General features: G+C 35.9%; 1 protein-coding gene and 1 long non-coding RNA gene across 2 annotated transcripts; one reads left to right on the top strand and one right to left on the bottom strand.

Annotated features, from left to right (window-relative positions):
* The first annotated feature begins 31,821 nt into the window (after nucleotides 1-31,821).
* On the top strand, nucleotides 31,822-35,651 carry LOC115989286. Its single transcript, XM_031112955.1, has 3 exons — nucleotides 31,822-32,024; nucleotides 34,824-34,963; nucleotides 35,063-35,651. The coding sequence occupies exons 2-3, from the start codon at nucleotides 34,832-34,834 to the stop codon at nucleotides 35,408-35,410; spliced, it is 480 nt and encodes a 159-aa protein (XP_030968815.1). The 5' UTR covers nucleotides 31,822-32,024; nucleotides 34,824-34,831; the 3' UTR covers nucleotides 35,411-35,651.
* A 596-nt stretch (nucleotides 35,652-36,247) lies between these two features.
* On the bottom strand, nucleotides 36,248-39,794 carry LOC115989442. The gene is made up of 2 exons (XR_004091932.1): nucleotides 39,674-39,794; nucleotides 36,248-36,834 (listed from the first exon to the last, which is right to left on the bottom strand). It is a non-coding gene; the product is annotated as an uncharacterized LOC115989442 (long non-coding RNA).
* Nucleotides 39,795-72,089: the final 32,295 nt, after the last annotated feature.

Below are 72,089 nucleotides of genomic sequence, written 5' to 3'. Positions count from 1 at the left end.
AAGATGACGTTATCGGATGACGTCAGCTAGGGCTGACGTAGATGATGACGTGGCAGAGATGACGTCAGCGATGACGTCAGCAGATGACCCAGCGGCGCGTGAGCGCGTGGTCCAATCTTCGCCGAAACTTCTGTCGGCGCGTGAGGGCGCGTGTCACGCCTGATGATGCTGATTCTTCGCCGATGACGTAGATCGGAGCAAGACGAATCCAATGACTGCGGCGGTGAGATGATCGGAGCAACGCAGATGGCGCGTGGAAAAGTGGCCGAATCTTTGACCGGCGCGTGGCGGCGCGTGAGAGGTCAGATGATGATTATTCCGGCGGCTATGTGTAGATCGGTTGAAAATCTACACGTTGATATTTCTTATGTCTTAATCGGAGGTCGGATGTGGAAGACCTGACGGAGGCAGTGATCTTGGTGGCGGTGATCGAGCTTCTGACGGTGAAGATTCAACCTTGGCACCTCTGAGGGCACAAAAAAAAAAAGGTTTACTGACCGAAGAAGTCGAGGTAGCGGAAAACACCAACAAAGACAGGACTGCAAGACACAAGAAGGTTAGAGCAATGGCTCTGATACCATGTTAGAAATACTGAATGAATGTATTGTATTTCATAAATCAAAGAATATACATCAGTGCCTTAATAATAAAGAAGAATATGTCCCAAATTTTTGGAGGCACTGGCTACCCTCCCACGATCACAGGAGGCTACTGGCAGCCCGAGTTGAGTGAAACGTGACTGAAGCGTTTGTGTATTCTAGGTATGTCTTTCTTTTCAATTTTGTTACTTTTAATTTAGCTTTCCTTCAAACAAATGCTGAAAATTTTAACACTTGGACTTGTAACAGATTTCATTATCATCTGCCCCTTTGTGTTGATGTGGCATTGGGCAAAAGCAAGAGAGTTGTTGGTGGATGATTATGTTAATCTTCTATTTGGATCACCATGAGGATACTTGTTTTTCTTTCACATGTCACTTCATTTCGGTTCTTGCGTTCAATAAGTGGTGTGCTTGTGCTGATTAATTGAATAAATTGGGAGACTTGGTTGATAAGAAGTTCTCCCAAATGTTTGGTTCCTTTGTTGTTATTTGTATTTTAACTCTTTCCGAAGAATGTATCTGTTTCTCTCTCAGTGGTGGACTCTGATGTAACTTCTTGAATAATAAGATGCAGCTTAACTTCTAGATTGATTTGGCAGCCTAAGAATTTTCCAGTTTCAACACAATTGATTTGGCAGTTTCAACATGATCTGTTAGTATTGGCCTCCCTTAACTTCTGGATTCCAAGCAGCAGTCCTACAACACTTGCCCTTTCATAAAAGTCAAAACAAGCCAAATCTTAAAACCCAAGCCTTTCTTTCGGCCCAACCCATTAAAAAAAATCCTTTAACCATATCCAGCCCAAGTAAAAAAAATAATTAGAAAAAGCTATAGCCCAGATATCCTAGTACTGAAACCTAAGCAATAATAGTAAACAAAACCTTTCTGGAAGGCCCAATCAACACATGTAGTCCATGCCCATGCCTAATGAAAGCCCAGCCCAAGTCAACAAGCTTTTATAATAATTATTTGGTAAACTTTATTATAAAAATTTCATGTCATTCACACATGCTCTGTCATTCATTTTCAGTCACATATGATCACTAAACACACAGAAAGTCATTTCCACAATGTACACAGCAGCAGATTTTTATTTCTCAATACACGGCAACACAAATTTTTCCCAAAATAATGCAATTGACAGCAAAGAAAACCAACCTTCACACTCACGTTCTATTCACATGAGAAGAAGCTGCAGGAGCTATAATCTGCAGAATGAATTTTTCTGTCTAAACGGCAATCGTTTTAGTTCACATATCACAAAGCTCTTGTAGTTTAAGTGATTATCTCCATCACACGTGGTAAGCACGTGATTTACTATACACGTGTGTTAAACGAGTCAATTTTGTTAGCAAATACGAGAGAGATTAGCTTAGTTACATCTCTTTTTTTTTTTTTTTAATGCTCTGTTTTACTTGTAAATATAAATAGGGTTTGTATTGCAGTGCAATTAATCGATGAATGTGAGGAAATTTCTTCCAGTTGTCTTTGTGAGAGTTTGATATGGTATTAGAGGATGTAGTATTTAAGAAAAGTTTTAGCAAAGGGGCATAGTCTAATAAACATTAATTACTAACGAGTTGAAGCATGTATCTCGTGGAAGAATTCTTATCCATGCAATGCACGGAAATATAAAATTATTTTAAGATATGATATAATATATAATTTATTCTCTAAATTTTATTGAACATAATTTGTTCTCACTAAAATGAACAATTTCTAAAAGTAATTTTTATCTCTCTATTTTTACAATTACATAATTTTATCATTTTTGGTGTTTTTGATTGATATTATTCATTTTTTATGTAATCCATATTCTTCTAACTCTTGTTATTATGCATTATATTTTCCTAATTTCATTTAGTACAACTAAAATTTTTAAGTTTTAAATTTATCATTCAAATTTCTAATTATTCTCTTAAGGAGATTTTTATAATAATCAAAACTTATCATATAATTATAATTGATATTACTCCAATAATGTATAGAACTCTCAACCCAAACTTGTATTTTCACATTTTTAAGTAAGTACACCAAAGTGGACTGAATTGAAGTAGATCAAGTTAGACTAAACTAGACCAAAGTGGATAGAATAGACCAAAGTGGACTGAAATTGACCAAAGTAGACTTAATTGGACTGATTGAAACTAATTAAACCAAAATGGACCGAATGTCGAATCAAAATTAGTAAACATAACTAAAAAAATTAACAATCATTAAAATAATAAAGTGATGTAAAACCATAATCTATGATAGGAAATGCATTCCAATATAATGGAAGTGATTTGTTGTTAAAGTAACATCAACCTAATTTGTTATCCAATTAATATGCATGCATTTGTGATTCTATGTGCCTGTTGAAGGTTTTATTTAATTAAAATTTAGTACCATGTAGAGAAAGTTGGTACACCAACAAAAAAAACATATTAGGAAAACACTTGCATGTAATATTTTATACAAAATAAGGGGGGAAAAGACGCCTTTGTTAAGAGCTTTATCATCTATATCTCTTGCAGTTGGTGAAAATTGCATATGGTTCTCTAAGTAGGAGCATAACTAAACCCTTCAAGCTGTCCTTGAATACTATATTTGAATACGAATATGAATATAGGGGTGGAATAAGATATTTTTTGGATGAATATAAACTAAAATTAAATTGTGTCTCTATCCAAGGTGTTTGTATTACATGTATTTTTTTATTATAAGTTGAATTTAAGTTCAAGAATGTGGAATTTCTCTTAAGAAAAAGAGGGGGGTGGGGGGGAGTTTGTGGAATTTAAACCAAGAAAAGTGAGTTGACTAGCAAATGCTACAGCCTACAGCCCCCAAACTGGATCAATCGAAAGAGAGAAATAGTTTTGTTGGCAAATTCCAAATATAATTACTAATTAGATTACCATTGAATCTTGTTAAATTTTCACATCCATGAACAATGTATTCATTGATTCTTTTCTATGCATGAATTAGTTTCTTTCTGTATATTTTAATCCTTCTTAAATTTAAAGAATTTGAAGAGGGACCCTGTAGAAATTATAAAAATAGGTAATGACAGAAAAATGAAAAAGGAAAAAAGAAAAACAAGGAAGAAGGAGAAAAATTAAGGTGGTGTTTGGTACATATATTTGAAAACATGTGTTTTATTGTTTGAAAACGTATATAGAAATATGTGTGGATGAAAAAATGTATAAAAATACGTGTAATATTATTTAAAAACTGAAAATGTATGTTTGAGTGGGTGTAATAACACCCCCTAAAGCATGCATATTTCTTTTCTTCCTACTACTCTATTCTCCATTGCTATAATTAAAAACCACTACCACATGCTTTATGTACCCCCAACTTTTGTACCGTCCAAGTAGTTTCTCAACAAGGGTTTCTCAAAAATAAGTGAAAGAAGAGAGGAGGGAAAGAAGAAGAAGAACAATAAAAGTGCTTCCAAAATAATATTACTGATACTCATGACCACAAGCTCCATGCAACTCCTCAGCTTTTTAAGTAAACAAGTTGCTCTCAAAGTGCCTTCCTTCCGGTATCGTCCAGATTTTTTGTTAATTTTGTTTTTCTTGAAATAAAAAAATCTAATTCTAATCTCAATCTTTCAATTAATAAATGACAGTAACCCATCTCAATCTTTCCATTCAAATATGGTATTTCACGATCCCAACATTGATTGAGAAGTTTGGAGAATTGGACAAATAAAGTAATTCAACTAGAGGAATCTTTACAGATGTAAAAGATGTGAAGGACTAAATAGAATGCTTCAATCCTAGACCCATCTGTGCAAGAGCCATTTGGCATGGCTCGAATCTTGTTTTGAGAACTTTTGAACTGGAGTATACCTCTGCTGAACAGTGGCTTAGTCAATGCATTATTTCAAGTAAAGACTTGGAGCAGAACAGAATGATCTACTTGCAAACCATCTTCGCCACTCTTTGGTCAATTTAGAACCATAGAAATATGGTTCTACATCATGAACTGATTCCTAATCCTATTGATGTTATTTTAATCTCCCAATCTCTTATTTGTAGCTATCAGAAAGCTTTCAACCATCACTAAATGCAGAAAAACAGACCAAGTGCAAAGCAAACCATGCAAAGAATCCCTCACCAGAACTGGCAGATTCTTATCAAAGTGGCAACTAGCAAAAATAGAAGAACTAGGAGATATGGCTTTGCTTTTGAAGCTACTACTATGGATAGGGTTACTATCTTCAGAAGTGCAGCCAATAGTGGTAGGCAGTCCATCTACATGGCAACCCAGGAAGCTATGGTGGAAGCAATTTTCAAAGATAAAGACCTAGGACTTGGCAGAATCCTGATTCTTAGCAATCACAAGAAGCTAGTGCAGATCTGCCTTTTTTCCAGCAAACCCTCATGGCAAGATCAAGCTCTCCTACCGACCTTTGTCAGTTAAAGCAGCAAAGTTTATGTATATTTGTCCTTTTTGTTCCTAGACTAGTCATGACAAATGTTTTTAAAATAGCCTCTATAGCTGCTAACTGTCCTGGCCGTTTTGTAATGCGAACTAGCCTAGTAAGGCTTAACTTTGTTTGCTCCTTTAGTTGTATAAATGTTTTTCAGTTGGTAAAAAAAAAAAAAAAATTGCTTACCTTATTTCCAAGGCAAGCATCCATAATTCCATATTAAGAAATCAAGCTAGTCTTTCTTTCCTTCTTTCTTTCTTTCCATATTTGTTTCCTTTATTTTTTTATTATTGCATTGTGTAAAGTTGTGATTTCCAACTATGTTGTGTTAACTTTAATTTCGTACCAAATTTGATTGTAATTTCTTCAATCATTTTTCCTATTTGTATGTAGGATTAATTGTAAGGAATGAGTGTGAGAGATCGGTGAAGACTCAAGCTTCAAAGAATGTTCAAGTGGATTCCACGACTGTCTTCGAGAAGCTTACCCGCGAAAAGAGCCATGCGTAGAGCACATGACTGGAAGATAAAGAGTCACATCAGGCTGTGCTTTTTGCAAATGTCTTACGAGTAAAGCCAACCCGCGAAGGACCTATGAAACATTCTGTTTGACAAAAAGTTATGTTTTGTTTTACCATGTCTTTACATGCATTATATATACTCTCATTACCCACAAATTATAAGGAGTGTTTTTTTAGAGAGAAAACCCTAGAAAACACACTTGAGAGTTAGAGATTGTCACACCTACAATCATTTACACATTTCTTTGTGGTTTTCCTCAAACACTTACCACATTCATACTGAGTGTAAAGTGAAATTTTGGTGCTACTAAGAAGCATTAGAAGGAGTCATTAATTGGCGGATGCAATTGGGCAGGATTGCGAGATCCAGAAAGTTAGAGAAGACAAGGCTTCGAGAAGTCAATTAGTAGCAGGAGCTTGGAGAGCTCAAGTACATGGGGTAGACTAGGCTTGGAGTTGTATACTCCAACTTTATTCTCTAGTGGACCGATTTTGACTTGGAGGGTCACGGAGAGGTTTTTCGCCAAGTTCTTCGACTTCCTCTTCGATAACATGTCTCGATGTTATCTTGGATTTGCATCTCTCTTCCCTACTCTTTAAGCTTTCATTTTATTGTTGATAATGGATGAATATGGTTTAGTGTAGTGTTATCGGTTCATTCTGCTTATATACTCTTGTTCCGCACTTAGTCTAAGTTAGAGTAAAAGCAATCTAGTCATAATTTTTAATTAGGAGTCTGAACAAGTTCTTATGTTTTCGCACAAATCCAAGCTTTCACATTGGTATAGCCGTATAAATGTCATTAACTTTTTGCACTTACCAAGGACCTATAAGTATTGTCTACGTTTAATTGGAAAAAGTTAAAAGATGCCTTAAATTTTATAAATTTTTTTTAGAAAAGAAAAAAAATAACTATTTTTTTTTATATATTTTCCACAAATATAATAGTTTTAAAACTTTCATAAAATAACCCATTAACAGGTGCCATAAAAATATCAGTTAACATGACCCACATTATGATTTTTTTTTTTTTTTTGAGAGAGTTTCAACCTATGACGTCCACTCCTGATAATAACGCTTTATTATCAGATCAAGACACCAATCAGTTTTTGGTATAAGTGAAAATTGAACCCCAGATCTCTTATTTAAACATCAAAGATTTTACCAGTTGAGCTAATTGGAACTTACATTATGATTTTAATCATCGATCTTATTGCAATCTGCCTTGCTAACCTATGTTAAAACCTCGATTTTATGATTAAATTATGTTTCTAAAAGGTTATAGCTAGGTCCCATGAATTATTTGGGTGAATATTCAAGTACAGCACGGTGCATCATTATTCAATCCCCATCGCAAAAAGAGAAACACATGAGTCCTTTGGGCACATCATTCAACAGCAACTCTATAACATTTGTGTACATTATTGATTATTCATTCATAGTTCACTCTGCAAGGTCAGGCTCAGGCTTTCACAGTTAATAAAGTAATTGACATTATTTCATAAAAGATTTATATATCAACACAGATATAATTCACAAATTCCAAAATATATATACATGCTATACAGATAAAATTATTATAGATGCAGGTGCTTGCAAATTTTAAAAATAAAAATAGAGGGACCAAAATGATAGTTGGAGTAGAATGTATTTTAATTTAGCCTAATATATTCTAGAGTCGATCTAAATAATTTCTCAAATGGAGAATTATTTGATTTTAATTACGCCATGAATGAGGATATAATAATGCTACCACAAAATGTAAAAAAGTTAAAAACAGAAGAAAAAATTGGAGCGCAACACATCCTCTAAGTCTGAGTCCAATTTTCTTCATTCACACAAGATAAATATGAGCTCTCCATGCCAGTGAAACCACAATAACAGAGAGACTTTTACCTTTGAGACAATTCACTGTTCAAGCAATTTCCTATTTCCAGGATATAACCAAAACTGCTTTTAAATGGTGTGATTGGATTGAGGTAGTTTTCAATCCAACTTAATGCCAGAATTTAGATCTAAATTGGCTAATAGCTGTGTACAGCCGGTACAGGGATGAAGTTAGGACTTGGAATTAGGAGGGTGAGTCTATTGCTTACTACACACTCCGATCTCTAACTCTACTGCTTAATTGCTGAGGATTTTTTTCTTTTTCTTTTTTTGTCTTTGTTGCGTGTGCGTTGGATAAAGAAAAATTTATTTTGTTTAAAACTTTTTAAAGGACCAAATAGTGCTGAATTCAATGATAAAAGTTATAAAAGCAAGGATGAAGACCAAAAACTCAGGCAAATGATAGATGAAGCCAAAAAAATCCACCGAAATTTGGACAAGTTAAAGGACAAGATCAGAAACTTGCAGGTCAGACCTATTGAGGATGAACGGCAGGCTCTTGTGCAAAAAGATGACAAAAAATTCGTTGAGGATCTCATTGCTGGTGTGCAGAAAGTAGACAATCTCATCCCTGAAGTGAAAAAGGAAGACAAAGACGAACCCATTGCTGGCACTTCAGATTTACCTGGTGATATCAAACCGGAAATACAGTCGTTCACATTGTATTGGGCTCCATTCCGTGCTTTCCTGATCGATTTACAAAGTTCTGGTCTTGAAACTAAAACGGAGAAGGCCTGGTTGGAGGAAGCGAAAGAGATCATTAATAAAGCTCAGCATGCTATCGATAAGTTTATAAAGAATACCAGAAAATGGAAGTGGATGCTCTCATATTTTAGTAATCAGTAAGCAAGGACAGAGCTTAAAGAGGAGATGAAGCGCATTAACACAGGGTTCGAGAAATTCCTCGAGAGAAAGGAGAGGTTCGGTATTCAATTTAAAATATACTCCACCAGAAGAGAAATAGACCCATTACAATCCATATCTGGAACCTCACAAGAGCAGGCATCCAATAATGTGCAGATCTCAGAAAATGGCAGCGGTAATTTTAATAATGAATTAGAGAAACTCAAGAAGACGTATGAGAAATCACTCAAAAAGGAGTCTCTTGAAAGGCTCCAAGCTTTATGCACGACGTTTACCAAAGCCCATGGTGAAGCTGCAGAAAAAGAAGAAGGCATAAAAAGTTCAACAGAAGAAGAAAAGTTGAAGCAAATAAAAAAATTGACTGAAAAAACAAAGTATTATTTAGGAAAATATGAAAAGAATTCAGATGAGCTGGGTTACTTCTGTAAATGTCGGAGGAGACCCGTGAAGAAACTTCATGAGAAGTTTGACAAAATTAAGGAAGCTTTGGAAATTATTGAAGAAACTACAAAGGCATACAAGTTTGAAATTAGAAAAGAGATGGGAGTAGTCGGTTTGGATGAAGACATACAGGCAGTGGCCTCACAACTGATAACTGGAAATAAACATGTCGTCTGCGTTGTGGGGATGAAGGGTATTGGTAAGACCACCCTGGCAAAGAATATATATCGCCACAGTGATATTTTGGAACATTTTCCGGCACGTGCTTGGGTGACTCTAACTGATCTAAAGACCAACGATTACGATGCCATTTTTAAAGATGTGGCAAAGCAGGTCTCGGAACCTGATATTAATGGATCACAGGAGGAAGAGAACAGAAGGGGAGAGTGGAAGAATAAGGTTTGTGACTTAAGGTTTTTTTTTTTTTTCGTAGTTTAATTTTTTTTGTTTATTTTTTCAGAGAGATGTTTTCTGGTAGTGCTGTACATGTTTGTTACGAACAGTACATTTGTTGTACTTTCTATTTAGTTGAAGCAAAAACTAATTCATGCAAAATAATTTTTTTTTTTAATTAGGTATGTGCTATCTTGAAGAAGAAGAAGTATTTCGTGGTTCTAGATGATTTCACAGCGGAAAACGACTGGGAAACTCTAAAAGCAGCATTTCCAGAGACAATTTTGCTCACCACACGTGACCAGTGTGTAGTTAGGACAGTGTGTGGCAAACTCCATTGTCTTAGATTACGAACCAAAGAAGAGAGCTGCAGATTGTTTATCCAGATGATGGGAGATGACTTTGATTTAGCTCCTAAGGACGTAAAAAAATTAGCTGAAGAAACTGTTGGACGATGTGGGGGCTGGCCACATCAAATTTTACATTTAGGGTATCTCATGTCAACGGAAGATGATAAGTTGCAAGAATGGCCCAAGAGCATCACTCCGGCTCAGGAACCATGGCTCAAATACCTGAAAATTGAAGGTCATATCACACTCAAAAATTGGCTTGAGAGTCGTAAAATAGAAATTAATGATTGGTCTGACCATGAAGGTAAAAATGATTTGCTTGACAATTTGAGAAAATTTTTTGCTTTCTTCTTTAGTCTCTTTCCTAGAGACTATGAAATTCCTGCAAGGAGATTGGTCGCTTTGTCAATTGCAGAAGGGTTGGGGTTGGGGGAAGAAGGTCGTGACAAGAATAAAACCACGAGGGTTGGGGTTGGGGGAAGAAGGTCGTGACAAGAATAAAACCACGAAACTAGTTGGTGCGGACACCACATGATGACACATCTGTGGAGATTATCTTTATAATTTATATTATCTTTATTTGGGTTTATCTTTAGTATTGGATTAGTATTTGAGATTGTTAGGATTATCGTACTAGTATTTGAGATTGTTTAGGATTTGTTTAAGAGAGTTTATCTTTATCATTATGATTCCTGGAAGCTGTATATAAAGCTCCAGACGGTTCCTTTTGTATTTTACAGACTATTATTATTATTGAGATTATTTTCATTGATTTGTTTGGTGGTGATTCCAAACACCTTAGGTGGGAAGCCTAAGGTTTTACAGTGGGACTAATCTAGGTGGGAAGCCTAGGTTGTCCTACATCAACTTGGTATTAGAGCCCAACTCAATCTCCCCTTTCAGTAACCAAAATCACGACTGACATCCCACACACACACTCACCATCAACAAACAAATCAACCTCCAGACATGCCATTACTCAAATACTTACCCTATGAGATTTGCAAACCAAAGCAACCCAAATCCTTACCTCACGAGATCTGCAAGCCAACCCCGCAATCCGTATATACCCTGCAGCCCCACATGAGTTTTTCATTTCCAAGCCAACAGAGAAGCTAGCAACACCTCCCAAACCGTTGACCACCATCCGTGCCCACCTCTGATCACAGAACCCATAAACCAACCAAAAAAAACAAAATTTTTTTTTTTTTTTCCAGATTCACAACTTCACTCCCACCAGATCAGAGACAGAGACAGAAGAGAGTTGAAAGCCCACCATCAAAGCCGCGATCCCACCAACAAAATGACGCCATCGCACAACCTGCCGCCGAAACGCCATCAACTTCGCTCCCACCATGTCGCTTCACGAGTTCCGAGATCTGACTCACCAGCTCCGATCTCCACCTTCGAGTGCCGCTGACAATCATCGCCAACGAGCCCAGCCATCTCTTCACCGTCAACTCCAAAGCTATTTCGTGTTTGCTCCGTCGTCTCTTTTAGTTTTACGTTGTTTCTATTTTCTCAGTTTCGGTGTTTAGTTTTGAACTTGGCATATAAGACTTTAGTTTTATATTGTAGTCTCTCTTTACTGTATTATTATATTAAAAAAAAAAAAAAAAAAACATTCAAGTCAGGTCAAGCAAAAGCTTCAAGAAGGGCCAAGTGCACTCCATGTGAAGACCAACAACAACAAACCAAATTTCCACTTCCACTACACTACACATGAGGCCCAATTTCCCCATTGATTAGTAGCGTGACCCACTGTCCAGTGAGGCCCAGATTGTTAAGTCAGCCCAACCAAGGTGTGGACTTTCCAAACTTAATGGATTGAAATGCACTTTCAGATTTAATATCAATATGTCTACTATGTGCCTCAAACTTTACCTTCAGTAACATGCTATTGCCTTTGTCCTTTGTTCTGCTTAAATTTTCACATGAATTTATTATTTTAGCTGCTGGTTTATTTTCTTTCAGTATTTTATTTTAGCCCCCCCCCCCCCCAAAAAAAAAAAAAAAACACAAAAAAAACCCCAAAAAAAAATCCCAAAAAAAAAAATCCCAAAAAAAAAAAAAATCCTTTAAAGTAATTACTTCTTAGTATTAGTGGTTGAACTAGCCTAATCACATTGTCATAATTAGGTCCTTTTTAATTTAATTCTTGTTGAAGCTAGTACTGCTTGAATGCAACAACATTTGGAATTCATGACTTCTCTTCACATATAATTTAACTTGAGTATTATCCTTACTATTCACTTGCTAGAATTAGTTTGTTGATCTCTTTGCATGCATTTGCGTAGTGGTCATCTAGTAACTAGTTCTGAATCCCAGTCTAGTCCACAATCCCGCATAAACACGGATCCTCCTCCCCAAGATGAATTAAGACAAGCCATTGCAGAGCTTACTGCCCATCTAGGCCACTTAAAGGCTAGGTATGACGAGGAAAATGCACATAATGGAAGAAATAATAATAGGCATGGCCCTCACCCTAGGCAAGACCATAGAGACAATGAAGGCAACTCCGCTAAGCATATCAAAGTAGAGGCCCCTACCTTCGATGGTGTTAGGAACCCTCAGGTTTACAATGATTGGGTGCAAGAGATGGAGCATTTTTTTGAGTGGTATGACTTGTCTGAGGATAGAAAGGTTAGATTTGCCAAAATGAAACTTGTAGGAAGAGCAAAACTCTATTGGGATAGTGTTGTCAACCACCTCTGTAAGACCCGCCAACCACCCATAACTCTTTGGGAAGAAATGAAGGCCAAGCTTAATGAAAAGTACTTCCCAGTCTCTCATCAAGGCAACTTGTTGGATCAATGGCATGATTTGAGACAAGACAATAGGTCTGCTACTGAGTATGTAGAACAATTTGAAGAGTACAGGATACGTAGCAATGCAACTGAGGATGAGCCAATTACCTTGAGTAGATTTAGGAAAGGTCTCAATTATGATCTTCAAAGAGAATTGGTGGCTTGACAAATCTCAACTCTTGATGATGCTTATACCTTAGTGCAAGATTTAGAGTTGATCCCTAGGCCCCAAGGTGGAAGGAGATTTGACAATCGCATGTTGCCTCGCAACAATTTTGATGGTCCTCAAGGTAGATACCTCCAAGGTACCCAAAATAGGCCTTATCTCAACAACAGACCCTTACACATAGAAGAAAATCCTCAGGGTAGATACCAACAAGGTCCTCAAACTAGACCCAATCCCCAAAATAGGCCCTTACGCCCAGAGGACAAAGGGAAGAGTGTGGTTAGAGAGACATTTAGGCCAAATTCTAGAATCCAGTGCTTTAAGTGTCAAGGTTTTGGTCATATGGCTACCCAATGTCCTAATAAGACTTTGTTGATTGAAGAATTGGACGAAGAGGAAGAGGTAGAAGAAGTAGTCTATGAGCCTAACATTGAAGACATTGTAGAAATAGGAGAGGATGATCCCACCCAATTAGCTTGCATTAAAGCCCTACCATCTTTTGATAACCTCAACAAAGGTAGTCTTGATACTCCTGTAATGAGTGTTGTTAGGTGTGCTCTAGCACAGTTTGAAGAAAGTGATGATTGGAAAAGAAATACTATCTTCCAAACCTTTGTCAAGTGTGGAACCACAAATTGCAAGGTTATCATTGACAGTGGCAGTTGCATTAATGCAGTTTCTTCTAAACTTGTCTCCCTCCTAGGTTTGAAGTTAGTTGCCCATCCTAAGCCCTATAAGGTTTCTTGGGTAGATGATTCATCTATCACCATCAAGGATAGGTGTCTTGTTCCTATTCATATCCTCTCATACAGGGCTCAGATTTCATGTGATGTGATTCCAATGGATGTAGGACACATAATTTTGGGACGACCATGACTCTATGATTTAGATGTCACTCTTTATGGTCGCTCGAACTCTTGTTCCTTCATGCACAATGGACAAAGGATTAAGCTTAACCCAGTCAAAACTAAGTTTGTTAGTGCAAGTAAGGCTAGAGAAGAGCCCAAAAAGCAAAGTATGAATCTCATTAGTCCAAAAAAACTTGAAAGAGCTGTCAATCAAGACTCCATCATCTTTGCTTTGGTTGTTAAGGAAATTGCACTAGACAACTTTGAAGAACCAAGAAAAGAAGTACAGTCAGTACTTCAAGAGTTCCAAGATGTTTTCCCTAAGGAGCTTCCAAATCAATTGCCTCCTATGCGTGATATTCAACACGCCATAGATCTTGTCCCGGGAGTAGCAATCCCAAATTTGCCCCACTATAGAATGAGCCCTCCTCAATATGATGAGATGGTTAGACAAGTGGATGAGCTCTTGCACAAAGGATTTGTGCGTGAAAGCTTAAGCCTATGTGCAGTCCCTGCACTCTTGACCCCAAAGAAAGATGGATCCTGGAGAATGTGCGTGGATAGTCGCGCAATCAATAAGATTACTGTGAAGTATCGTTTTCCTATCCCTAGGTTAGATGATATGTTTGATATGATGTCAGGAGCCACAATCTTTTCAAAGATTGATTTGAAAAGTGGATACCACCAGATTAGGATTCGCCCAGGTGATGAATGGAAGACTGCTTTTAAGACAAATGATGGTATATATGAGTGGCTTGTAATGCCTTTTGGGTTATCAAATGCTCCTAGTACTTTTATGAGAATGATGACACAAGTACTAAGGCCTTTCATGGGCAAATTTGTGGTAGTATACTTTGATGACATCCTCATTTATAGTAACTCAAAAGAGCAACATTTGGACCATCTTAAACAAGTTTGTTCCACTTTGAGGAGAGAAAACTTGTATGCCAACCTAAAGAAATGCTCTTTCTTCACTGATAGTGTCATTTTCTTAGGTTTTGTGGTTTCATCTAAAGGAGTTTCTGCTGACCCACAAAAGGTCAAAGCCATAGTGGATTGGCCCAAACCCAAGAACATTCATGAGGTTCGCAGTTTTCATGGGCTTGCAACTTTCTATCACAGCTTCATACGCGGATTTAGTACAATCATGGCACCAATCACTGATTGTATGAAGCAAGGCGAATTCCAATGGTCCAATGCTACTGGTCAAGCATTTCAAGAAATCAAGAAGAAGATGACAGAAGCACCGGTGATGTGCCTACCAGACTTTGATAAGGTCTTTGAAGTGGAATGTGATGCATCTGGTGTAGGCATAGGAGGGGTTCTTAGCCAAGATTGTCACCCTATAGCTTACTTTAGTGAGAAATTAAATGAGGCTAAGAAGAAGTATTCAGCATATGACAAAGAACTCTATGTTGTGGTACAAACTTTAAGATATTGGAGCCATTATTTGACACCCCATGAGTTTGTCATTTATTCGGATCATGATGCTCTCCGCCACATCAATTCCCAAAAGAAATTAAATGCTCGGCATGTCCCTTGGGTTGAGTTTTTGCAAAGATTCTCTTTTGTTTTGAGACATAAATCTGGTGTTGAGAATAAGGTAGCTGATGCTTTGAGTCGCCGAGTCACCTTACTTTCTGTGATGAGCACAAAAGTCATAGGGTTTGAGAAGTTGCAAGAGAAGTATGAATCTTGCCCAGATTTTGGAGAAGTGTACACTACACTTAAGACTAAGCATCTTTAGGTTGTTGATGATTTTATCCTCCAAGATGGCTACTTGTTTAAAGCCAATAAGTTTTGTATCCCCCGCACATCAGTTCGAGACTTTTTGGTTTGGGAAGTACACGTGGGAGGACTTTCAGGACATTTTGGACGTGATAAGACAATTGAAGAGGTAGAGAGGCAATTCTATTGGCCAAGTCTTAAGAGGGATGTTGCCAAAATAATTGGTCAATGTCGTCAATGTCAACTGGCTAAGCATTGCAAGCAAAATACTGGCCTTTACACTCCTTTACCAGTTCCATACCGTCCTTGGGAGGATATTAGTATGGACTTTATACTAGGTCTTCCCCGTACCCTTAGGAAGTTTGATTCCATCCTTGTAGTGGTAGACCGGTTCTCTAAGATGGCTCACTTTCTTCCATGCTCTAAGACTTCTGATGCATCAAAGGTAGCCAAGATTTTCTTTGATGAGATTGTTAAGTTGTATGGGTTGCCTAAATCAATTGTGTCAGATAGGGATGTTAAATTCATGAGCTATTTTTGGAAGGCCCTTTGGCACATGATGGGAACAAAGTTGAAATTCTCCACAGCATACCATCCTCAAACTGATGGTCAAACTGAGATTGTCAATAGGAGTCTAGGAAATCTTTTAAGGTGTCTCATAGGTGAGAATGGTAAGACTTGGGAATCTATACTCCCTGTAGCCCAATTTGCTTACAATAACTCAGTCAATAGGTCCATAGGTATGAGCCCATTTGAAGTTGTTCATGGTTATACACCTAGGAGACCTTTAGACCTTCTCCCAATGTCCTCACATGATAGGGTTTCTGTGTCTGCAGTAGAGTTTGCTAGTCACATGCATGAGCTGCATAAAGAGATCAACAAACGAATTCATGCTAGTAATCTTAAGTATAAGACTCAGGCTAATTTATATCGACGTCATTTAGACTTTGATGTAGGAGATTATGTTATGATTCATATCAGGCCTGAACGGTATCCTTCAGGAACCGTTAAGAAACTGCAGGCCCGTAGTGCTGGCCCATTCAAGGTATTAAAGAAACTTGGACCTAATGCTTATGTGATTGATATACCTTTAGATTATGGTATTAGTTCTACTTTTAATATTGCTGATTTACTTGCTTTTAAAGGTCCAGCAGTTATTCCCTATGACCCTTTTGATGATCCTCTCTCTTCTTCTTTGGCTAACCCTGTCCCTAGCCCTACACCATCTTGTTTCCAAAAGGCACATAAAGATATTATTGATGTTATTTTGGATGAGCAGTCTCTTTTCACTAGGGATGGAACAGTTCAGCGCTTCTTGGTTCGCTGGTGAGGACGGCCTGATTCTGACTATACATGGATCACCAGAGAGGAGTTGCAGCAGCTTGATCCTGCTCTTTTGGAGGCTTACTTGGATACACTTGCTACCACCTCATCTCTACCTCCTATCACTTGCACATATGAGCGTCGACGGAGGCGCCATGCTGATCCAGTGAGCTTGTGGCTTGATGGAGTTTGTTCTGATGTCACTTGATCTTATGAGCTTTACTTGACGGGGTCGAGTTTCTCCCACCCCAGGGGAGTTGGTTCGGACACCACTTGATGACACATCTGTGGAGATTATCTTTATCATTTATGTTATCTTTATTTGGGTTTATCTTTAGTATTGGATTAGTATTTGAGATTGTTAGGATTATCGTACTAGTATTTGAGATTGTTTAGGATTTGTTTAGGAGAGTTTATCTTTATCATTATGATTCCTGGAAGCTGTATATAAAGCTCTAGACGGTTCCTTTTGTATTTTACAGACTATTATTATTATTGAGATTATTTTCATTGATTTGTTTGGTGGTGATTCCAAACACCTTAGGTGGGAAGCCTAAGGTTTTACAGTGGGACTAATCTAGGTGGGAAGCCTAGGTTGTCCTACATCACTAGTTGCAATGGATTATTTGTTAGTGTTGATTGATCTCAACTTAATTCAAGCGGTTGAAATTATTAAAGGGTAAGTAAAGACATGTCGTCTGCCCAGTGCTCTCCAAGAACAGTTCTTGTTTGAAAGTAAGATTTCACAGGATCATCTTGTTGATCTCCTTGACCAAAAGTCTGAAATTTATAATGATATTCATGTTAAGGGTAGTAATTCACCAAAATTTCAGCAAAGTTACAGAGGTCTCTCCTATCTCTCATTTGACACTAGAGAAGGAAATAACCCTGGAGAAGATATAGGGAAGTTTCTTCGTAAAGGCATTGCAAGTGGGTGCTTCCACAGTTTAAAGGTTCTTGATCTTGAACATGTATTCAGACCTCAATTGCCCAACACCATCGGAAAATTAGTTCAGCTGATGTATTTAGGGTTAAGGTGGACTTACCTGAGGAAATTCCATCATCCATAGGCAACTTACTGAACCTCCAAACCCTCGATGTGAAGTATACTTATGTCAGAACTCTGCCTAAGTCCATATGGAAGTTGCAGAAACTTCAACACCTATACTTGAACGAGAGTCATCGAAGTAAATTTGTGTCTCAATCAAGGAGCAGTTCCCTAAAGAATCTAAAAACGTTGTGGGGTTTATTCTTGGATGATTTCATTGCTATAAAGTGTTGAAGTGGGCCGTGTGTGGCTTGAATTGCCACAAGCCCACGTCCACCTATTGACCAAATCCTATTTGTAATAGGATTTTTTACTCCAGCCGACTTTTGACATATATATAAATATATATATTATGTTTAAGAAGGAGTGCAGCCGTGTGAATATAGAGAGATTTCCAATTAACCTAGTGAACAGCCGCATGAGAGAAAATAGAGAAAAGAGAGGCAGTCAGCTTCTATTCTTATTTTTTTCTGTGAGAGAGTGCTAGGGTGTAATTGGGATTTGGGTTTCTTGAGAGTGTTCTTGTGCACTATTGTATTTTCCTTGATAATAGTGAAATCCCTGCAACTCCGTGGACGTAGGCAAATTGCCGAACCACGTAAATATTGTCTTGTGCGTGTGATTGTTTTTATTTGGCGTGTGTTTTCTCTATTTGTTTTGTTTCTCACAGGTTAGGAATTTTAATTAAATTCCCTACAACTGGTATCAGAGCCTAGGGTTAGGTTTGAGTGGGAGCAATGGCAGAGGAAGCAGGAAAGGCGTCTGGAATAGAAAAGTTTGACGGCACAGACTTCGCATATTGGAGGATGCAGATTGAAGATTATCTTTATGGGAGGAAATTGCATCTGCCTCTTTTGGGGACAAAACCTGAGGCTATGAAGGCTGAGAAATGGGCTCTTCTTGACAGATAGGTACTAGGAGTTATCAGGTTAACTCTGCCTAGGTTTGTTGCACACAATGTTGTAAAAGAGAAGACCACAGCAGATCTAATGAAGGCTTTGTCTGGTATGTATGAAAAGCCGTCAGCAAACAATAAGGTGCACTTGATGAAGAAACTGTTCAATCTGAAGATGGCAGAGAATGCATCAGTAGCACAACATCTGAATGAATTTAATACTATCACAAATCAATTGTCGTCTGTAGAAATTGATTTTGATGATGAGATTCGTACTCTGATCGTCTTGACTTCTTTGCCAAACAGTTGGGAGGCAATGAGGATGGCAGTAAGTAATTCTACAGGAAAGGAAAAACTCAAGTACAATGATATACGAGATTTAATTCTGGCTGAGGAGATTCGCAGAAGAGATGCAGGTGAATTCTCAGGATCTGGTTCTGCCCTAAACCTTGAGACAAGAGGCAGAGGTAATAACAGAAATTCAAATCGGGGCAGATCAAAATCCAGAAATTCTAATTGTAACAGAAGTAAATCTAGATCAGGTCAACAAGTACAATGCTGGAATTGTGGGAAAACAGGTCACTTTAAGAATCAATGCAAAAGTCCTAAGAAGAAGAATGAAGATGATTTTGCTAATGCTGTAACAGAAGAGGTACAGGATGCATTACTTCTTGCAGTAGACAGTCCACTTGATGATTGGGTTTTGGATTCAGGAGCTTCGTTTCATACCACTCCACACCGAGAAATCATACAGAATTATGTTGCAGGTGATTTTGGTAAGGTGTATTTGGCTGATGGTTCAGCCTTGGATGTTGTGGGTATGGGAGATGTTCGAATATTGTTGCCCAATGGGTCTGTTTGGTTACTGGAGAAGATTCAACATATTCCTGACCTGAGGAGGAATCTAATTTCTGTTGGACAACTTGATGATGAAGGACATGCAATACTATTTGTTGGTGGTACTTGGAAGGTTACAAAGGGAGCTAGGGTATTGGCTCATGGAAAGAAAACTGGTACTCTGTACATGACCTCAAGTCCAAGAGACACAATTGCAGTTGCTGATGCAAGTACTGATACAAGCCTATGGCACCGAAGACTTGGTCACATGAGTGAGAAAGGGATGAAGATGCTGCTGTCAAAAGGAAAATTACCAGAATTGAAGTCCATTGATTTTGATATGTGTGAAAGTTGCATCTTAGGAAAGCAGAAAAATGTGAGCTTCTTGAAAATTGGCAGGACACCGAAGGCTGAAAAATTGGAGTTAGTACACACTAATTTGTGGGGGCCTTCTCCGGTTGCATCCCTTGGAGGTTCAAGGTACTACATCACTTTCATTGATGACTCAAGTACAAAGGTATGGGTTTATTTTCTGAAAAATAAATCAGATGTATTTGAAACCTTTAAGAAGTGGAAGGCCATGGTTGAGACAGAAACAGGTTTGAAAGTAAAATGTTTGAGGTCAGATAATGGAGGAGAGTACATAGATGGAGGGTTCAGTGAGTATTGTGCTGCACAGGGAATTAGGATGGAGAAGACCATTCCTGGGACACCACAGCAGAATGGTGTGGCTGAGCGCATGAATAGAACTCTCAATGAGCGTGCTAGGAGTATGAGGTTGCATGCTAGACTACCAAAAACTTTTTGGGCTAATGCTGTTAGTACTGCAGCTTACCTGATAAACCGAGGACCTTCAGTTCCCATGGAGTTCAAACTTCCTGAGGAGGTTTGGAGCGGTAAAGAGGTAAAGTTTTTACACTTAAAAGTTTTTGGTTGTGTTTCCTATGTTCATATTGATTCTGATGCTCGTAGTAAACTTAATGCAAAGTCTAAAATATGTTTTTTCATTGGCTATGGTGATGAGAAATTTGGCTATAGGTTTTGGGATGAACAAAATAGAAAAATCATCAGAAGTAGAAATGTGATATTTAATGAACAGGTTATGTACAAGGACAGGTCAACTGTAGTGTCAGATGTTACAGAGATAGATCAAAAGAAATCTGAGTTTGTTAACTTAGATGAATTGACTGAAAGTACTGTCCAGAAAAGGGGTGAAGAAGATAAGGATAATGTAAATTCACAGGTAGATCTGAGTACACCTGTAGCTGAAGTTCGCAGATCTTCTAGGAACATTAGACCTCCACAGCGTTATTCACCCACTCTAAATTATCTCCTATTGACTGATGGTGGTGAGCCAGAGTGTTATGATGAAGCCTTGCAAGATGAGAATTCAAGCAAGTGGGAGTTAGCCATGAAGGATGAGATGGATTCCTTGTTGGGGAATCAGACATGGGAACTGACTGAATTGCCAGTAGGAAAGAAGGCTTTGCACAACAAGCGGGTATACAGAATAAAGAATGAGCATGATGGTAGCAAACGTTACAAGGCCAGATTAGTTGTTAAAGGGTTCCAGCAGAAGGAAGGCATTGACTACACAGAGATATTTTCTCCAGTTGTGAAGATGTCAACAATCAGACTAGCACTGGGAATGGTGACTGCAGAAAACTTACATCTTGAGCAGTTAGATGTGAAGACAGCATTCCTTCATGGTGACTTAGAGGAAGACCTTTACATGTTTCAGCCAGAAGGGTTCATTGCTCAAGGACAAGAGAATCTAGTCTGCAAACTGAAAAAGAGCCTGTATGGCCTAAAACAAGCTCCAAGACAGTGGTACAAGAAATTTGACAGTTTTATGCATAGAATTGGGTTCAAGAGATGTGAAGCTGATCACTGTTGCTATGTTAAGTTTTTTGACAATTCTTATATCATATTACTGTTGTATGTGGATGATATGCTTATTGCAGGGTCTAGCATTGAGGAGATTAAAAATCTGAAGAAGCAATTGTCCAAACAATTTGCAATGAAGGATTTGGGAGCTGCAAAGCAAATCCTTGGTATGAGAATCATTAGAGACAAGGCTAATGGTACATTGAAGCTTTCACAATCAGAGTATGTGAAGAAAGTTCTTAGCAGGTTCAACATGAATGAAGCTAAACCAGTGAGCACACCCTTGGGTAGTCATTTCAAACTAAGCAAAGAACAGTCACCGAAGACAGAAGTAGAAAGGGACCATATGAGCAAGGTGCCTTATGCCTCAGCTATTGGCAGCTTGATGTATGCTATGGTGTGTACAAGGCCAGACATTGCACATGCAGTGGGAGTTGTGAGCAGATTCATGAGTAGGCCTGGAAAGCAGTATTGGGAGGCAGTCAAGTGGATTCTGAGATATCTGAAGGGTTCATCAGATACATGTCTTTGTTTCACAGGTACAAGTTTGAAACTGCAGGGTTATGTAGATGCTGATTTTGCTGGTGATATTGATAGTAGAAAGAGTACTACTGGGTTTGTTTTTACTCTGGGTGATACAGCAATATCATGGGCTTCAAATTTACAGAAGATTGTTACTTTGTCTAGTACAGAAGCTGAGTATGTTGCAGCAACTGAAGCTGGAAAGGAGATGATTTGGCTACATGGTTTCTTAGATGAATTGGGTAAGAAGCAGGAGATGGGCATTCTACACAGTGACAGTCAGAGTGCAATCTTTCTTGCCAAGAATTCGGCTTTTCATTCAAAGTCGAAGCACATACAGACAAAATACCACTTTATCCGTTACCTTGTTGAAGATAAGCTGGTAATGCTTGAGAAGATTTGTGGATCTAAGAACCCGGCAGACATGTTGACTAAGGGTGTCACTATTGAGAAGTTGAAGCTATGCGCAGCTTCAATTGGTCTTCTAACTTGAGGACAAGAGGATGAGTTGCAGGGATGAAGGACTATGTTATGGAGGATTGTGGTTAATGTTTGCAGCTTGTGAGCCCTTAAGGGCTAAGGTGGAGCTGATGGAGGAGTTTGCTCGTGTAGCTTGATCAATTCAAGCCAAGGTGGAGATTTGTTGAAGTGGGCCGTGTGTGGCTTGAATTGCCACAAGCCCACGTCCACCTATTGACCAAATCCTATTTGTAATAGGATTTTTACTCCAGCCGACTTTTGACATATATATAAATATATATATTATGTTTAAAAAGGAGTGCAGCCGTGTGAATATAGAGAGATTTCCAATTAACCTAGTGAACAGCCGCATGAGAGAAAATAGAGAAAAGAGAGGCAGTCAGCTTCTATTCTTATTTTTTTTCTGTGAGAGAGTGCTAGGGTGTAATTGGGATTTGGGTTTCTTGAGAGTGTTCTTGTGCACTATTGTATTTTCCTTGATAATAGTGAAATCCCTACAACTCCGTAGACGTAGGCAAATTGCCGAACCACGTAAATATTGTCTTGTGCGTGTGATTGTTTTTATTTGGCGTGTGTTTTCTCTATTTGTTTTGTTTCTCACAGGTTATGAATTTTAATTAAATTCCCTACATAAAGAATGGGCTGAACAAGCTAAACAACCTTACAAAGCTAGGACTAGCGTTCCAGTTGGAGTTGCCTCAGCAAGAAGAATTGGCCCGTTGGGTGAAAGGTCTGCAATACCTCAAATCTTTGAGATTGAGATCAGTTGACGAGAACGGTGATGCTCATGATCTTCACTTGGAAGGATTGTCAAGGCTTAAAAATCTCTCCACCCTATCTTTGTTTGGAAAGCTAGAGATGCAATCCATCGAAAACCTATTTGCAGACGCTTCTGAATTTCATCTGTCTGACCTTAGGTTGTCTGCCTCGGGGCTTAAGGATGACCCAATGCAAATTTTGGGGAGTCTCTCCAGTCTTAAATCACTCTGTTTCTACTCTGACTCTTACGAAGGAAAACAGATACTTTTCATTAAGAAGAGCTTTTCCCAACTTCAAGTTTTGAGACTTCGGAATCTAAAGAACCTAGAAAAGCTGAAGGTGGAGGAAGAAGCAATGCAAAAACTTAGGGAGCTAGAGATCAGGGGCTGCAAAATTTTAAAGGTCTTCAACGGTTTGAAGCACTTAATGAGTCTCCGAGAATTGAAGTTGCCAAATATGGAAGACAATTTCACCTCACAAATAAAGAATGATCCAAATTTTTGGAGGCGCTGGCTACCCTCCCACGATCACAGGAGGCCACTGGCAGCCTGAGCTGAGTGAAACGTGACTGAAGCATTTGTGTATTCTAGGTATGTCTTTCTTTTCAATTTTGTTACTTTTAATTTAGCTTTCCTTCAAACAAATGCTGAAGATTTTAACACTTGGACTTGTAATAGATTTCATTATCATCTGCCCCTTTGTGTTGATGTGGCATTGGGCAAAAGCAAGAGAGTTGTTGGTGGATGATTATGTTAATCTTCTATTTGGATCACCAGGAGGATACTTGTTTTTCTTTCACATGTCGTTCTTGCGTTCAATAAGTGGTGTGCTTGTGCTGATTAATTGAATAAATTGGGAGACTCGATTGATAAAAAGTTCTCCTAAATGTTTGGTTCCTTTGTTGTTATTTGTATTTTAACTCTTTCCAAAGAATATTGTATCTGTTTCTCTCTCAGTGGTGGACTCTGATGTAACTTCTTGAATAATAAGCAGCTTAATTTCTGGGTTGATTTGGCAGCCTAAGAATTTTCCAGTTTCAACACAATTGATTTGGCAGTTTCAACATGATTTGATAGTATTAGCCTCCCTTAACTTCTGGACTCCAAGCAGCAATCCTACAACACTTGCCCTTTCATAAAAGTTAAAACAAGCCACATCCATGACCTTGCTAAATCTTAAAACCCAAGCCTTTCTTTCGGCCCAACCCATTAAAAAAATCCTTTAACCATATCCAGCCCAAGTAAAAAAAATTAGAAAAAGCTACAGCCCAGATATCCTACTACTGAACCCTAAGCAATAATAGTAAACAAAACCGTTCTGGAAGTCCCAATCAACACATGTAGTCCATGCCCATGCCTAATGAAAGCCCAGCCCAAGTCAACAAGCTTTATTATAATTTTTTTTTGTTTTTTTTTTTTTTTTTGAGAGATAGTTTGAACTTATGGCGTTTGCTCCTGATGATAGCTCTTTATCATCAGACCAAGACACCAATCAGTTTTTGATATAGACAAGGATTGAACTCCAGATCTCTTATACAATCATCAGAAACTTTATCAGTTGAGCCAACTGAAACCTACGCTTTATTATAATTATTTGGTAAACTTTATGATAAAAATTTCATGTCATTCACACATGCTGTGTCATTCATTTTCAGTCACATGATCACTAAACACAAGAAAGTCATTTCCACAATGTACATAGCAGCGGATTTTTATTTCTCAATACACGGCAACACAAAATTTTCACAAATAATGCACACACCAACCTTCACACTCACGTTCTATTCACATGAGAAGAAGAGCAGAAGTGCTGCAGGAGCTCTAATCTGCAGAATGAAATCTTCTGTCTAAACGGCAATCGTTCTTAGTTCACATATCACAAAGCACTTGTAGTTTAAGTGATTATCTCCATTACACGTCGTAAGCACGTGATTTACTATACATGTGAAGTGTGTTAAACGAGTCAATTTTGTATAGGACAGAGATTAGCTTAGTTAGAGCATCTCCAATAGATGCTCTATCTCTATTTTTTCTCCAAAAAAGCTTAGAGCCTGTTTGGCCAACAAAATTTGGTCACTCAATTTCCGTCACTCAATTTTCATCACTCATCACTCATAACTTATCACTCATTACTCATCACTCAAATTTTCACATCCATTTGCCTTCACCATCCAATTTCTATTACTCAATATTTTTCACACTATTCATGGACCCCACAACTGTTACTGTGTCAGACCACTTCTGTTTTGTTACCCGCATACCATTTTCATCCCCATCAATATTTCTCTTTTTCTCATTTCCCCTTCCCCTTCAGCCCTGTCTCTCTCCCAAAGTAGAAACCCAAACCTAGAAAAATGTCTCAACCTCCCTCGCCTCGTCAATACCATCATCACCGGTGAACAACGCCCAAGTCTCCGAAGTGTACAGCGGCGTGATCTCTGCCGTCGTCACCCATTTCCTAGCGGCGCCAACGAGGAAACCCAAACCCATTAAAATTTCTCAAGCTTTCTGTAAGGTTGAATTTAATCAACCATGTGTTGGCTTTATTCCATGACAAATTTGCTTGTAATACAGCACTTAGAAACCTTGTATTTAGGTGGGAATCATGTAAGGGTAGTGTGTGAGAGAGTGTGAAGAAATGCTCAAGACAGTGCAGTGAAGCAGAGTCTCGCGGCTTGGCCTCGCGGGTGGCTCGCGGCTTGCAAGCCGCCAAAAGTTGCACACGTGCAGAGCATGCAGGGGAGCTGAACAGTCATGCCAGCTGGAGCACTACAGGACAAAAATCCAGACTGGCCATTTAGCTAACTCGCGACTTGAACTCGCGACTCAGTTAAGTCGCGAGGTCAAGTCGCCAGCCAGCCCTATTTTTGGAAAAACTGACTCTTCGCATTCCATTCTCATACCAGTATAAATACCCCTCATTCCCACAAAATATGTGTGGCTATTCAGAAAGAAAAACCGTAAGAGAGGTTTCTTCAAAACACCCACCCAATTAGAGAGAGCTACTCATTCTTAGAGAGAAATCTTTGTAGTCTCTTCTCATTCCCTCTCTCATTGTCATACCTATTGAGAGGAGATTTCTATCCAAACACTACCCACACCCATTCAGAGTGTTGAGTGTTTTTGGAGTTTTGGGAAGCATTGGAAGATGCCAAGGATGGCGGATGCTACGGTCTAGTAGCGGAATCCGGTAAGCTAGAAAAGAAAAAGGTTCGGCGCAACCTCGTTGGAGCAAGAAGCTTGGAGGGCTTAAGTACATCGGGTAGATTAGGCTTGGAGGGTCTATTGCTGTTCATGTATCCCAACTACATTTTCTAGTGGATTATTGACCGCTTGGAGGGCGGCGGAGAGGTTTTACGCCAAGGGCTTCGGTTTCCTCTTCGATAACACATCGTGTGTTGTCCTTGTGTTTGCATCTCTCTTCCCTTAATCTTTGCCTTTTATTTTTTGCTGTGGTTGTGATTTTAATATGGCTTAGATTGTTTTCCAATTCTATTATATAGCTTTTGTTCATTTTCCGCACACTAGTTGTTTGACATAAAGCTTGAATTGGTTGTTTTGTAATTTGGGGGTCTAAACGTTCAAGGGTGTTTATACATGTTTTTGAACTTTCAATTGGTATCAGAGCGGGTACACTTGTTGTGGTTTAAATACCTAAGTGTGATCCTTGACCCCTTGTGTTTATTTGCCATGGATTGTGCTTTGTATGCCTCTTTGCATGATTTGGTTGGTGATGAATGTAACATGCCACATGTTTGTGAAAATGCCTCTATGAGTGTTAATCCTCATAAGTGTGATGACATGTTATTTGAATCCATGGGTGTTGTTGACAAACTCTTGAAGAAAAATGCTAAGAAGTTTCAAAAGAATTTGAGCAAGTTATTTTGTGAAAAGGATGATTTGATTGCTAAGCTCAATGAATCCAACAAATTGGTTGAGAAATATAAAAAACTTGCTGAAATTTCTCTTGAAAAGCTGAAAGAGTTTGAATGTTTGAATATGGACTTGGATGCTAAAATTGTTTTGTCTAACAAACTTGTTGATGATCTTAAATGTGAAAATGAATCTCTTAAGATGCATGCCAAGTGTTTGATTGCTGAACCCATTGATAAAATGGATGATACTATTTGTTGCAATCATGTTGTGATACCCGATTTTGTGCCTAGTGTGTGTTCTACCTTAAAGGACAAATCGGTGTACATTCCTCCACATAAAAGAAATCAAAAGGTGGAGAGAAAGGCTGTTAAGTCAAAACCTTCGTTTAGGTCTCAACCTAAGGCTTTGGATGGATCTAAATTTGTTCCAACTTGCCACCATTGTGGTGTGATTGGTCATATAAGACCTCAATGTCATAAGTTGAAGAGGGAACAAAACCATGTTGCTAGATCCATTCCCAAAAAGCCTAGTGGACCTAAACACATTGTTTGTCACCATTGTGGTGCCTTTGGTCATCTAAAACCTCATTGCTCTAAGTTTCAAGCTCTTAAGAGAATCAAAAGAAAAGAGAAACTTGAGCTTTTTGGAAGTTGTGCTAAAAAGAGTAAACTGGATTTGAGTGAAAATAGCATGTTGTTAAAGAAAATGTTTAATGCTCTTAACTCCTTGACTATGTGCATCTCCGGTTCTCATTCTTCCAACCCTCGTCTCGCTTCTCTTGAGACACTCATTCCAAACAATCGTTCCATTTGGATGAGGAAGGGTTCCTATGGTTGAGCTTTTGCTCTTTTGGTCCTTGATCTAATTCTTTCGATCTTTGTAGGACCCTTCATGCATTAAATGTCATATCTTCATGCATTTTGTGCATCTTGCATTTATTTGTATGCATTGTTTCGTTTTTTATCTTACTTTTATGTTTCTATTTTGTGTGAGTAAAAATCCAAAACCACATAAAAAAGTGAAAAATTCAAAAAGTTTGATCGTATTTGTTTGAGCACATATCACATGTGAGTTTGGCCTTGTAACTTTGTACAAATGGCTCTGTGCATTTTCGAGCGTAGCTTGTTATTTTTGCACTTATATCTTTGTGAGAAAAATTTTGACATTTTTATGTGATTGTTGTAAATTGATTTTCAAGCTTGTCATGAATGATTTGTCAATAGTCATGTTGGTTTTGATACATGCGTAGACTTGTGCTTATGTCTCTTCCCACTCTTTTATTTTTATTGCTTAAAGAGCTCAATAAATGTAAATCTCAAAATGAAAAGAGATAATGAGCTGCAAAAGCCGTCGCATATACTAGTATTTGACTAGGAAAAAGGGAAAGCGACTTGTATTGTAAATGTGTGATGCCCAAAAGCCAAAGGCTTGTTCATCAAATTGAAATATCAAAAATTTCAGGCATCAATTTCAAAAAATGAGATGTATTGCTCAAAATGAGTTGTATTGATTCAAAATGATCAAATGATATGAATTGTAAGAAGCCAAATGAAAAGCTTCAATCTTATGTAATCATTTTCTTGTGGGAGGTCATATATGTTCATTTCTATAATTGAGATAAACCACTTGACTTAGTACTAGTTGTGTATGACTTGATTGAATTGATCATTGAAGCTTCACTCTAGACTAAGGACTATTCCACATTTGATACACACACACAACACACATGCCTAATGTTCAATGAATGTCTTATTCATTTATTAGATTGTACTAGTCTAAATGTGATGTGTGTGTGCTCAATCTTATATGGATTAATCCAAAAATATTTTTGATCATTTTATATGTTTTTGGAAGTGATTTTTATCACTTTTTGTGTTTATGTTTAGTGCTTACTGTGTTTTTCAATGTTTAAACATGTTCTGGTTTGAAAAACAAGTGTCAGATTTTTTGGCCACTCATTTTGGCTACTTGCGTGAGCTGCCAGCAAGCTGCCAGTTTTGGCTACTCGGTTTGGCGGCTTGCAAGCCGCGAGTTTATACAGAGAGGTTTCACGGCTCACTCGCGACTTGGCTCGCAACTTGCCAGTCGCGAGTCGCTCAGAATCAGCTTTTTAAACAGCTTTTTCGTGGGAAACTTGTTTTAAACCTCTCTCATCCTCTCTAAAACCCCTCTTTCAATATTTTTACATCAAAACCCAACCAATTTGAATGGTTTTTCATTCCATTAACATTTCTATGGTAATTATAAATTCTTTTCATTATTTTTGATCCTTGGATTATGTTTTGGAGAGTTTTGTGCTCTTGGTTGGGATTTTTATCATTGGGGTTGGGAAAACTTAATTTTTGTCAAATTTCTTCATGGGATTGGTTTCTTTTGTTGATATGCATTGGATGTTGGCCCCTTGTGGCAGAAAGAACATGTATTAAGGGTGGATTTCATGATGTTCATGCATTGTTTCACATTTTTGTTCATAGTGTGCATGCTAGGTGTTTGATAAAATGCCTCTTAGACATTTTCTCGCTTGTTTGGACTCCGATGAGTACCAAACTTTGGGGTTTCTCATGTTTCCTCATTAGGAACATGTTTGGTTCATTGGTTGTGTATTTAACACACCTTGCCCCACATGTGCATTTTTCATGCATTGGTCATGCATTGCACTTAGCCACCTCTTGCACACACCCTTCCTACCCTTGTCATGCATTGGTCTATACCTTGCTTCTTCATCCTAGCATGTCATGTCTGTCTTATGCTTTGTAGCATTTTACTTTGTCATGGGTTTGAGCTTCATTTTCTCATTCATCTTGCACCCCTCATGCATCATTAGCATTGTTCGTACCTTCTTCTCTTGCCCTCGTTTCTTCTTGACCCTTTGTCTATTCCTCACAAAAAGGGGGAGAGTATACTCTAGAGAATATTTCGGAGTATTTTGTCATTTCTATATGACTCTTGTGCACATCCTTAGGGGGAGAAATTCTATTTCTCATGCACATTTGTAGGGGGAGAGATATTCCATAAGGGAGATGCATATACCAAGAGGGAGAAGACATTGAGATAATAAGAAAACTTTGTTTTGAACAAGCACAGGCTTTATGGTGCTTTGAGTTATGTTTTGTGGTTCTCTTCGCATCATGTTTTTGTTTTGGACATGCATACTTCCTTATGCTATTGTGCTTCATTGAATGCATGTTCGGATGATCAATTGATTTGCTATGTGATCATTGTAGTCATTTCTATATGACTGTTTTGGTGTTTGATCAAGTTGCTCATATGTTTTACATCATGTTTACTTGATCGCAATTTGCTTATTACATTATACTTGTCCTTTTATTACTTGCTTTACCTTGAGGATCTAATGTGTTTTGTGCAAGTGTTTCAGGTTACAAGTATATATGTTCCAAGTGCATCACAACTTCTCATCACTTTGAAGGGGAGAAACTTTATGCACTTTTAGTTTATATTGTTTAAGTTTTTATTCAATATAATGGATTTGTACCCATGTGCTTTTATAAGCTTTTAGGGTTATGTTTTTATGCATATTTGTAGGCTTTATGGTTTGTACCATGTTTTATGCAGCCTTTTATGCTGTATTTAAATCAGTACTTTTAACTAAATGTCATGCATTTTCTTGTTAAGTACTGTCACTCTTATGCCCTTGTAGGATTGTTCCTAGATGCATATACTTAGTGTATTGTGCATTGGTTGAGTGTAGAACATGTAAGTGACTTGCATTGAGCTTGTTTACTTGTTTGTTCAAGTGTTCATTCCAAGTGTGAATGAGCATTGTGGTCACTACTTTGTAGTGATTGCTTTGTTGATCTAGCCATGGTTTGTTTCTTAACTCCATCTTTGCTTGATCACATATTGCCTGTTTCATATGCATTTCATACTTTTCTGCATACAATGATCATGGTGTATTGTTGTGTTTCAGGAGATTCATGTTCATATGATTCAAGAGCTGCACAGCTTCTAGATTTAGGTGTGAGTGAGTTTTGCCATTGTTCCCAAACTCACGTTTAAGTCTAGAGTCTGTTTTAGGGTGTTTTGTCATGGAATAGCCAAAGGGGGAGATTGTAAGGTTGAATTTAATCAACCATGTGTTGGCTTTATTCCATGACAAATTTGCTTGTAATACAGCACTTAGAAACCTTGTATTTAGGTGGGAATCATGTAAGGGTAGTGTGTGAGAGAGTGTGAAGAAATGCTCAAGACAGTGCAGTGAAGCAGAGTCTCGCGGGTGGCTCGCGGCTTGCAAGCCGCCAAAAGTTGCACACGTGCAGAGCATGCAGGGGAGCTGAACAGTCATGCCAGCTGGAGCACTACAGGACAAAAATCCAGACTGGCCATTTAGCTAGCTCGCGACTTGAACTCGCGACTCAGTTAAGTTGCGAGGTCAAGTCGCCAGCCAGCCCTGTTTTTGGAAAAACTGACTCTTCGCATTCCATTCTCATACCAGTATAAATACCCCTCATTCCCACAAAATATGTGTGGCTATTCAGAAAGAAAAACCCTAAGAGAGGTTTCTTCAAAACACCCACCCAATTAGAGAGAGCTACTCATTCTTAGAGAGAAATCTTTGTAGTCTCTTCTCATTCCCTCTCTCATTGTCATACCTATTGAGATGAGATTTCTATCCAAATACTACCCACACCCATTCAGAGTGTTGAGTGTTTTTGGAGTTTTGGGAAGCATTGGAAGATGCCAAGGATGGCGGATGCTACGGTCTAGTAGCGGAATCCGGTAAGCTAGAAAAGAAAAAGGTTCGGCGCAACCTCGTTGGAGCAAGAAGCTTGGAGGGCTTAGGTACATCAGGTAGATTAGGCTTGGAGGGTCTATTGCTGTTCATGTATCCCAACTACATTTTCTAGTGGATTATTGACCGCTTGGAGGGCGGCAGAGAGGTTTTACGCCGAGGGCTTCGGTTTCCTCTTCGATAACACATCGTGTGTTGTCCTTGTGTTTGCATCTCTCTTCCCTTAATCTTTGCCTTTTATTTTCTGTTGTGGTTGTGATTTTAATATGGCTTAGATTGTTTTCCAATTCTATTATATAGCTTTTGTTCATTTTCCGCACACTAGTTGTTTGACATAAAGCTTGAATTGGTTGTTTTGTAATTTGGGGGTCTAAATGTTCAAGGGTGTTTACACACGTTTTTGAACTTTCACTTTCTTGCCTCGTCAAGACCATCACCACTCACCAGTGAACAACATCGAACTCTCCGACGTGTACAGCGGCGCGATCTCCTCCGTCGTGACCCATTTCCCAGCGGCGCCGACAAGCAACAACACCAACGTCACCCATTTCCCCATTTTGTCACGGATGATCTCCTCCGACCCAAGGCAGTGCTTCCCTCCCTCACTCAGCTCAGCTCAGGTATTCCTCCGTCCTGACCCATTTCCTTTTTAAATATGTTTGTTGCTAAAAGGGTTTTGTTTTCCTATTTTGTAGATCTGCTAGTTGTTCTATACTTTTAATAATAATATTGTCTGTGTTTGTGGGAAAAAGCCCTCTGATCTTTGTATTTGATTGAAAGCTGGCAATGGGTATGGGTTTATGTATTGAAAAAGCCCTCTGATCCTTGAACAATTTTTTTTTGTCAATAATTTGCATAGATGTTCATATATTTTCATGTCTGCTTTTGTGTGAAAATTATGTTTTAGTGATATTATTTGTTACTCTAATTTTTACTTACTACAGTAAATTTTTACTTTTTTTTTTTTTTTTTTTTTTTTGGGAGTGGGGGCATCGCGCCCCTACTGTATACGTGGCTCCGCCCCTTGAAGGGAGATTATATGTAAGTTACACTACATAAGGCAGATTTGACAATTGTGTTTCAATTGCCTTTCTTTGATGGGATTAAGTTCTTCTAAAGTTCTTAGGTAATTCCATTGTGAAGTTTTTAAAATTCTATCCATTAATGGTGAAACAATTGGATTCGATTTTACCACATTATCAATAATTTAAATAGATAACAAAATAATGCTAATTAATATTTGTTTGAATGTTGAGTATGTGACTAAATTCAATCTACTAATTTTACGTTGGATGGACAAAATTTTTATAACTTAATGGTATAATCATCCTAGGAACTCTAGAGGATCCTAATCCTCTTTGATGATTCATTTGCCTAGGAAAAAATTTTCCAGTAGCGCAAGAAGAATTTAGGCGTTTCTAAGATACATTCAAATTTATAGTTACAATGCCATTATGGCCAAATTATGATTACTTACTGAAATAGATGTACCTTACATTTAAAATTGATCACTCATAGATAGGCTTATAAGAGGAGTGCCTCTTTTATTTAATTGTTTAACTCAAGCTAATTAACACATAATGCCATTGGCAACCATCATCAACAAGGTGATTCTTATAAAGATAATATCACTGCTCAACGCTCACTGCTCACTGCTCAGGGGTGACAAACTACACTGAACTGCTACTTCTGCCTTTTAGAGCTCCAGCACTAGGTCTACAATGCACACAAAGAACTAAATGAGGATAGTTACTGAAAAAATAAGTGCCAGAACAGGCATAATACTAGGCTTATTAGATTTTTGTTAATGAAATCATTTTTATCTATCATTTGTTTATCTATGAAAAAAATCATTTTTATCATAATGCAGTACTTTGAGTTAAACCAGTACTATTACATGTAGTCAATGTGCAGCAAGGTCACAAATTGAAGAGAATGGGTTGATTTCCAATTGTCCTTTTGTATCATTTGAATTCTACAATCATGTAATCTACAGTAGGACCTCAATTAGGAAGATTTACGTTTGTAAAAATAAAAGCACAAGTTTCTCATAGAATTGTAGAATGTAGACACTTCTATAAACATAAATCAGGTAGCTTTTTTTATTGATAACCACAAAGTTATAAAACCAGATAGTGTTCCTGTTCCATAATGGATTTTGGAGATGGAGGATAAATATGTACTTACAGTCTGCATCTGTTTTGATCCAGTGCTCCCTGTTCCCATTTGAATCGCTGCTGCTGAGTATAAACTGCAGTGGGTTAGATTGGCTCTTGTAGCGTCGTATTCTCTCCTTTGAAAGTGCCATTTTTGGATATGACACTATTTCTTCGTTTGGGGGCACCGGATCTCCATTGTGATAGTCCCCGTTATGGGTTAATTTCTTCTTGTTTTCAGTCTTTTGGGTCTTGTTAGACTTTTGAGTTGCTATTGAGTTTTCAGGGTGAACTTTTCTGTGGAACATTTGAAGGATCTACAAGCCACACATCATAAATAAAGGAACTCAGCCAAAAGCTCATAACCAGGACACTGACAATTTGAAATGCTTCTGGTGAATCTCAAAATCAGTCACCATGTTGAGGAGCAAATTTTATATATATATATATATATATATATATTTACATTATAACCATTCAAACAAAAAGTGTAAAGAGAAAGGGAAATTATTGGTTAGGTAGTTGATCAGTGACCTTTTGTCCAATGCAGTAGCAATGTAGCATAAATCATATCTGTCGCATTCTCTTGATATGTATTTCCTGATGCAATTGTGACTAAGTTCCTAACTGGCCATGTTAGGTCTCTTTAAATGTATTTAACCAGGTTATGCACTTTAACGTGTTTGCGCACTGTACTTTTTGCATGGGGTGATTATCTTTATTTTATTGGGTCTTAGGTTGGTTTATCCCATATTAAATTGTAGGGACTGTAGAGAATATTTTCTGGAATCAGAATGGAGTCAAAGATAATATGACAAAGAATTAGATGGATTTTCTCAATTGGGACACACAAGTTTGCTTTCCAGTAGGCCCATCGAAGTATTTCAGACTGAAAGGACCCTATCTGATAGAGCTCAACTAGTCGTGATTATCTTTAGTGAAAGGCCTAAATATTTTGTTTAAATTATTATATTCAATTTTAATGTGTTTCTGTTTGCAACCATCTTAATCCTGAAGAAGCAATTGGATGCTCTTGAACTCCTTGGGATGTCTCATATTCAATCTTATTTCAGCAGACCAGGTACTGATAGCAACAGGAAGGCAATTAGGCTAGACAAAGGTTTTATGAGTCGTTGACTATGTAATTCAGTAATTGTTCAAATTATATTTGTTTTGAGACTAATTGAACATTAAATATACCTATAATATGTCTCCTGCCAGTGTGTTATTATTGGACTTATTGCATGAGTTTCATTTTCGCAGCCTGTAATATGTCTTCTGCCACTACTTATGAGTCCACTTCTAGTGGCCATATGTGCGATATAGATCGGTGCGTGGAAAGGACCTCCCTATCTATCCGTAATTTCGGTAGGAGGTTCTATGGATGTCAGCAGTGGTCGCCGGTTAGTATTACATGATTTTATTGTCTTTACATATTTGACTTGTCATATTCTTACTGTCTTTGCTAACCATCTTTTATATGCCTTCAATGTTGTATACAGGACTCCGATCAGGCATATAAGTTCTTCAAATGGTTGGACAAGAACACATGCCCACGTGGCCGTGCAACAGCACCACTTGTCCATGAAAGGTTTACCCGATATAAGGCCGAGGCCGTAGCTGCAAGAAATGAAAGGGATGAGGCTCATGCAAAGGAAGCAGAAGCACGGGAGCTCCTAAGGATAGCAAAGCGCAAGGCTGAAAAAACTAAGCTCGCACTCCAAACTGCTGAAGACAAGGTCTACAAGTATAGGCTAGCTTTATTTTTCTCTTGGACTATGGTTGGCATTTATTTTGTATTCTTTACTGCTTTTGGGAGCCATGGCCATACACGACTGTGTCTGCCATGACCCATTGATGATCACGTGTGTAATGTAAATATCTTTCATATTTAAGCTTTTTTTTTGTTGGATCATCTTTTTCTTTTCTTTTTTCAAAGAAGAGTTTGATCAGCTATGTAGTTGTTGTGATCCAAAATTTTGCAATAGTGTATCTTGCTATATTTGTAGATTACTATATACTTGTTAAATGATGTGGGGAATGATGAGGTGATCTTGGGGAAAGTTGGATGAAACAAATGTGAAGCAGCGTGCTTTGTGCAGATGTGTTTAGTTTTGTGGGGAAAATTTATGGCTGATGCGTACATTTGTGGGGCAAATTTAGCACTTCCCCCTCTACATATCCTAATTCCTAAATTGAATGTAATCCTTATTTTCTTCTAATAAGTCAATGTTATCCTTTATGATCTAAGTGATGAAGTAAAGATGTTCTTTCTTATTTACTAGTTTTGGTTCGAATATGAAAGTATTTTGTACAACAAAACCATAATCTCGATCAATAACTTCTTATTTAAATGGATTCTATTCCATTTTTTTTTAAATAAATCTACAAACCTTGTATAAGTGAGGTATTAAACTGTATTAAGATTATCAACAAGTGCACTTATGTTTGTAAAAAAAAAAAGAAAAAAACAACTACACTTATTTTCCTAAAAAAAAATTCCCTCTTTAAGTTAACAGCAAAAACTTTATTTGATGTAGATATAATATTTAACTGTATAATGGCTACTTGGATGGATGGTTTTCACAGCTTTGGTGGGCGGGTCTGTTGCAATATATTGGTTGCTAAAGAGTGCAAATCAACAAATAATACAAATACAAATCCAAATCACAAAAAATGCATCAACCTTAAGAAGAACCAAGAACATCACCCTTAACAATAACAAAGCATTCCAAATTACACAGACCCAAAATACTTATAAACTAAAAGTACATAATATTCCAAATTACACAAACCCAAAATAATGCAGCGAAGGAAATGGTCAATTTCCATTTTCAATATATAATCATCTCACATTGCCATAAGCAACATAATCATTCCACATTGTGTCTGTGATATTGTCCCTAACATGGCCCATCGCTCTCTTTGATGCACTTGACATTTCTAGTACATGCCTTTGGGTTGCTGAGCTTGTTGATGCTCCAACATCTCCACCGCCTTCGCCATTGGTTGCACTACCTTCGCCATCACTCTCTCTTATTGTTTTGAACAATTCATCACTCCGATTGTTCATGCGTATGAAATTGTGTGGAGCATAGCACACAATAACCACGTACCGCTACCTAATTGGCTTGAAGTTTGGCATTAAATTCAGAATGGGGAAACGGGCCTTCAGCACTCCAAAGGACCGCTCAATAACCATCCATAAGGACGAATGCCTGTAGTTGTACAACTCTTTCTTTGATGTTATCCGTCTACCGCTTCAGTTGAATTCCTACACATGGTACCTAGTTGACTTGTGAGGGGGGAGAAAACTAGTGCCAATTGGTAGACCCAAATCCACCAAGTGTCCAAGTATGGAGTGACACAACAGATCCTCACAATTGGCATCCCATCTTCTCAACTCCGCAACCATTTTAAAGAACAACACACACATCTCATATACAAAAATATCACAAGTACAATAAAGATATCCCAGTATTTTTAGAGGAACAAATATTAAGCATAGGATCCATATTAATATGTATATATGACTACAATGACATGTACTGACTTATGTTCTTTGAAATCCATATTAATATGTATATATGACTGCAATGACATCCTTAATTCAGAAAAGGAAAGAAAGGCAAGAAGCTGTTGAATAAAGCAAAAACAGATAATCAGATAAAAACTAGCAGATTTCAGAAATTCATTATTATTAAATAAATAAAAACTTTGTTAGTATTTTTTTTAATATCATACACGAGATAGCATATAATGGCCTTTGCTAAAAAAGTATCATCTATTCATAATATGGTAAGCTGGGTTTGAAGCCCTACAATCTCAAACAGAACAATGGGCTAGTGCAAAACAGCAAAACTAGTGCAGAACAAAACAGCAATGATGCAGAACAGCAAAACTAGTGCAGAACAAAACAGCAAAATTTTACAGAACAACAAAACTAGTGCAGAACAAAACAGCAATGATGCAGAACAGCAAAACTAGTGCAGAACAGCAAAATTTTACAGAACAAAACTTAAATTTGACAGAACAATGGGCTAGTATGGACTAAGTATTTTACAGAACAATCAACTTGTCAAATTAAGGTTGTCTTCAAACTTAAATTTAAAACTAGTGCAGAAATCAAATTAAGGTTGTCTTTCATTAAACACATTTATATTAAAATTTGAAGTATTCTAAAAAATAAAAAGTTGTTGAGAAGTTTAAAACTTTGCTTTCTGGAAGAGTCTTGAGCTGATGTAACTATCCTAGGAAGTTTTAGGTGTCATTAGAACAAATTAATCCATGAAAAAATTATCAAAAGACAATCCTAATAAGAGTTACTTATTGAATATTATCACCCTTAATTAGCCTAAACTGTTTTCTTTTCTGTTCTAAATTTTTTATTATTTTACGTTTCTCTTTCAGAAACAAAAAGATAGGGTCTGGAGCCTCCTAATCAATGCAAAGTTTTAAGTTGTAGTTACACTGTTACACCGACAGCAACTAGAACACGGAACTTTTGACATCTGCTAGGACAAATGTGAAAGCTGAACTAAATAGACAAGTGGTTGCTACCACCTCCACCATACATTAAAGAAGAATAAGAATATTAGTGATACTTACAGATTATGTAAGCATTCCTGTCCTCTGACATCATATAAACTAGGAAAAATTAATCCCATTACTTTTTATATAAAAACCTTAATATAATCAATTCCAAATCAAAGATATATGTACATAAAAGTCTTACTAAGCATCAAAACACTTATCTCATTTTGGATGAAGGATTGCATTCTAATAACCCATATATGCAACTTGAAGATCATCAAGGCACTAAAAGGAACTTCATATGGGTTCCACACAAAGTTCAAAAGCAAACACGTTTCTCAGCAAAGAAAAAGGGGAGGGGCAAAAAGGAGAGAGAAAAACTCAAGGCAAACAACCAAACCCGGTGCAACAGTATCAATAAACTAATTGAAGTCATTCACATATATTCTTTTCCGTCACTCTATCCTATCCAAAATCATACTATATATCACCTCCTTAATTAGCACATCGTTTTTGTCTTCCTCTAATTCTTTTCATTCTCTTGACTTGAATAAATCATTTTTCTTCACTAATGCACTGCATTAATTGCTCTGCACATGACCAAATCATCTCAAATACACCCCCCCCCCCCTCTTTCATTTTTTCATTCATGAGTCACCCCTATTTTTAATTGAGTTTCTTCATTTTGTATGATCTTTCCTTATATTTCCATTCATCCATCTTAACATTCTCATCTCATTTATGCTCTTTTCATACGCATAAAATATTTTATAGCGCAGCTTTCAACACCATATAGCATGGCTAGTGTTATAAAAGTCTCGTTAAACTTTCCCAAACAATCCCTTTAACTTAATAGGTATTCTGGACCCACAAATATACAACAACAACAAAGCCTTAGTCAGAAATTCTAGACCCACAAATATAAATCATCTAGTTTAACACCAGTGCCCCGTTTGACGAATCTGGTGCCTACAGCAAGCAATAGGAGCTTAAAAATTGAATCTTTTTGGCACCATGAAAATGGGTTTTGAATAAAAAAATATGAATTGAAGCCTTGAATCCCATTTGATCTCAATTTGAGAGCTCCAAACCATGCTGCCAATGCCAGCCAAACAAACCACCAATACATAAAAAGCAAAACCCAAAACTTTCATAATCAAACTTTTAAAAGACTAATCTATAATTGGAGGGTTGTTTGAAGCTTACCGAAACAACTAAAATGCTTACCGAAACATCAAACAGAGAAAAAAAAAATTAAACTGCAAACCCATAACCATTGAAGCAAACCCATAACCATGGTTTCAATAAATCAACTAACATGCTTACCCAAACATCAAACAAAGAAAAAAAATAAAAAACTACAAACCCATAACCATTAAAGCAAACCCATAACCACGGTTTCAATAAATCAAATAAAATGCTTACCCAAACATCAAACAAAGAAAAAAAAAAAGAAAAAAACTGCAAACCCATAACCATTGAAGCAAACCCATAACCACGGTTTCAATAAATCATATAAAATGCTTTTACCCAAACATCAAACAACGAAAAAAAAAAAAAACAGAGAAGCATTGCGTTACCGTGACACGACGGCGCGGTTGGCTGATCTCGGAGCGGTGAAATTGTGCGTGAGGAGGTCAGGCCAGTGAGAGCTTCTTCTAGGAGTACTGGAATGGAGATGCTCTGCTTTACTGAAGTGAAGAGAGGAGTCTGATATGACTGAAGAGCCGTTGGAGAGAGTATGAAAAGGAGCGGACCACGTGATTTGTTCTAACTGTGGGACCGGGTAAGCAGTTTTATTTACAAAAATACCATTAAGTTATGAGTTATGGAAACTGAAAACAGCTAAAATGTGTTTTCAGTTTCCATAACTCATAACTCAAAAATCAGAGAATTGAGTTATGGAAACAGAGTTATCGTTTGGCCAAACAACCTTTTTACTATGGGTCCCACCATTTTTGAGTTATGAGTTATGGAAACTGAGAATTGAGTTACGGAAACTGTTAATCCAAACAGGCTCTTACTGTTCACACTCTAACAGCAGGTCTAAACACAAAACTTTTCCAAAATTTTTTTGAAGTTGCTACAGTAGTTCTCTTAATATAGAGAACATTGTAGCAACTCCAAACCATTATTTTATCTTAAAAAAAAATACCCGGCTGAATAAAAAAAAAAAATTCTTTCTCTTTCCTCCTCTCTTCTTTATTCATCTGTCTCTCTCTCAAATGGTAACACAATCAAAGCACAAACACAATCTAAAATCAGAATAAAAACAATAGATCAAGAACAAGGAAAAATACAAATTTAATTAGAACAACAAATCTAAAATCAAAACAAAAACAACATATCAAGAACATAAAAGCCTATCTAAGCTCCTTTGTAACAACAAAGTGAAAAAAAAAAAAAAAAAAAAAAAAGATGACGAAGGCCAATCTCTCTGCCAGCTTTGTGTGTGAGTGAAGTGAGATGAAGAAGAGGAGAAAGAGAGAGGGAGGTTCTGGAATCAAGTGGAAAGTAGAGATAAAAAAAAAGGAGAGGATGGAGATATATGGGTATACTTATGTGGTGGAGAAAAAAAAAAAAAAAACTTATGGATGAAAGAAAGGAAAAGAATAAGAAATGACCATTTAAAAATACTACAACAATATTTTCACAATAAATTTTAAGTAATTAGTTAATATTGGTGAGTAAAAAAATAATTTTAGCGGTGAGTTCAAATTAGAACTAGTAACAACCTTCCACTTAAGATTTTGATGTGATTTTTGTGAAAGTATTGTGAATATAACACTTTTCATTAAAAAATATAATTGTTGGGAATGAATATTGAAAGAATAAATGATGATAAAAAAAAGAATAAAGAATGAATAAAGAAATAATATTTAAATGAGATAGAAAATGGGATAGAAAATCTGTTGGAAAGTGTATTTGAAAAAATAGGTAGTTAAAAGGTAAAAGTCATTGTTCATTCTCCAAATAGTGCAAAAATTTAGAGAATTTGCTAGAGATACTCTTACATCTATTTTTTTTTTTTTTTGGCTCTGTTTTACTTGTAAATATAAATAGGGTTTATATTGCAGTGCAATCAATTGTTGAATGTGAGGAAATTTCTTCCAATTGTCTCCATAAGTTTTTTTTTTTTTTTTTTTTAAAGAATCTCAGTTAGAATTTAATATGGTATTAGAGGATATTGTATTTAAGAAAGGTTTCAGCAAAGAGGCCTAACCTAATCTATATCTATCAATTTATATTCTACATAAGAACATATCTAAAAGCTGAAATATAGTATTTATTGTTACTAAGATCCTGTTTTACCACCTCGTCGCCACGTCATTCGCCACAAAATTATTATTCTTCTTATTTATTTTTTATTCTTTTTTTACCCAAAAAAAAATAGATTATTGACTTTACACATTCATTTTGGGTGGTTTTAACATTACATATAATTTTTCCTTTACATATTCATCTAGTTCTACCTTAATTTAGATGTCTATAACTAAATAATGAAATCAATGAAGAATCAAAAACCAAAAACAATGTTTATACATATCTATACTTATATATAATAATGGAAGTTTTGTAATAAATTTTATAAAACTCTTTATGCACCACATCTTTAAAATCTTTTCTTATTTATTTATTTATTTTGCAATTTTTAATTGGACAAAGTTTAGCTACAAAATTGGTTGTAGCCTAAGACTACAACTTTACTCAATATATTTTTTTTTAGGTGAATTTTGAGAATTCTACCACTGGATTACATCTTCTTCTTATATTTTCCATACTTGCAAAAATTTTAGAAAATTAAAGATCAATAATTATGCCATCAATAAAATGTTTGAATTGCTAATTTTTGTAGTTTAAAATTATACATAAATATAAACTTATAGATCATACAGTATATATTATCCAATTCACACAAAAATTGACATATGTATTAAGAGTGTAAAGAACACGCAATTTTCCAGTTAGATTTTCAAAATATTTAGTAATGTTTATTTCATTGAGTAAGGTTGTAACTTTAGGATACAACCACTTTTATAGCTAAATTTTGCCCTTTTTAATATGTTCAACTTTTCTTCTTCTTCAACCATTGTCTTTTTAGTTCAATCTTTCATCACCTATAATCATGGTTTTTATATATATATATATATATATATATATATATATATATATATAATTTTCATTTGACTCCCTTTATAGATTTAAAAAAAAAAATTCCTTTATATCTTCTTAAATTCTACAGTTTCACTTTGTTCAACATTTCATCTACTTCCACTCTTCCTCTTCCATCTAATTTTCATATAAATTTCTTCTTATTTCATTTCCAACCCTCTCCCCTATTCCTTCCAAGTTGTCCACAACAAAAAAGGTCAATACTATTTCTCTTTCTCCAATTTTTTTTCTTTCTCTTTTGGTGGATTTTTTTTAATTGTTTCAACCATTTTTTTCTACTAATGATTCTTTTTGTTATTGTTGATTTAATTAAGACATCACATATGTTTATCTTTATGGTAAATTTGCATAGACTTTTACACATATTTAGGTATTTTGGTATTTCAATTCTCAATTAGAAGTTCTTTTTCTTTATCCCGTTGGTTTGATTTGATTTGGATTAATAATTAGTTGTTTTGCAAGTTAGAATTTGATTTTGTTTTTTTATCCCATTGGTCTAATTAATCATTATTAAGTCTTTATTAAATTTTTTTAGTTACGTTTTTGGTGTTTTGGATTGTAGGACAAAGAAAAAGAGTTTGAGAAAGTTTGTTTAAAACTAAAAGAATAATTTCCAAATTTTATATTCTTTTTAACGATTCACAAAATGTTATAAATAACTTTTATTAAAAAATGAATATTTTCGTTAACTTGCCTTTTAAATTTCTGAGAAATATTCTATTGTTTTCATTTTGGTACAACAATATATATATATATATATATATATATATATATATATATATACCATAAAGGGGGAAGGGGACACACAGTTGATGGGAAGAGACGGAAGCACAGTAATATTGTAAAGAAAATAATGTAAGTAGCTTGAAAGTAAATAACTTGAAAGTAAAAACAATTATAAGGCGGTAGAACCAGCCAAGTATATATGAAAATAACTCAAAGTTAATGAAAACAATAGTTCAAAGTAAATGAAAGCAATTTAGAACCGTCCGGTATGGCGGTAATCTGTCCAAGGTGGCGGTAGCAACAAGTAAAGTAATGAACATAAAACTGAAAATACTTGTTATTGAAAGTAGGATAAACACTTAAAGTAGTAGTAGTAAATACAAGATCTCAACAGTACAAGTTAATAGTTACAAAGCTTGAACTAGTCCTAGTTACAAGGTTTGTAGAATTACAAAGTTTGTAGTGAACAAGGTAGTAGTAGTGGAAGTAGGGTGAGTTCTCTCTCTAAGAAGGCTAGTTCTAAGGGAAGAGAAATCAGAAGTAAAACTTGACTTGAAAAACCCTGAAATTTAAGGGACAACCCCCCTTAAATAGGCAAAATTTCGGAGTGAACAGTGTCATGAACAGTAAAAGTGAACAGTAATCCGTGAACAGTAAAGTGAATAGTGTTTTTTCCACCTTTTGAATTAAAAACTTCTGAACTTTTTGTCTTTTACTTGGTCCAACATTGTCAAGAGAAGCATGGCAAAAGGGCAAAAGGAGAAGCATGCATGCCACCAAGTACGTAGATGCTCCTTTCTTTTCTTAAAAGACTTCAAAGGTGACATTATTTGTTGGCATAAATGAAACCTTTGTCAGAGCATCTTCTCATCTCTACCATCATGGCTTGTGGCATTTCAGACTCATTTTGAATATTGTAATAGTTTTGGCCGTTGTACGGGCTAGACAAATAGTAGCCGTTGTGTAGGCTAGACAAATAGGGGAATCAAAATCTTCCGCAAAATTTGGAGTATCATGAATCAGTTCTGAATTTTTCGTAGCATATTTGAAGGACAATAAAATATTTTGGCTTTTGTGCAAGCCGGACAAATAAAGTAGCACCAGTCTTGTAACAGTAGTGACCTCATCAATCAGTAGAGGGAGCATCGGATGGATAACCATCAAAAGGATCAAAAGGACCTTGTGGAGAATCACATGGATGCTCATGGGAAATAGCATACTGGTTACAGAATCCACAATATAAAATTGGCTCAAATGTTGGAGTTTTACCCGGGATGAGAAGACTCCTTGGATTACAATGATCAGCAATTCGCAAATGAGCAATGACATCAGAATATGGTCTGGGACCAAAGACAGAAATCCTATTTGTGCTTCCCATGAAATGATAATTTTTCCATAAATTCTGAGCAACATTAATAATCTGGTTATTAAAATAATTTCTCCAACATTCTACAAGACCACGAGGATTATCAAAAGATAATTGAGAATTTCCTTCAAACCATGGTCCTTCGTGAGTGTGACCATTAATGAGAATGAGATGCTTTGAAGGCTGGACGTTCATCCAGTTATCTCTTTCCCATTGTGGCAACGTACTCCAACTCCTGATGGAAGCAAAAGGACTGTTAAATTCTTTAATAGCATCCTGAATAATTTGTGGGAGTTGGCTGGCTTGATAATGGCTTGTTAATTTTAAAGATCTGATAAAGCCATATTCAAACATTTGTGAAAGCCAGTTAGGGTCCCTGTCATCATCATCATCTGAATCATTAGTAACAATTGCACCATCATCATAATTTATCAAGAGGCCAGGAAATGGGTGTTTCTTTTCATATACTCTGAGAGTACTCCCAAAGTGTTCTTCCCAATCAAGTTGAATAAAGACATTATCACCTTCATCCAATTCATCAGGATCAAGAATAGTGGCTATGACAATCTTTTTAAAACATTTGAACCATAGGTCGAAAGACCTAAACATAGCCTTGCTTCTCAGAATACGAGATTGTATATTTGATGGCAAGTTGGCAAAAGCACTTCTTACCATAGATTGGGTCTTAAGACTCAATCTAGCATAGTCAGTGCCCATTATAGTCATTCTATCCTTTGAATGGATATCCTCTTTGCCAAAGAGTTGACTAATGTAAGAATCAATTGGAATATTTGGATGGTCAGCAAGATGGCTTCCAAAAGCCTCATTTTCTGAAATAAGAGTATTTCTTGGAACAAGGTTTGAAATAAGGTCATTTTCCGAAGTAAGGATTTTTTCTGAAATAAGGTTAGCATAGCTTATATAAGCTTCATTCTGAGCAGTAAGATTAACAAGGTGGATTTCAAGAGCTTGGAGGGTTGTTTCAAACAAGGAACGATTGTTTCTAGTGAAAACAGCATAGAGATTATCAAGAATATATTTTATGGAATCTGGTAATTCACTATAGACTCCATTATGAAATTGTAAGGATCTAGATAAGACTTCCTGTAAAGCAATTATCATATCACCACTGGAATATGTCATTTTAGCTGGGACATATCCCTGAAGGGATGTTGATCTGCTGGGTTTTATCCCAGAAGATGCGCCTTCATGCATTGCAATTTGAGAATAGTCCTGTGTAGGAGCTTTTCCCTTGTTTTTCTTTTCCATAATAATCCACTTATTAGTGGTATAAATATGAATATTATTATTATTATCCCACTTAGTGGTATTTATCCACGCATCATTGTCCGATTCCTGCAAAGAATCATTGATAATGTTAGGATAATGGATAGTATTTAACATTTTGGTACTATGAAAATTACCTTTAAAATCATCAGTGAAATTTTGGTAAGAACTCATCACTAGTTCTTGAATAAGTTCATTCATGGGAGAATCTTTCTTATAACACAGATTATCAATATCAATTTCAAACTTTGAAGCAAATTTGAATTTTACTTTCTGTCCAAATGGATCAGTAGTAATTCCATCATGTTCAACAAGAAAGGGATATAAAGCATTAATAAATGGCAGACCAAGAATCACTTTATCAGTCATATTTTTGACAAGAACAGAAGGAATCTTGAAACAAACATTATCATGGCACACATGAGCATTATTCAATTCATACTTAATTTTCATTTGAGAATCATTAGTAGACACCAATATTTCAGTAGATTTTTCAAAATATTTTGAAGGAATTAATCCTTCCTGGATACAGTTCATGTCTACACCAGAATCAATCATGGCAATAACAGTGAAATGATAATCAGGAGAAACAACAATTTTAACTTTTGTAAACCATTTTGGAGGAAGTATTTTATTAACAAAAGAAAGTTGAGGATCAGTGAAAGTACCAGGAATACCTTTATCAGAAAGAAGAGCCTGTTGACTGGATTCATCTCCATCGTTGTGCTCATTTTGTTTATCTTGTTCATTATCAGATTTATTAAGATCTTTATCAATTTTAACATTATCAATTCTTGTTTGAGACTATTGTTATCACTTTTCATGCTTTTAAATTCATGTTTTAATTCATTTATCTCTTGTTTAACAATATTAATTTCGTGTTGGAGATCATTAACAGTTTGTTCTTTAGATTTCTTTTTATTAAATCTTTCCAAAGTTTCTTCAAAGCTTATAGTAGATTTTGGTTTCTTACCAGTTTCATCTCTTATCAAATTTTTCTTAAACCTATCCAAATATTCTTTTTGCAGTTCAGGGTTTTGAATTTGATTGATTAGTTGAATTATTAATTTTTCATCTTCTTCACTCTTGGTGAAAGCATTAATAATTTTTATAACATTGCAACAAGAATCTCTACAACCAATTTTAATATTAGGAGAATCAGAAGAATCATCAGCAGATTGATAGCAAGAATCAGATGATGAAAAAAAATCATCTTCCAAAGAATCAGACGAGTTGTTTGATTCAAGGATTCTGAATAGCTCTTCTTGCCCTTTATCATCAATATTTAGCATGTTAAATTTGTTTTTTAGCTTACCGGGTTTTTCTTTACAATCTTTACTGAAGTGTCCAAATTTACCATAGTTAAAACATTTACCTTTACCTGATCTTTGTTTAACATGTTTTTTAGAAACATTTTTCTTCTTAGCATAAAATTCATTAGGTTTAACAAAGTTATTTCTGTGTTTTTTATATTTTTTATGGCTTTTATAATGTTTTTTACTTTTTTGCCTAGAAGGAGCAATAGGAGGCAAACCATATTGTTCACAGAAATTTCCCATTTCATATATAGCTTTTCTTTTATTCTTTAATTGGTGTTTTAGCAATTTTTCATCATTACACATATTGATGCCAAGTTTTTTAATAGTACTGAAAATATCACCATAAGTCAAATTATCATAATCAATAAAATCATTTTTACCCATTAATTCTTGTTTTACCTTATGAGCAAAGATAGGAGGCAGACCGTCAATAAACTTTTCTTTCCAATAAGGCTTATAACAATATTTCCGGAGCATCACTCTGGAAGTAAAAACATCTTGATACCATCTGTAATCAGACATAGTAGGACAACTCATGTTATTCAAATAATCAGAAACATGAGATGAAATATTGGATGGAGTACCAACAAAATGTTTAAGAATAGTATAGATCAAGGTATTAACACCATCAGGAATACCATGACCAATACTTTCATCAAAAATAGGCAAACCTTCATCATTTTTTTTAACAGCATGTTTAATAGACTCTCTGGATTCTTCGGTGATGTATGAATCCCACCATCCACGAACAGTACCAGAAAAACCAGTAACAAGAAGATTAACAATTTCAGGTTGATCAAAATCATGATTATTTTGATAAGCAATACCAACCATAGACATGTGACTCATTTTATTGATGATTTCTTGTTCAGACAAACCATCAATATTCCATTCATAAAGCTTATCAGCAGAAACAGAAAACTAGGTTTGAAAAGATCTCTCTTCAAACTACATATCAGGAGGAGTGGGTTTTAAATACCAGTTTTTCATAAAAGACATGGGTTTGGAGTTTCCAACAAATCTTTTAATTTCTAGGAAATCATCATCAAAGATTCTTTTTGCAGGAACAGAAGAAACAGTATCAAAATCTATATTTTCTTCAGAAACAAATTCTTTTTTGGAAATAGTTCGAGCAGCTGAAGTAGAAGTACCCTCAGTTTTAACCTTTAAATCAGAAAGCATTTTTTCAACAATTTCAAGAGTCTTGGACTGAGAAGTTTTAAACATAACTTTTTCTCTTTGACTGGGTAAATAAATCAAAGGTTTCTCAGTTTTAATAGAAATAGATTTTTCAGAAACAGGTTTTTCAGAAGCAGGTTTTTCAACAATTTTTTCTTCAATGCGGTCAAGCTATTGACCAATAATATGCAAAGATTGATTAGTAAAATTGTTTTGTTCAATAAGACTAACAATGGGAGTTTGACCATCAACAATTTTGAAAGGGGAGGCCTTCACTTCTTCTTTTGTCACTTCATCTTTCTTAGTGGTTATCAAAATTGAGTCAAGAGGAGGATGACTAGGCCTAATAATGGTTTTATCAATTTTAACAAAATTTGATTTCTTTATCACATTTAAATGTTGTTTTGAAACCTCATCATTTGAAACATAATGGTTTTCAAGAAAATCAAAAAACAAAATATGTTTTTTCAATTGATTCATCTTTTCCAACCATTTTCTTTTAACACGGTCTTTTTCAAACTGTGCAAAATTATTTTGGAAATATTTTCTTTTGGTTCTATTTTTTGCAAGCATAAATTCATCATATAAAGAAACCAAATCAACTGCAAAGTGTTCATCCAAAATAGTCAAAACTCGTAATTGATTTTGGTAAACAGGAGGATTTTCAATAGGAGGAGAATCAAAGTCAGATGGAGTAACTGAAACAGAGTCTTCTTCTTCATTAACAGCAACATTGTCATAAGGAGAGGAAGATTCAGCTTTAGTAGAAAAGAAAACAGAGCTAACTTGAGATTTATCACTTGAAATACCTTTTAGCTTTAAATCAGAGGATTTTCCCAAATTCTTTTTCAAAAATTCATTGATCTCAAGATCTCTTTTTGAAATACTTTCAGATCCAGGAAAGGAATGTCTTCCTTCGTTGATCCTCAAAGGTGGATTATTTTGAAAACTTATTTTAATTGTACCATCAAGATATTGTTGAATATGGGTGAGATCAATTTCATCAAAAATGGGTTTAGCAGGAGGGGTTTCTTGTTCTAACAACCAATCATTAGGAAGTCTAACATCTTGCCATTGAATCATTTTTGGAACTTGAATTTTAGCATCAAGAGTTGAACATTGAATTAACATGGTTTTACCCGAAGGTTCTCTAGGAATCATAGCACAAGGATTCATTTGAGTACCCATAAGTTTATAATAAATGCGATAGATCAAAGCAAAAGGCTTACTACCCTCTTCCATGCGATAACCAGATGAAGCAATATTCAATGTCAAAGCTTTTACAATATTAGGATCATTCAAAGCAAGAGTAAGATCAGGATAATAGTTAAAATAAACAGGATCATCATACATAGAATTAGTAATCATACCAAGAATGCTATCTTTAAAAATCTTAAATCTAGCATCTCTTAAACACATGAGAACAAAAGCATTAATACCCTTTCGGGTAAGTGGTTTAATAGCAACTTAAACCATACCAATATGCAAATAACTAAATTTTTTAGCAACAAGGAAGTCATTAATATTCTTTTTAGTGAACAAACAGCATTTTTCATGAACTCTCGAAATAGAGAAAATTTGTTCAACAGTTCTAGCTTTGTAAGCAGAATGAAAAGTACTTTCAACAAAACTAGTTTTATAAATAGTTTTAGTATCAACTTTAGGAATAGTCCAATTACGAAAATCAGGGATCAACTCATTATCATCAATAGTGTGATCTTCTTCATTTACAATATCAGGAGGACAACTAGTCCTAGAGCTGATAGAGGAGTTGGATCTCCACAACCTATCCATACTATCCTAGGGTCAACACTCAATTATCATGTTTTTCTCACAACCGTTGCATTTCGTAACACATACCCTAACCAACCTTATACCTCTCATGCCCTACACGCCCTCTCTTGGCTTAATGGACCTTACAGCTAGGTTCTTGGACTTCACTTTACGACTAGGGTGGCGCCAACGACGGTAAGAAGGGAACACAATAACGGAATATCAAGCGTTCGGGTAGACACGGACAAGAAAAAAAGAACACAATATATTTATGTGTGTGTGTGTGTGATTGCCCCTATAACAAATTAAAATATGACTATGAAATACATTACTCTTTATTAAATTAGTTCTTATAGAGTGGGGGGCAAAAGCCAAAGTTCAAGTCTCTAAGAGGGAGTTTCACACACATATATACTTAGATTAGGCTAGAGTAGAATTTCAATCTTGTATAAAAAACAATTAGTCCAAATAGTAAAAAAATAAATTTAATGAAACCAACCTAAAAAATTTATCACGCGAGGATTCGCAACTAGTAAACATTAATTATAAAGAGTTGAAGCATGTCTCCTGTGAAAGAATTCTTATCCTTCAATTCCTCAAAACTCATGGACAAGTTTTCTCCAATTAAAGAAAAGCTAGTTGCAGACCCACACGATGCGTGAAAATATATAATTATTTTGAGATGTGGTATAATATTTAATTTATTCTCTTAATTTTATTGTAGATAATTTTTTCTCCCTAAAAATTAAACAATTTCTAAAAGTAATTTATATCTCTCTATTTTTACAAATATATAATTTTATATTTTTTATGTTTTTAATTGATATTATTTTGTTTTGAAGTGATCCATATTCTTCTAACTATTATTATCATGCATTATATATTTTTCCCAAATTCTTTAGGTAAAACAAAAAATTTTAAGTTTCAAAGTTAATAATAAAATTTCTCATTTCTCTTAAGGAGATTATCATAATAAAAAAAAATTATAATATAATTACAATTAATATTACTCAAATAATTGGTAGTACTCTCAATCCAAACCTTTATTTTTTTTCCTCATTCTTAACTTAGTACATTGAATTGAACCGGAATGGACCAAATTAGATTGAATTGGACCAAATAGGCCAAAGTGGACCAATATGGACCGAATAGACTGAAATGGACCAAAATGAACCAAAGTCTACAAAATTGGACCAAAGTGGATCGAATATACTGAATTGGACCAACTTAAACCAAAGTTGACCAAAATGGACAAATTTGACCTAATTGGACCGAACGTCGAACCTTTATTAATAAACATAACTCAAATGATGTATAATAATTATAACAATAAAGTGATGTAAAACCATAATCTATGATAGGTAGTGTATTTCAATGTGATAGAAGTGGTTTGTTGTAAAATAATATCAATCAAATTTGTTATCATGTTAATATTTTTAACTAAATTATTCTACATGCATCTGTAATTCTGTGTCTATTGAAGGTTTTATTCAAGTTAAATTCAGTACCATGTAGAGAAATTTGGTACATCATGAAAAAGCATATTAGGAAAACCATTTGCATTTATTATTTTATACAAAAAATTAAAATAATAATAATAATAATTAAAAAAAAAAAACTTTCATTAAGAGCTTTATTATCTCTATCTTGAAGTTGATGAAAATGACACATGATTCTCTAAGTAGGAGTAAAATTGGACCCCTTCAACCTGGCCTTGAATACTATATTAGCATATGAATATAAATACAATGATGGAATGAGATTTTTTCAGGTGAGTATAAACTATAAATAAATTGTGTATCCGCTCAAAGTGTCTATATTACATGTATTTTCCACTGTAATTTACATTTAGGTTCATGAATTTGTAAAGTCTCCATATAAAAAAGTAAAAATGTGTCAAGTCATGGTAGTGAGAAGTAATGGTCATATCATGATTTGTAAGTTATAATTAGTTTTGAGAATGAGTTCGAATTTGATAAGGACTTCGTGTAAAACCCTTAGTTTACACCTTCCAATACCACTATGCCACATCAGCGTTTCACACATAAATAAATAGAACTTCTCACACACAATATTTCCTTCCTATTACAAAAAATCAAATCCTATTGAATTAAAACCTCTTGCTCCTTGTAGACACTTCGTTTTGTACTCGTTAATAACCTTTGGTCCCTAACCCCAATGATTACCTTGACATATGTCAATCAAGGGTAATTAAAGAGTTCACAATTGTTTGGAAGTAATCATAACTCAAAAGTACTCAAATCGCTTTAAAAACAATGCTGAAAAATTACCTTTGCTCACTAATTTGACCAAAACATTTGATCCACAAAGACTTTTGGAGTGAGATTTATTTCTTTGTAACGTAAAAATATTGGGCTTCACTTTGAACATAAATTGTGCATGATTTGGATTTATATTGAGTGAGTTATGGTTGTTGAATTCAAGTCATCAATGCAGTCAAAAATAAGATTTTGATGATGCATGCGTACTCATAGCCTGAACCTGCATATGCAAACTCAATTCTAGGTGCCTAGAACTTGAGTTTTGGGCCCCCAAAAGACCATTCTTTGATGGGGGTGGGCCCCTTGACCCTTAGAAATATCTGAAGGCCTATTAAAAGCCCCGAAAACCCTAGTTTTAACATATAAATACTCACCTTATGTCCCCAATCAAAACCCTAGCTAGTGAGAGTTTATTTTTTGCCTCCATCTTTTATAAAACCCTAATTCTCTTTTCTAAAACTCATACACAATACCTAAGAACATTTTTTACAGATTCAAAACCTCTCTTTAGTTAATTCTAAGGCAGAAATTAGTTTTCTAATTGTTTTCAAATCATTTTCAATGATAATCTTATTCTTGAGTTGTGATTAACTAAGTTTTATTGTGACTCTTTAATTATTTTGTTATCTCAATCTAATCTCAGTATTGTAGGCACTAAGGGGTTAGTTAAAAACCTCAAACTCATGATCCTAAGCACAGTGAGTATTTTTTCCATGAACTCCTCATTTACTTAATATGAATTACACGAGTTTCTTAATATAGTTTCTCTAATTATTAAATTTTTTTTGTTTGTTGTTTTTAACTCTTTTGATATGTATATGATTTTAGGTTGATATAATCTATTCTATGTGTTCTTGTGTCTTTATTTTATTCTTACGTTATATTAACATGTTCTTGGTGTGATGTTAGTTTGAATACTAATATTTTTTTTGTTCAATGATTATGATTCTTGTTTGATATGTAAACATGATTACAGGTTAGTTATATTTGGTTCTTAGTTAAGTATTTAGGGTTTCTAACATGTTTATTTGTTAATACCTTTGTTTGTTACAACTTGCAAAATGTAACTTTTCGGATCTATGCTAAAGGATGCATACGCATCATCGAGTATATGTGCAAATGATTTCGACCATGTCTACACATAGTTGAGTATGTGTATGCACCACAAACCTAAATTAGGGCAAAATCTTGTTTTTGTTTAATTTAGTTATTTTTCATATGTTATTTGATCATGTTTGACTCTGTTTAGGTTAATTAATTGTGTTTAATTATCTTCCTTGTTTGTTTTAGTATTTTTGCCATGTTTGGTTTATTTGTGATATTTTTCCTTTTGTGTTTATTTAGTTGTTATTTTTTCCTTTTTAGTATAATATATTTGATTTGTGTTTTGATGTGTTTCCTTTTTTGTTATTGTGTGATATTTAATATGTTGTGTGTGTTATTTTATTTAAGTGTGTGATGTATGTTTAGGTTAAGGATTAGGGCTCTCTTAGTAAACTCTTTAATTGAATATAGCCTAGCAACACATAATGGAGGTCAACCCACAAGTCGGTGGGTCTTGGGTGCCTAACATCTTCCTAAGCCATAGCCAACTCCAAACTTATAATCTAGTAGGCAGATCTATGTAAGTAAGTTGCCTAAAAGGCCTAATTTGGTTCCTAGACCTAAACCAGATGCCAACTCTATTTTTGTAAGGCCCCAAAATCATAGGCAATAAAAATCTATTTAATCTGAATAATCCATAAAAATATTAAATAAAAGAAACTAGCAACCTTGAAACTGATTACAAAAGTCAGAGTTCTAATTCACCAAATACAAAACATCCTCAAAATAATTCTCCAATACAAAGTTTAATGCCATAAAATAATAATAAAATCCTCAATTCCACAAAAATAGTTTGTAACATCTGTCTCCCAAGAATCTCTACTCCAGTAATCCACCTAATGTATCTGTAATGGGAAATAAAGGGGGGTGTGATAACTCAATAAGTGGAATTCACTAACATTGGGGTGTGGGAACAAACCTTTCAAATAAATAATTCTTTCAACAGATTCACAACTTATAATTCACCAATATTTTGTCATCAACTATTTCATGTAAAAGAAAATAATATCTTTATATTGTGAGCCATCATAATATATATATTGATACCATCACATAAACAATTCCCTAGGCTTTTCTCGTGGTCAACGTTTACGCCCCGTTGACAGGGTTGTGCTGTCCCCTTTTTGGGACTGGAACCTCCTTTCATCCCATTTCTCAAGGATGGCTCCTTAGGAACCTAAAGGTATACTCCCTTGCTAAGGAGCTTCCTTTTGGATCCTCAATAGTATGCTCCCTTGCTAAGGAGCTATCAAATGTGCACTGTCCCCTTTTGGGACCGTCCCTTGCTAAGGACTAGCTGCAGCATGATTGTCCCTTGCTAAGGACTAAATATCATACTGAGCTTCTAATCACGACTTGCCATAGGTTTTCAAAACATATTCAATATGCTCACAAAATAATCTATTCATACTTCTCAAAATATAAAGACATATTCACACATACGAGTTTAAATAAAATTAGGTTGTCCCACAAGTTTTTCATAAAACGAATAGCCAATGTGCACATCAAACATTTGTAAAATATTCATTTATATATAGAATATCAACGTATTCTTTCATATAAAATAGTTTAATAATTAGCACTGTTTTGGGAAAACCCCCAAAATTAGTAAACACCACTTACCTCTTAGTTGCAAAAATAAAGGAAATCAACCTCCCTTGAATCACAACAATTCAATAGAATTAGAACCTAGCAATACCAAAAATAGGTTCATCAATACACAAATTCCCACTTAAAAATCTATTTTCACACTTAAAATGGTTTTATCCTAGACAACATTGATTTATCCAAAATCCTCTATTTATTCACCTAACTATCCAATTTACTTTCAGCTTTGATCAGATTTTTGGACTTATAAATATTGCTGCCTTATTAGAATATTCATGAAACTTCAATCAATTTCAGAGCCAATAGAGGTATGACTATACATACTATTCATACATAATCAAATTTCAAAGCCTGGACCATACGGCTATATAAACAATTCTTATTATACTATTATAATCATCACTCCAAAGACCCAAAATCTATTACACGGTTGAACTAGTGTGAAAGCAAAATAACTAGTCAACAATTGTGGCTTAGTGTGAATGCATAATAACCGGCCAATGGCTTAGTGTGAATGCTTAGTGTGAATGCAATAACAACCTGTCAACAATGGTGGCTTAGTGTGAATGCAATAACATAAGCATTCTTTTCACTTTAACATGGTGACCAAGTCCAACATATTACTCTATTTGGCTCAATCTCACGTCTGTGTTCCTTCCTGACATATTGGCCAAATCTTTATCTAATATAATACAATTATAGGAACCCTTTTTCTATTAGAATAATGATAGTTTAGGTTCATATCAATTGCAAGCTATATGACTATTCAAACTTCCTAAATCTTGAGCATGAGAAACATCGTACCTGAAGACTCCAACTCAACGCCACAGTGGAGAAAGGCAGAATTCAATTGTCGGCTGAAGCAAAAAAAATCCCATCAGAAAAACACGTGTGACCTAAAAGGAAAAAGGCTAGGGTTTTCAAGGCTCATATGTGTACTTATGTCACCTTACTTGGGCTTCATATTCCATAGAATTTATCTTCTTTTTAATACCTTAGGCCCAAATTTATTTAATCCATTTTAATTATAGGCCTCCATTAAAAAATTACGTATAATAATTTAATTGGTATCAAATTATGGGGTGTTACATCCTTCCCCCCTTAAAATAATTTCGTCCTCGAAATCATACATACCTTCATTAATGAACAACTCTGGATACTTTGATTTCATCTCATCTTCTCGCTCCCAAGATGCCTCCTCCACTGTGTGATTCTTCCAAAGAACCTTAACCAATGTTATGGTCTTGGTGCGTAGCACATGGTCCTTGCGGTCAAGAATTTGGATTAGAACTTCCTCATAAGTCAAGTTGTCTTTGATCTTGAGTGGCTCATAGTTCAAGACATGTGAAGGATCCGGGATGTACTTTCTCAACATGGAAACATGAAACACATTATGCACTCCTGCAAGTGTAGGCGGTAAGGCCAACTCATAGGCAACTTTACCAATACGTTTCAGGATCTCAAATGGACCAACAAATCTGGGACTCAACTTCCCCTTCTTCCCAAATCTCATCACACCCTTCATTGGGGAGACTTTCAAAAATACCATATCTCCAACTTCAAATTCTACTTTCTTTCTTGAGTGGTCATAATAACTCTTTTGTCGACTTTGTGCTGTTTGCAATCTTTTACGAATCAAATCAATCTTCTCAGATGTCATCTGAATGATTTCTGGTCCTAACAATTTCCTCTCACCAACCTCTTCCCAACACAATAGGGACCTGCATTTTCTACCATACAAAGCCTCATAGGGAGCCATCTCAATACTAGAGTGGTAGCTATTATTATAGGCAAATTCCACTAAAGACAAGTATTTTTCCCAATTCCCTTTGAAATCCAATACACAAGCCCTTAACATATCCTCCAGAGTACGAATAGTCCTTTCTGATAATCCATCAGTTTGTGGGTGGAAGGCAGTACTAAAGCTAAGATTAGTACCCAAAGCTTTATGTAGACTTTCCCAAAACCTTGAGGTGAATCTTGGGTCTCGATCGGACACAATTGATGCTGGAACTCCGTGAAGACTCACAATCTCATCAATATATATCTGTGCTAGCTGATCAAGTGAGTAAGTCATCTTAACAGGAATAAAATGCGCTGTCTTTGTCATTCTATCCACAATTACCCAAATGGCCTCATGTCCCTTAGGAGATCTTGGCAAACCAGTCACAAAATCCATACATATACACTCCCACTTCCACTCAGGAATTGGAAGTGGTTGCAACAATCCTGAAGGTTTCTGGTGTATTGCCTTAATTTGTTGACAAGTCAAGCATTGCTCCACAAACTGAGCTATCTCCCTCTTCATGTTATTCCACCAATAAGTTTCTCGAATGTCACGATACATTTTAGTGCTACCAGGATGCACTGAGTATGGGGTACGATGGGCTTCTTCCATAATCTCTTTCTTTAATGCAAAATCATTTGGCACACAAAGTCTTTTTCCAAATCTCAAGACACCATCATTAGACACATTAAATTCTGGTCTCTTCCCTTCTTGTACTTCTTCTATGATCTTTACAATTTGTGCATCGTCAACCTGTGAACTCTTAATCTTCTCAATCAAAGTGGGTTGTATTGTCAAACTAGCCATAAAGACTTGGGAATCACCCATGACAATTTCAATTCCCATCCTCTCCAAGTCCGTAATAATCTCCTTTTAAGTAGTTAACAAGGCCGCTGAGAAACCAGAAGACTTCCGACTAAGCGCATCAGCTACCACATTAGCCTTGCCTGGATGGTAATTGATTGAGCAATCATAATCTTTAATCAACTTAAGCCACCTTCGTTGCCTCATATTCAATTCTTTCTGAGTAAAGAAGTACTTCAAGCTCTTATGATCGGTATAAATCTCACACCTTTCACCATACAAATAATGTCTCCAAATCTTCAATGCAAATACCACTGCAGCCAACTCCAAATCATGAGTGGGATAATTTTGTTCATAACTTTTTAATTGGCGGGATGCATAAACTATGACTTTACCATCCTGCATCAACACACAACCAAGCCCTTTTCTTGAGGCATCACTATAAATAACAAAGCCCCCCATGTTGCTAGGGATGGTTAGTACTGGTGCAGTGACCAACCTTTGCTTAAGTTCTTGAAAACTCTTCTCACATTCTTCTGTCCACACAAACTTGGCATTCTTACGAGTGAGGTGAGTCAAAGGGGCTGCAATACGGGAAAATCCCTCCACAAACCTCCTATAATAGCCAGCAAGGCCCATAAAGCTTCTAATCTCACTCACATTCGTCGGTCTTGCCCAATCAACCACAGCTTCAACTTTACTAGGGTCTACAGAAATCCCTGCCTTAGATATCACATGCCCTAAGAACACCACTTGGTCAAGCCAAAATTCACACTTCTTAAACTTGGCATATAGCTTCTTCTCCCTCAAAATTTGAAAAACAATTCTCAAGTGCTCTTCATGTTCTTCCATGCTCTTGGAGAAGATTAGAATGTCATCAATAAAGACAATAACAAAGCGGTCTAAGTATTCATGAAACACCCTATTCATCAAGTCCATAAACGCAGCAGGAGCATTGGTCAATCCAAAAGGCTTTACCAAGAATTCATAGTGCCCATACCTAGTCCTGAAAGCTGTCTTGGGTATGTCTTCACCCTTGATTTTCAACTGGTGATACCCAGAACGAAGGTCAATCTTAGAGAAGACTTGTGCCCCTTGCAATTGATCAAACAGGTCATCAATACGAGGGAGAGGGTATTTGTTTCTCACAGTAACCCGGTTCAACTCACGGTAGTCAATACACAACCTCATAGTCCCGTCCTTCTTCTTCACAAATAAAACTGGTGCACCCCATGGAGATGCACTTGGTCTGATGAACCCCTTATCAAGAAGTTCTTGTAACTGTTCCTTGAGCTCCTTAACTTCAGTTGGTGCCATCCGATATGGTGCTTTCGAAATAGGAGAAGTTCCAGGGAGCAAATCAATAGAGAATTCAATCTCCCTATCTATAGGTATCCCTGGTAGGTCTTCAAGAAAGACATCAGGAAACTCCCTTACAACAGGGATATCATCCAACTTCAATACATCTTTCCTAGTGTCCACCACATTAGCTAGGTACCCTTGGCATCCTTTCCGTAAAAGATGTTTAGCTCGAAGGGCTGATATCACCCTAGGCAAAGCATGCATCCTAGAGCCCTTAAACCGAAATTCAGGTTCTCCTAAAGGCTGAAACACCACTTCTTTTCTAAAACAATCTACACTAGCATGATAAGCTGCCAGCCAGTCCATTCCCAAAATTACATCATAGTCATACATGTCCATCAAAATCAAATCTGCTAACATTTCCCTATCCTCAATTTGGATGACACAAGACTTAAGCATAAAATTACACACCAAAGAATCACCCATAGGTGTGGCCACAAACAAGTCATAATCCATAAGTCCAGGTTTCTTATCACATAACATAGCATATCGAAAGGAGATGAAAGAGTGTGTAGATCCAGAATCAAATAGAGTTTTAGCAAAGTTTGAGAATAAAGGGAGGATACCTGTAACCACAGTATCCGAAGCTTGAACATCTTGTGGTGTGAGTGCAAACACTCTCCCTTGTGCTTTCCTCCTCTGATCATTCTTTCCAGGTTGTGCCATTGAGTTTTGTGGAGGAGAAGTACAGCTTCTAGCTAAGTGTCCTGTCTTCCCACAGTTATAACAAGCCTTTTCTTCAAAGAAACACGGCTTATCTCCATGAAACCTTCCACAAGTAGAGCAAGCATTCAAACTTCTACCTTGAGTATTCTGGGGTGGATTCTTATTTTCTGGCTTATTTGATGATGAATTACTCCCAGACCTCCCAAAAGATCCTTTCTTGTTCCAATGACCTTGAGCATTGCCTTGACGAAAGCCTGTCTGTCCAGTGTTTCTAGGTGGGTTTTCCTTCCTAACATTGTTCTTGAAATCTTCCTCCAGTCTCATAGCTCTCTTAACTGACTCTGCATAGTTATCAACCCCTGCTGCAATCAAATGGTGTCGAAGTCTCTCATTCAACCCCTTTTGAAACCTGCTTGCTTTCTTCACCTCAGTAAGGATTAAGTGGGGTCCAAAGCAAGATAACTCGATGAATTTAGCAGCATACTGCTCAACAGTCATACTTCCTTGCACCAAATCAGCAAATTCCCTCTCTTTTCGTTCTCGAACCACCTCAGGGAAGTAGTTATCATAGAAAACCCCTTTAAATTTCTCCCAAGTGATGGGATTCCTCTCAGTGTCCATTCCCTCCAAAATGGCTTTAGTAGATCTCCACCAACGCTCAGCTTCTCCAATCAACTTGAAAGTTGCAAACCGCACCTTCTGAGAGTCAGTGCAATCTAAAGCTTTTAACAATTTCTCCATTTGTAAGAACCAATTCTCAGCTTCTGTAGGATCTGGCTTCCCATCAAAGGAAGGGGGATTCTGCTTCATAAAAGTCTCAAAAGAGCAACCAGCCCTTACCTCTACTCTACCTACACCTCTACTAGCAACATGGGCCAACCTGTCCAATAGTCGGGCAGCAGCTTCATCCAAAGGATCAGTGCGTGTCACCCTAGGACGTTCATTATTTCTCATGTCTTGAGTGACTTCAGCCTCAGTATCAACCCTTGCTTTGGTTGGCCTTCGCAAATTAACAATAGGTTCCTCGCTATTGGAATTAGCTACTCTCTTCTTTTTGGGTGGCATGATACCTAGTTAACAAGGAAATCAAGAAATATAGACGGTGCAAGAATTATTATTACTACACATAAGAAGTAACATTGCCAAAATTATTTAAAATATCTCATCAAACATAACCTAAATTCCAAATGCTCTGACCAAAAATCAAGATCATAACCTAGTTTCAAGTGTCTATAAAATCATAACCTAGTTTTCAAGTGTCTACAGAATCATATCCTAAGCTTTGATACCACAAATGTAAGGCCCCAAAATCATAGGCAATAAAAATCTATTTAATCTGAATAATCCATAAAAATATTAAATAAAAGAAACTAGCAACCTTGAAACTGATTACAAAAGTCAGAGCTCTAATTCACCAAATACAAAACATCCTCAAAATAATTCTCCAATACAAAGTTTAATGCCATAAAATAATAATAAAATCCTCAATTCCACAAAAATAGTTTGTAACATCTGTCTCCCAAGAATCTCTACTCCAGTAATCCACCTAATGTATCTGTAATGGGAAATAAAGGGGGGTGTGATAACTCAATAAGTGGAATTCACTAACATTGGGGTGTGGGAACAAACCTTTCAAATAAATAATTCTTTCAACAGATTCACAACTTATAATTCACCAATATTTTGTCATCAACTATTTCATGTAAAAGAAAATAATATCTTTATATTGTGAGCCATCATAATATATATATTGATACCATCACATAAACAATTCCCTAGGCTTTTCTCGTGGTCAACGTTTACGCCCCGTTGACAGGGTTGTGCTGTCCCCTTTTTGGGACTGGAACCTCCTTTCATCCCATTTCTCAAGGATGGCTCCTTAGGAACCTAAAGGTATACTCCCTTGCTAAGGAGCTTCCTTTTGGATCCTCAATAGTATGCTCCCTTGCTAAGGAGCTATCAAATGTGCACTGTCCCCTTTTGGGACCGTCCCTTGCTAAGGACTAGCTGCAGCATGATTGTCCCTTGCTAAGGACTAAATATCATACTGAGCTTCTAATCACGACTTGCCATAGGTTTTCAAAACATATTCAATATGCTCACAAAATAATCTATTCATACTTCTCAAAATATAAAGACATATTCACACATACGAGTTTAAATAAAATTAGGTTGTCCCACAAGTTTTTCATAAAACGAATAGTCAATGTGCACATCAAACATTTGTAAAATATTCATTTATATATAGAATATCAACGTATTCTTTCATATAAAATAGTTTAATAATTAGCACTGTTTTGGGAAAACCCCCAAAATTAGTAAACACCACTTACCTCTTAGTTGCAAAAATAAAGGAAATCAACCTCCCTTGAATCACAACAATTCAGTAGAATTAGAACCTAGCAATACCAAAAATAGGTTCATCAATACACAAATTCCCACTTAAAAATCTATTTTCACACTTAAAATGGTTTTATCCTAGACAACATTGATTTATCCAAAATCCTCTATTTATTCACCTAACTATCCAATTTACTTTCAGCTTTGATCAGATTTTTGGACTTATAAATATTGCTGCCTTATTAGAATATTCATGAAACTTCAATCAATTTCAGAGCCAATAGAGGTATGACTATACATACTATTCATACATAATCAAATTTCAAAGCCTGGACCATACGGCTATATAAACAATTCTTATTATACTATTATAATCATCACTCCAAAGACCCAAAATCTATTACACGGTTGAACTAGTGTGAAAGCAAAATAACTAGTCAACAATTGTGGCTTAGTGTGAATGCATAATAACCGGTCAATGGCTTAGTGTGAATGCTTAGTGTGAATGCAATAACAACCTGTCAACAATGGTGGCTTAGTGTGAATGCAATAACATAAGCATTCTTTTCACTTTAACATGGTGATCAAGTCCAACATATTACTCTATTTGGCTCAATCTCACGTCTGTGTTCCTTCCTGACATATTGGCAAAATCTTTATCTAATATAATACAATTATAGGAACCCTTTTTCTATCAGAATAATGATAGTTTAGGTTCATATCAATTGCAAGCTATATGACTATTCAAACTTCCTAAATCTTGAGCATGAGAAACATCGTACCTGAAGACTCCAACTCAACGCCACAGTGGAGAAAGGCAGAATTCAATTGTCGGCTGAAGCAAAAAAAATCCCATCAGAAAAACACGTGTGACCTAAAAGGAAAAAGGCTAGGGTTTTCAAGGCTCATATGTGTACTTATGTCACCTTACTTGGGCTTCATATTCCATAGAATTTATCTTCTTTTTAATACCTTAGGCCCAAATTTATTTAATCCATTTTAATTATAGGCCTCCATTAAAAAATTACGTATAATAATTTAATTGGTATCAAATTATGGGGCGTTACAATTTTCACCCTCCGCTTGGTCCACTCCAAGCTGAGGTGTACTTCTTATGAGGAAAGCACTTGTCACAGGCGCTTGTGCCCACACTCCCTCCGTGGAAGAACCACTACCTTCAACCCCACATAGACGCCACCGAAATCTAGAAAAAGATGTTAGAGTTACCTTTGGATTGTTGTCATGATCATCAAACCCATCCCTACAATTCTGTTAATACAAAAACAAAACTCCTTTATCAAACAAACCAAATCTCAAAAATTTTCTACCTAAAATATCACCTATGTTGCCAAATAGTGGTCCCTGGTGTTGGTGGAGCTGTTGTTAGTGTTACTCTTCTTAATACTACTACTTTTATTTATGCGAAAACCTTTCTTTAGTGATTTTAGAGCTTGCCCATAAGAGCATCTCCATCTATCTAAGAGCTTAAACAATAAATGATCCTTGCGAATAATCTTTGAACTAAAAATCTTTTGTAGTTTAGAATGAAACCTCTACTTCCACTACACCATATTCTCCTGCCATTGCCAACTTTCCATTGTAGGAAGCTAGGAGCTTTTGGTTTTTAATGGGATCTGATTTTCTATAATAGGAATGAAGTACTATGAGTGGGAGCTTCTTTTCATTTATTTGTGTAAAGCTGATGTGGTACCATGGTATATTGGAGGGTGTAAAGCAAAGGTCCTTATAGAATTTAAACCCTTTGAGAATAAGTAAAAGCATAATGCATTATTGCATATATTAATATTTATATACATATTTTTTGAAAAAATGATTGAAAGAAAATGTTAATCTGACTGTTGATGTGACTCAGAAGAAACGTAGCAACAATAAATGATATGCTTTAACTTTTAGATATTATATAAATAGATATAGATGATGTGAATAGCCCGAATATATATATATATATATATATACATACATTTTTTTTCTAATTTTGAAGTTAATTGTATTTTTATTGGTCACTTGAATTTTATTTTATGTCTTATTAGTTAATTAGGTTAATTGTTATCTTATTTAATTTCTTAAAGGTATTTTGGTAATTCAATTTTTGGGACTCTCCAATTTTGAATTAGGGTTTCCTAGTAGACTAGAATTAGGTTTAAATCATAATCTGTATAAGCAAAGTATTGTAAGTCTACGAAGACAAGCTACAGTTTAATCGATTAATAAAAGTCTGAAACTTTTCCATTTATCTAGTGCTAGTTGTAAGAAATCCTAAGTATTATTGGTGTCCTAGAAGTTTATTCCTTCTTGGTGTTGCTCATTCCTAGCAAGTTGAAGTGTTGGCTCCTAGGGTATTTTCTTCTTCTTCTTCTTCTCTCTCTCTCTTTTTTTTCCAAATTAATTGTTATATGGTTTTGGCTTATCTATTCTAGCATCAAATTCTAGTATCAGAGCTAATTCTTCTACACCACATGGATAATGGTGTGGTAATGCAAAAGTGGCAACGTTTTTATATATATTGCGGGGGGACGAGGACCCAAATGGTTAACAAAGTTTATATAATGGTGGCCCATGGGAGCATGGGCCAATTATCCTCGAAAGGTGTGTATGTATCTCCCCCTGGGCCGACCAATAATAACTGATGAGGATGTTGAGGACATCTGCCTAATCTCAGATAGTTGAGGGGCAAAGTCAGAGGGTGCACAGTGCCATCCCTAGGGAGACAAAAGTAACTAGGTTTTGAACAAAGAAGAGAATAAAAAGGAAGGACAAGGTAGCCATTCCCTCCACATTAAATGCATTGTAACCACTTAGCTAGCCGCATTAATGGAGAAATGACCACGAATAGTGTCCATCACAGCTCATATTTTGTTGTAAAAACTGTTAGGACATATGTGAATCAATGTTAGGAACATATGTCAATATTGAATTGGCTACTCCTTTGACAAAAAACACTTTACTTGTAATTGGGTAGATCTAGGATGTGTTTAATGCTTCAAGAAGTAAGGTTTCAAGTTCAAGTGCTAAAGCCATGCAAGTCTGTCCAAGAATCAAGTAAAGAAGTGCTGGATTTTAAATCTTGACAACTAATATCTATCGAGATTTAAAAGGCTGTTGAAGCCCGATGCTCGACAGCTTCTCGATAGATAATCTATCTATCGAGGTTTATGAAAATCAATTTTTCAGAGCTGATTTCACTTCAATCCGTGAATACATGTTTGGACTTTCTTTTCTCATAACCCTAAGCATATATAAGGATTGTTTTAAGGGCCATCAAAAGTTATGCAAGTGTGAAGCAAAGTTGTATTCATGCAAATTGTGACTGGAGACAGAATTTGCCTTAGTTCATCTTTCTCTCAAAGAAGTTGCTGTGTTTGTACACTGTAGGGTTTTGTAACCAAGGAGCTTCATGATCTTCATCGTGTTGATGAACTGAAGAACTTTACAGCCAACATCTTTCTCAAGTTGGTGTGTAAGTCGCATACTAGGATCCGCACATCGAATTTGTTAGTCACGTATTTGAAGCCATACATTAAAAGGAGAGATTGTCAATATAGAACAAGTCCAATTGGGCATTGGGGTAAGGGTTCAACTGTAGGTTGGTATAAAGTGCTGGTATTCCTTTACTTGTAACCACTTGTTTTGATAATGGTGAATTATTGGGAGTGGTGATCTTAAAATCACCTATGAGGTTTTTGCCGTGTAGGTTTTCCCCATTCGTAAACAAATCATTGTGTCAATTTATTTTCCACTACACTTTAACTTAATTGGTGATTTCCTTGTGCTACCATGCGTATTGCATGCTAATTGAATTAATTAATTAACTTGACTAATTAATTTGTTAATTCATCACAAGGGGTCAATACATTCTTGGATTATCAAGTAGTATCAGAGCAAGCACACTATGATTAGGTTTTAATCTTTGTTATGTGATTGACCCCTATTGTCATGGCTGCAACCGGCTTGAAGAGATCTTTGTTTTCAAATACATCTTGTTTTTTTAATCTCTACTTGTTTAAGTGTATTAGAAAATGCAAGTCTAAAAGTTATTTGAATTCTATTATGATGACTATTGGAAAAGATCTCAGCTTGAAAAAGAAGAAACTAGACTATCTCAGAATGAAAATGTGCAAAGGAGTTCATCTAAGAAGAGTGAAACTTAAAGGCTTTGTTCATAAAATGCAAATGAGAGAAAACACCATTCCCATTGATTTGTCATCTAAGCATGAAGTGTGCTTCATGATGAAGTCCGCATTTAAGGTTATAGACACGTGTTTGTGGTACCTTGATAGCGGCTGCACAAGACACATGACTGGAGACTGATCTCTCTTCAAGGTTTTCGAGTCTAAGAAAGGTGGTAATGTCACTTTTGATGATGGGAGCAAATCACAGATTAAAGGAAAGGAAATCATCTCTCTACCTGGATTGCCAGACATTGCAAATGTGCTATATGTAGAAGGTCTGAGAGTGAACTTGCTAAGCATAAGTCAGATATGTGATCAAGACTTCATGGTACTATTCTCAAAAGGAAAATGCCTTGTCATGGATAAGTTTGGGAAGAAACTCATAAGTGGTGTTCGCACACTAGACAATTGTTATGGTTTGGTTTCTAATGCTGATATTGTGTGTAATAGCATTTGTTTGCCAAATGAAGATCTATAGCACCAAAGGATGGGATATGCTAGTTACAAACATCTTTCAATAGTATCTAAGCATGAGTCAATCTTAGGGATACCAAAACTCGGTAGATTGAACAATGTGGTGTGTGGGCCATGTCAGCTTGGAAAAAAGACGAAAGCTAAACATTCGGGCACTCAGACATTCACTTCATCCAGACAATTGGAGTTGCTGCATCTGGATCTCATGGGTCCAACCAGAATTAAGTCTCTTGGTGGGAAGAGATACATCATGGTTGTGGTAGATGACTTCACTATGTACACTTGGGTTATCCTTCTACGATCCAAGTCTAAAGCTCCTGAGCATATTGAAGCCTTGTGCACTAGATTGCAGAATGAGAAAAGCCTAAAGATTGATCGAATTCGAAGTGATCATGATAAAGAATTCGAGAACTCATACATGGAGTCCTTTTGCACGAGATTAGGTATATCTCAAGAATTCTCTGCTCTATTACTCCTCAGCAGAATGGTGTAGTAGAAAGAAAGAATAAGATTATTCAAGAAATGGCTAGAGCCATATTGCATAACAAGGATGTGGCTAGAAAATTGTGGGGAGAAGCCTTTAACATTACATGTCATACGGTTAATAAGGTGTATTTTAGACCCAGTACCAAGAAGACTCCATATGAGTTACGGAAGGGAAGAAAGCCAGATGTTAAGTATTTCAAAATTTTTGGAAGTACTTGTTTCATTCTCAAGGATAGAGAGAATATGGGAAAATTTGACTCCTGAAGCGATGAAGGAATATTTCTGGGATACTCCTCTACAAGCAAGGCTTATCGAGTATACAACAAAAGAACCAAGAAGGTAATGGAAACTGTGAATGTTGTTATCGATGAATCTTCAGAATCTGGTTCTGAGAAATTTAGTGAGGAAATCCCCAAAGAAATTCTTCCTCCCAAGCCCAAGGAAGTTCAAGAAATTGTTGAACAAGAGCTCGCATCTCCAAGTACTCTTAGTACTCCAAGTGTTGTAGAAGATTCAGTAGACATATCTGAAAGCTCAGATTTGTGTTAAAATACAAGAGCTTATTTAGACCCCCAATTAAAAATTATGGCTAGATTGTTTTTACCTTATCTAAGTGCGGAAATAAAAGTAAATGAAGTGCAATCAACCGATACTATGGTGCATAAACATGAACAACAAACAATAAAAGTAAAGCACAAGAGTAAGGGAAGAGAGATGCAAATACAAGATAACACGCTGATGTGTTATCGAAGAGAAAATCAAAGTACTCGGTGTAAAACCTCTCCGCCACCCTCCAAGCAGTAAATCAATCCACTAGACAATAAGTTAGGATACACGAATAGTAAGAGACCCTCCAAGCCTAATCTACCTAATGCACCTAAGCCCTCCAAGCTCCTACTCCAACAAGGCTTCTGAATTTCATCTGTCTAACCTTACATTGTCTGGCTAAGGGCTTAAGGATGACCTAATGCAAATTTTGGGGAGTCTCTCCAGTCTTAAATCACTCTATTTCTACTTTGACTCTTACGAAGGAAAACAGATGCTTTTCATTAAGAAGAGCTTTTCCTAACTTCAAGTTTTGAGACTTTGGAATCTAAAGAACCTAGAAAAGCTAAAGATGGAGGAAGAAGCAATGCAAAAACTGAGGGAGCTAATGATCAGGGGCTACAAAAGTTTAAAGGTCTTCAGCGGTTTGAAGCACTTAATGAGTCTCCAAGAATTGAAGTTGCCAAATATGGAAGACAATTTCACCTCACAAATAAAGAAGGATATGTCCCAAATTTTTGGAGGCACTCCCACGATCACAGGAGCCCACTGGCAGCCCGAACTGAGTGAAACATGACTGAAGTATTTGTGTATTCTAGGTATGTCTTTCTTTTCAATTTTATTACTTTAATCTAGATTTCCTTCAAACAAATGCTGGAAATTTTAACACTTGGACTTGTTGTCATGCCCCAAACCCAAAAGGGTCCAAAACATGAAAAATCAAGCCTTCAAGAGAACCTGTATAGGATTTATTTTTTATTTTTTTTTCCATTTGATAAAGTAAATAAATATATTGATCTCTCCACAATACAAGTCAGAGCTCTATGACACATTTACAAGCAATACAAACTACAAATCATGTGCTTCCAAAATTTACCCGAATACTCCAAACACCGAACGATTTAATAAAGAACTCCAATGTTCTAAAATCTGCAACCTCAACAAAAATTCTTTGGCTAAAAAACTTCAAGAAAGCCCAACCTCTAATAGATTTAACTACTACTTCCTTAGAACAACTAGACCAAATCACCAACCAATAATAATGCAAATCTCCCAATTCAACATATAACTCCAATCTCCACCAAGAAGAGAAGCTCCATTCCCAAAGTGTAGCTAATTTATCTATAAAACCGTTGGAGAGTGGAATGAGCTAAAGCCCAGTAAGTAGCATAATTAATGGGGGTGGAAGAAATGCAAGTTCATGATAATGAGCATTTTACAAACATGTTATAATTTTGGGGATTTCCATTTGAATTCTGCAAATTAAATTTCCTTAAAATCATGACAAGAATGATAGATATATTGTAGCACCAAGCTTCCCAAGGTAACTATGAAACTACATATAAGTCAATGTGAGCCATAAGTATATCCAATATCATATCAAAACCAGAAACCTCACCCAAAGTCACATGACAAGATCACCACATAGACAGAGTCATCACACAGACGGGTCGTCACACAAACGGGGTAATCACCAATATCATGGCACAATGACAAATCAACATCAAAAGCTCACAAGTTAATGTATTTGAAATATATAGTTCACTTTCAAGTAGTTTCATAAAATATTTCAATAACCAAATATCCATAATATTCTCAAGGTCCTCAAAACCATTTCTTGTCATAAGTATTTTGCATAAATTTTCCAAATAATACAAGCTAAGATAAAGCATCTTTAGAATTTGCAAATAATGCAATCAATTCATAAAATCCATTCCCAAGAATTTTATAAAGATGCTTATCTTTTCCAAGCTAACAAATCATGCATTTCCCCATTTGCATTACCAAATATGATGCACTTTTCACAAATAATCACATACATTAAAGTTACAACATAAAGCTTTCTAGGAAAACATAGTTTCCATAAACAATTTCCCAAAATGTGTTTAACCCAAAAACAATGCTTTATGCAACATGGTTATTTTCCAAAAATCTCATTAAAAAGCTACTTACCCCAGAAGGCCAACTAATTTTACCTCAACCGGGCATCACAAAATCAATTGATCTAGTCACTAGGTCCATCACCAAGAATATCGGAACCTAGAAACACAATGATCAAACCTATCAATAACAAGGCCTTTCACAAAGTACCATCACACTTATCTCCATAAATCATAACGATACCCTAAAATCGAACCAAAGGCCCTAAAGTCTAGCTTGCCCGTCCTAAGACAAGTACACCTCCCAAGCAAGAACCAAACAAGCATTCAAGAAACTTATAATGTTGACACAACCAAAACATTTTAAATTCATTACCACAATAATGTGCATCATAAGACAATATAGCATACTCATGAATCTCTTTGGGTACTAAATAATTTATTTAAGCTAAGATAAGATCAACCAAGCTTTGGAATTAGTTTCACAATTTCTCAGCGTTTTAGTCTTACTTTCAGATTTAGTACATAGTAGGGCAGCCATTTTGTAAAAATTGTTTGGTCAATGAAATTTATCCAATTAATTCAAAACTTTAAGGGAACATTCCCCTATATGTATAAAATGTACCACAAAAAATTCAGCCCAAAACGATTTTTCTGTAATTTATTAAAAATCATGCATTGCGGCTGACTCAAATTTGTCATGACAGCTTTAGAAAGTTGCTATAGTTGTAAGACTAGCCCAAATTATTTGAGAATTTACTCACATTAAAACCACCAGATTTGAAGCATATTAAAAATAAGGAATCAAACCCAAAATCACATAGAGGCAATATACCAAACACATGGCATGCAGAAGCACATTCTCAAATCACTACGACAAGTAATAGTTAACATTTCATCAACTTCTTACATACGACCAAAATCATTACAACAACTCAACACAAAACAGAAAAATCATCATAAAACACATAAAAGTCAGCCCCTCCTTCCTCCAATAAATCAAGTACCCAAAACCTCCATGGTTGAATACCCTGATACCAACTATCACATACCCACACCCAAAAATCATAGTTAACCCTACCAAAGTGTTATCCCCATCCATTGGATCAACCCCACATGAGCATTGAGCCATAAACGAAATAATCAAGGAAGTGGGTCAATGGAAAACTCACCTTAAAATCATTGTTTGGGGCAGCCAAAACTCATGGAAGATCATACTTGTTGGATTCAAGCTATTAAGGAGGTTATTTGAAGTGGTGGTAAGGATATAGGACCTTCAATGGATCAGCCATGGGAGTTCAAATCTTCTGTACCACTTTTTGTGTACCACTCTATGTTCCACCAATCACTATTTACCAAGTGTTTATTTTACTTTCCTTATAGAATTATTGAAGTTTAAAATGGAAAGCAATCATACACTTGGTAAGTAGTGATTGGTGGAACATAGAGTGGTACACAAAAAGTGGTACAGAAGATTTAGACTCCAACCATGAAAGGCGGTGAGAACAAGAAGAGAGAAAATACAAAAGAGAAGACAAGGGGGAGAGAGAGAGAATGTGTAGGCTTTTTTTGGGGGGGGGGGGTGTTGCTGACTTATGGGAAGTGCTTAATTACAAGTTTGTCCCAAAAATATCTTGTGTTTAATTACCACTCTACCCTTAAGGTTCCTCCCATATTTCATCTAGCCCCATAAATCACTTAAGTATTCAGAAGTCCTCCATAAAATAATTAAACACACAAATAAAAAAAATTTAACTCCAATAGATATTGTTCCCTTTCAAAAGAAAATTGCTTTAAAAATATTTGGGGTGTTAAACTTGTAACAGATTTCATTATCATCTGCCCCTTTGTGTTGATGTGGCACTGGGCAAAAGCAAGAGAGTTGTTGGTGGATGATTATGTTAATCTTCTATTTGGATCACCATGAGGATACTTGTTTTTCTTTCACATGTCAATTTATTTCGGTTCTTGCGTTCAATAAGTGGTGTGCTTGTGCTGATTAATTGAATAAATTGGGAAGACTTAGTTGATAAGAAGTTCTCCCAAATGTTTGGTTCCTTTGTTGTTATTTGTATTTTAACTCTTTCCGAAGAATGTATCTGTTTCTCTCTCAGTAGTGGACTCTGATGTAACTTCTTGAATAATAAGTAGCTTAATTTCTGGGTTTATTTGGCAGCCTAAGAATTTTCCAGTTTTAACACAATTTATTTGGCAGTTTCAACTTGATTTGTTAGTATTGGCCTCCCTTAACTTCTGGATTCCAAGCAGCAGTCCTACAACACTTGCCCTTTCATAAAAGTTAAAACAAGCCACATCCATGACCTTGCTAAATCTTAAAACCCAAGCCTTTCTTTCGGCCCAACCCATTAAAAAATCCATATCCAGCCCAAGTAAAAATAATAATAATAATTAGAAAAAGCTATAGC

This window comes from Quercus lobata, chromosome 5 (assembly GCF_001633185.2).
Source record: "Quercus lobata isolate SW786 chromosome 5, ValleyOak3.0 Primary Assembly, whole genome shotgun sequence".
In the NCBI taxonomy this organism is placed as follows: domain Eukaryota; kingdom Viridiplantae; phylum Streptophyta; class Magnoliopsida; order Fagales; family Fagaceae; genus Quercus; species Quercus lobata.
Note: the sequence above shows the minus strand (reverse complement) of the source record. Positions and strands in the feature narration are given on the sequence as shown.

Excerpts from the sequence above, each read along its gene's own strand:
- LOC115989286 (XM_031112955.1), top strand. The coding sequence starts at position 34,832 with ATGTCTTCTGCCACTACTTATGAGTCCACTTCTAGTGGCCATATGTGC. Across the intron at positions 34,964-35,062 it reads GATGTCAGCAGTGGTCGCCG|GACTCCGATCAGGCATATAA; the intron begins GTTAGTATTACA and ends TGTTGTATACAG.